This window comes from Neoarius graeffei, chromosome 14 (assembly GCF_027579695.1).
Source record: "Neoarius graeffei isolate fNeoGra1 chromosome 14, fNeoGra1.pri, whole genome shotgun sequence".
Lineage (NCBI taxonomy): Eukaryota > Metazoa > Chordata > Actinopteri > Siluriformes > Ariidae > Neoarius > Neoarius graeffei.
This window is the reverse complement of record NC_083582.1, coordinates 9,516,455-9,588,543: the sequence shown is the minus strand read 5'-3', so window position 1 is coordinate 9,588,543 and position 72,089 is coordinate 9,516,455. Positions and strand designations below refer to the sequence as shown.

The following is a 72,089-nucleotide window of genomic DNA, read 5'->3' as shown; positions in this document are numbered from 1 at the left end:
GCCAGTGCTGGTGCTGGTTCACAACTCGTTCAACTTGCGAGCCAGCTGAAAACCAGTTTGCTTTTCCATAGCTCGCGGTGCTAAGGGAAGCCACGTCATTACGTCGTTGTACAAGTCAGTTACGTCACTACGTTTGCATAAACCTTGGCGCGAATATCGAAGCAAAAACACGGAAGAAGCAGCAGCAACAACAACAATAATAATAACGGATGACTTCGCGTTTGTACAGCTGCTGCTTCTCGTCGCTTAAAAATGGCGATCTTTCGCAGTCTTGTTATTGCTGTTGGTCTTAACAACTCCGCCCCCCCACTGACGTAAGCGGTTCTTTCCTCTGGCCCAGCAAATGCCCCTTTTCCACCAAAGCAGTTCCAGGGCTGGTTCGGGGCCAGTGCTTAGTTTGGAACTGGGTTTTCTGTTTCCACTGACAAAGAACTGGCTCTGGGGCCAGAAAAACCGGTTCCAGGCTAGCAGCAGAGAGTTGGTGCTAGCCTGGAACAGGCCCCGAACCAGCCCTGGAACTGATTTGGTGGAAAAGGGGTAAGAGAGTTGGTGCTAGCCTGGAACCGGTTTTTCTTAGTCTGGCTAACGCGACTTCAAAGCTCTGCGAGCATTTGGTCTGGCAAAGATATTAAGCCCAAGTGTTTCCCAAAGTGCGTGGTTGACCCGCCTCCCTGAAATGCCTCAGTTTGCTACTGGTCGAAGCCAGAAAAGGCTGTGACGAAGCTTAAACCAATCACATCACTCTTTCCTCTGACGTACGTGACGCGACGGGGCTAACTGGTAGATTAAACTCTTACTGAAGCCGGTTGGGAGCAAGGCGAAAACATCCTTCCTTTCAATAAATACCTCCAGGGCTGCTCTTTGCTCCGTTTTCAATGAGAACTTGCTCCATGTTCGTAATGTTTCTAGTGAATGAAGCGCTTCCGGCATAGATTCTGTAAACAATCTATGGCTTCCGGTCGCAGTTCTACTACGTCACTGCCTTGAACACGCCTCTACCCAGGGCCGTTGGAGATGCTCAAAGTTGATTGGCTCCCGATTTTTCGGGAGCTTGGAAGAGCTGGAGATAGCTTGCCTGGCCAGACTAAGGCCAAGTTTACATTAGACCGTATCGGTCTCGTTTTCTTCGCGGATGCACTGTCCGTTCACATTAAAACGCCGGGAAATGGGAATCCGCCAGGGCCCACATATTCAACCCAGTTCGTGTCTGGTCCGGTGCTATGTAAACATTGAGGATATGCGGATACGCTGTGCTGAGCTCTAGCTGACGTCGTCATTGGACAACGTCACTGTGACATCCACCTTCCTGATTCGCTGGCGTTGGTCATGTGACGCGACTGCTGAAAAACGGCGCAGACTTCCGCCTTGTATCACCTTTCATTAGAGTATAAAAGTATGAAAATACTGATGCAAATACTGCCCATTGTGTAGTTATGATTGTCTTTAGGCTTGCCATCCTTCCACTTGCAAGTGGTGAGTGACCTGCGCATGCCCGATATGCACTGGGATCACACACACAGCGGCTCAGTCCCGAATCACTGCTCGTGCGCTTCACTCGTGTGCTCTGTGAGCTGCGCAGGGCCGGAGTGCGCACCCTCCAGAGGGCACTCACTGTTCAGGGCGGAGTGATTTGGAGCGCAGGATGCCTGCGGAGCCGAGCCGCTGAGGAGAAATTTACACATTTACACATTTCAACTTACGTGCCGTCTAATTACTCATGTGATTAGCGTATCCGTGTATTGGCGTTGCTGTGTGCATGCGAATCGTGTATTGGCGTTGCTGTGTGCACGCTAATCGTTTTTAAAAACGTTAAGCTGATGATCCGCTGATACGGTTTAATGTAAACCCCACCTAAGCTCGCAACAGGCCCTCGTGTTGCGTCACGCTTAGGATGGGCGGGCCCAGGCTAGGTTTTTCTGGCCCCAGAGCCAGTTCTTTGTCAGTGGAAACAGAAAACCCGGTTCCAAACTAATGCCGCTTTTCCACTACCAACGCGGCTGAGTCGGGCTGAGCCGTGCCGTGCTGAGTTGGGCTGAGCGGGGCTGTTGGAGTTGCATTTCGACTACAACCGCGCTGAACCGTGCTGGCTGGAAGTGGGTGGACACATTGGGTGGAGTTAGCGAAAGTGGGTGGACGTCAGGTGATGTCGTTAGGCGGCGCAAACAGTGACATCAGTGAGCTTTTAAGCGGTAGTCTCACAACCCGGAGAGTAAACAATAAACATGGAGGACATGGAGTCGTTAGTGTTGCTGGTCTTGGTGCTGTGGCTTGTTGTCACCGACAACGCGGACAGATACTGGCAAGAGCATATATATGAGGCGAGGCGCATAAGGCTTCATAATTCTCGTAATTCTCCTTCTTCCGGGTTTACAGATCCCAGCGTGCTCGCGGGGTGTGTGTGGGCATGTGAGGACACTCCTCCTCACCAATCAGTGCACAGGGGAGTGTCTGCTCACGCCCCCAGCCTCACTCGGCTCGGTTTGGCGCGCTTCAGCCCCACTCCAAAACCGTGCGAGTTTTGGGGGCTGAAGCGAGCTGAGTCGTGCTGTTCTTCGGTAGTCGAAACGCGAGCCGTGTCGGGCTGAAGTGAGCTGAAAAAGGGTAGTGGAAAAGGGCCATAAGCACTGGCCCCGAACCAGCCCTGGAACTGCTTTGGTGGAAAAGGGGCATCTCGCTCTCTCTCTCTGCTCTAAAGGTTCCTCGTTAATGATATGCAAATGACCGTGACGACACAGTGGATATGTAAATGAGCTCGTGACGTCACTGGGCTCCATTATACGCGTGTGTGCGGTGGGAGCGCGTGCGTGAGCGCCTGACGGAGCCTCCAGCAGCGGTCACTGAGCGCGGAGATGTGACACAGCAGTTTTACCTCAGATTTACACTCCGCATCTGAGAGGAAGGCAGCAAACAGGAGCATTTACACATTATCACCTGCGATAAAGTGTTAATAAAGTGCTAATAATCATAACAATAAAAATAATAATGATAAAAAAGCGCTGGTGGCTGTAGAGCTCGGTGAACAAATCAGGCTAACAATGCTAACTCACCTAGCTTAGCTCTGAGCTAGCTACTGTCCGGATGTAAACAAAATCTTGATACACTCAAACACACACACACACACACACGTTAACACCACAAAGTCGTGCAGAGTGTTAATACCCGGAGAGAGAGAGAGACAGGTTCCTCCTGCTGTCTTACCTTCTTCAGGCTGAATGTGAGTTCCCTCCACAGGATGACTCGGCGGAAATAGCGACCCTCAGGCGCTGAGACTCTTCCCGCACAAAGCCGAGCTTCAGTCGCTATATCAGCGTGAAAGAACGCATCAGTTTATCACACACAGCCTGTAACTAACCCTGCTGAGCTCCGCTCCGCTCCGCGCCTCAGAGCTGCAGGGAAGCGACTGATTTCCCCTGAATCAGAGCACAGCTGATGCTGACGTCACTCTCCTGCTGGAGCTCCACAGTGCCCCCTAGCACAGCTGTGAGTAATGACACGCTGAAACTCACACACTTCAGGGGAAAGGACACGCCGCCAGAAGTCACCTGGTGACGTCACTGACTTATTCGTCACATCGCCATGATTATGTGCATACCATAAAAGGAGTTATGAAGGAAATGCTCATAGAAAAATTACATACATGTTATTTACCAGCTTAAGGTCGGTCCGTATTCAAGGCCGAGGTCACGGTATTTCACCATACAGACCCACCTTAAGCTGGTAAATAATATTTTTTTTTTCTTTACGGGCAGCACAGTGGTGTAGTGGTTAGCGCTGTCGCCTCACAGCAAGAAGGTCCTGGTTTCGAGCCCCGTGGCCGGCGAGGGCCTTTCTGTGCGGAGTTTGCATGTTCTCCCCGTGTCCGCGTGGGTTTCCTCCGGGTGCTCCAGTTTCCCCCACAGTCCAAAGACATGCAGGTTAGGTTAACTGGTGACTCTAAATTGACCGTAGGTGTGAATGTGAGTGTGAATGGTTGTCTGTGTCTATGTGTCAGCCCTGTGATGACCTGGCGACTTGTCCAGGGTGTACCCCGCCTTTCGCCCGTAGTCAGCTGGGATAGGCTCCAGCTTGCCTGCGACCCTGTAGAACAGGATAAAGCAGCTAGAGATAATGAGATGAGATTTTTTTCTTTACCAAATTCTAACAGAAAACGAGAGCGGCCGAAAGGGAAAACCGAGCCGAGCCGCCATTTTGAATCCTCATTCACGGCTGTAATGCAAATGGCTTCCTCCTCGGTATACAAGTGCACTTCCATGGCAGAAAAAAACTACATTTTGCCGCCTATGTAGTCCCCTATTTATACAAATAGGAGTCAAGTTACAGGTTTTTAGCTTTCTCCTGAAATGTTTTCTTTTATTTCTTCTTCCTCAGGGTAGTAAAACTCGCTTTCGCTGTGAACACTGTCGTTATCGCTATCCATGCTGTAAAATTAATGCTGTTCTCCTGAGAAATGCAAACATAAATGTTGACAAAAAATGCTACTATGTTTGTTGTTGTGAACGAGCGAGTCGCCAGAGGTCCGTAACCGGGGTCCATACCGTAGGATACGGACCCGCTCACCAGCCAATCAGAGCGCAAGATGTGGACTGTGAAAAAAATAAATATATGTTATTTACCAGCTGCACAGTAAAAATCATAGTGTCAATTTTACTCTTTAAGAGTTGAATTTAACTCTCTGTCAGATAACATTTGGTCCCACTCAAAATCAGTGTAAAATTTACTCTATAGCCAGTGTAGGATTTTTAGAGTTAATTTTACTCTATTTTGTGTCAAAATTAACAATGAGGTGTGTAAAAATATTTAACACTATAGATAGTGTAAGATTTTCAGAGTTAATCTGACTCTATATTGTATTTTCGCGGGGAATCATCACCCTGCAGAGTAGATTTTGTCGTTGTGTGCAAGTGGGAATTAACTCTCACTTTTGACACTACCATTTAGACGATTTTACTCTGCATAGTGTTATAACTACTCTATCCAGAGGAAAATAGGTTTACACTGCAATATTGACACTCCATTTTTTACTGTGTGGGAGGTCCGTATGGTGAAATACCGTGACCGAGGTCTTGAAAGTACTGAGCGAGGCCCTCTGGGCCGAGGTCAGTATTCAAGGCCGAGGTCACGGTATTTCACCATACGGACCGACCTTAAGCTGGTAAATAATATATTTATTTTTTTCTTTACCAAATTCTAACAGAAAACGAGAGCGCCCAAAAGGGAAAACCGAGCCGAGCCACCATTTTGAATCCTCATTCACGGCTGTAATGCAAATGGCTTCCTCCTCGGTATACAAGTGCACTTCCATGGCAGGGAAAAAAAAAACTACATTTTGCCGCCTGTGTGGTCCCCTATTTATACAAATAAGAGTCATTCAGGATGTTTTTGCTGGGCGTTAGCAACAGTTAGAGGCTTTTAGTTTTCCACTGAAATGTTTTCTTTTATTTCTTCTTCCTCAGGGTAGTAAAACTCGCTTTCGCTGTGAACACTGTCGTTATCACTATCCATGCTGTAAAATTAATGCTGTTCTCCTGAGAAATGCTGGCAAAAACTTATAACATTTTTGATAATCTGATAAATAAATCTTATTAAAAAAAAAGATAAATGTTGACAAAAAAATTCTATTATGTTTGTTGTTGTTGTGAACGAGCGAGTCGCCAGAGGTCCGTAACTGGGGTCCGTACCGTAGGATACGGACCCGCTCACCAGCCAATCAGAGCGCAGGATTTGATGGAAACCGCACTGGGAAAAAAATAATCACTCTTCTCATCTCATTATCTGTAGCCGCTTTATCCTGTTCTACAGGGTCGCAGGCAAGCTGGAGCCTATCCCAGCTGACTATGGGCGAAAGGTGGGGTACACCCTGGACAAGTCGCCAGGTCATCACAGGGCTGACACATAGACACAGACAACCATTCACACTCACATTCACACCTACGGTCAATTTAGAGTCACCAGTTAACCTAACCTGCATGTCTTTGGACTGTGGGGGAAACCGGAGCACCCGGAGGAAACCCACGCGGACACGGGGAGAACATGCAAACTCCACACAGAAAGGCCCTCGCCGGCCACGGGGCTCGAACCCGGACCTTCTTGCTGTGAGGCGACAGCGCTAACCACTACACCACCGTGCCGCCCCATAATCACTCTTATTACTGTAAATATATAGAGCAATTATCGACAGTCCATAATTATCGACACCTTTTCAGGTTTACCAATAAAAAACAAATTTTACAAACCTGAGTTTCAGTCACAATAGTTATTATTGGTTAATTAATCAACGCGCCCTTGCCCTTTGATCTTGTCGTCTGATGACAACCCGGACGTTATAATCATCATCATCGCAGGTAAGCATGGTGGAAAGATCACCGACATGTTTTTACTGATCAAATTCACCGATATTTCATAATCTCCTCGTCGAAACCTACTTTATTTCTTACTCTTTCATTTGACAGTCGCCATTTTGTATCTAAACGCGCGTTTGAGAAGTCACATGAGGTGTCAATAATAGTGATCACTTTCACCGGTGTCCACCATTATCGACACCCTGTGGAATTAAGCAACATTTACAACCGTTATGGATCGATCTTTGTGTAACGTTGTTGAAGTAAATGAAGTACTTTAAAAAAAAATTTTAAATAAAAAGTGCCATGATTTATTTTTTTTTCTGATTCATAACAGAATGGAATGTTTATCGAGTATTTGGAATCCAATTGCAATAAATAAATAGAATTAGACCAGAATTAAATTCCTAGCATATAAAAAAAATGACATGCTTGAAATATTCAGATTTTTCTATTCCATTCAGATTGTTTTTTTTTTTTTTGCAGTTTGTTGTAAATATCTACCACATATTATAATATCAGTAGACATTTTATATTTTGGTTCGAGGAACGAGATGCGACCTTTGACCTGGATGTTCATGTGGTTACAGTCTCAATTGCCTGTTGAGGTTTATTGGTAAACTACAAAACTAGAAATTAATACAAACAACGATGAATGATGAACAAAATGTGATCTACGAAAATACGTAGAAAGTGGAACAAAAAGATTTTCTGACGCAGGTTAAACATTATCAGTTCATTTGTTTACAAACATTAGAATTACTTCCTCATTTACGTAAACACCCACATCCATATATTTATCTCATCTCATCTCATTATCTCTAGTCGCTTTATCCTTCTACAGGGTCGCAGGCAAGCTGGAGCCTATCCCAGCTGACTACGGGCGAAAGGCGGGGTACACCCTGGACAAGTCGCCAGGTCATCACAGGGCTGACACATAGACACAGACAACCATTCACACTCACATTCACACCTACGGTCAATTTAGAGTCACCAGTTAACCTAACCTGCATGTCTTTGGACTGTGGGGGAAACCGGAGCACCCGGAGGAAACCCACGCGGACACGGGGAGAACATGCAAACTCCACACAGAAAGGCCCTCGCCGGCTCCAGGGCTCAAACCCAGGACCTTCTTGCTGTGAGGCGACAGCGCTAACCACTACACCACCGTGCCGCCCCCATATATTTATATAAAAGATATTTTGTACTAAATATAAGTCTGTGTAAAACAAATTTTAAATAAAAACTACGTTTTTTTAAATTAATACCACATACCAATTTTTTTTTTTAAATCAATCAATCATCTGGATGTCGATAATTGTGGAACAGTGTCACGTGATCTGATACGCTAAGTAATCGGGAATCAACTCTTTTTTTTCCAGTGGAAGTTTGAGTAATTATCATGGATTAAAGCAAAAAAAAAATCATCTGACTGAAAAAAAAGCTCCATGTCGTTGGCCCCTACCACGTCAGCGATGCGTCAAATTTTAAACGCCGTGTTGTCCATTATCCCCTTAGCAGGGCCGCTGACAGCTTTGGCTGGGCCCGGGACAAAATGCTCTGAATGGGCCCCCCCCACCTCTCTTATCCCAGTCTCTACTCACTCCAACCCTTAAATGAAAGGTATTGAAAAACCATTCGACCGGTCAACAACCATTTCATTTTAGCATTTCAACATTTTTACAGTTTTAACATTTTAACATTTCCTTAGTCTGCAACTATTCAGGTGCGAAATGCAATGCGCCGGACTTTTGTTGTGCGTGCGTGCGTACTGTCCAGTGTGAAAAGCAGAGAAGAACACACCGCTCGAGAAACGGCGGGATATGATTGCGGGCTAATGTGAATATTCTTAGCTTCAATCAGATATATGAAACACAATGTTATTAAGCCGTTGTGGTTATGAAATGATTCAATGCCCTGTGCGTTTGATATGGTGTTCAGTGTGACTTGCTCTCCACTCGTTTGTAACATGAATTGCGTGCCGCGCGTGCCTTGGTTGGGGTTACTTTACAGGGCTGGAAAAAGTTGGCTGTGTCTTACCCAGTGATGGGAATAACGGCGTTACTTTTTTTAGTAACAAATAATCTAACTAATTACTTTTTACATCGTTATAACGCCGTTCCCGTTACTTACAATAAAATACTATGCGTTACTTTATTAAAGCTGTTCTCATCTGGCACGCTGCTCGCTCAGCCTTTCTTTACTCTGCTTTAGTGTGGGGCGGGGAGATGCGAGACAACGGCACAGTAAGCCAATCAGAGTAGATTTGGACAACATACGTAGGTAGGCCACGCCTACTGCACTACTGCGGGCTCTTTCAATCAGAAGACACAGCGATGGTGAGCGGTCAGCCCAGCACTGCGCTTTCACATTGGAAATACAGCCATTACTTTTCATTACTTGAAATAAAAGGCAAGAGTGTTTACGTGCAATGCACATTATGTCGAGGAACAAAGCGTTTGTCCTCGTCAGTGGCCAGTAATTAGTAACATAATTTTAATAACTACAAAAATATATTACATTTGATAGATGTCTTATCTCACATTGTCCCACAAAAATATTAATATAGTGTAGATAACGTTACTAATTGGTTCTGTTAAGTGTCCATTTCAGTCATTAAACACATTTAACATTCACTTTTATTATGATTACACTAATTGAATTTGATTTTTTTTTTTAGGGGGAACAAAATGTAACGGAATAATTACTTTCCCTGGTAATTAGTTACTTTTATGACAAAGTAACTCCGTTACTAACTCCGTTACTTTTTGGGAAAAGTAACTCGTAACTATAACTAATTACTTTTTGAAAGTAACGTGCCCAACACTGGTCTTACCTGGCTCAGCTGCCCCACTGCCTTTGCTAGTACCTGCTGCATCATCCGAATCTTTTTTAAAATATTTATGCAGTGAGCCCCTGAGTCTCTTGGTTTATTCCTCTATTTTTCTCTTTTCTTTTCTGTGCTCCTGACTTGTGCATGTTGGCAAATGGCACGCACGCTGATTGTCGAAGCGCTATGATCGAACGATGTCGTTTTTTTTCCCCTTAATCAAAGAGTCAGACCAAACCATTTTTGCATTAGGGGTGGTAGGGGGTTCTTGACGCCTTTTTCAAAGACAATAAAGGCAAAAGATCTAGAAATCATTTATTGAATGCAAATATAGCACATTTCTCCCCCAAATCAACACATTTTGAAATGAAATAAAATAATCGCAACTTCATGAGAGCCCAGTTCTGCCCCCCCCCCCCCCCCCATTCCTGGGCCCGGGACAACATACCCGTTTGTCCCCCCGTCGGCGGGCCTGCCCCTCAGCCCCTACTTATAGTACATTTACATAATTTTAACAAATGACTAAAGCTAAGGCAAGACTTGACCATTGTCATTACAGGCTATAAATGATGAAACATCAAGTTTTCAGTGCAAAGTGCAAATTTATTTCAACAATACTTTAGTAATGCACAACAATGGTGAAGAGAAAAGTGCAAGTGCAGTCGAACTTGAACCATGCTTTCAGAAGAGTGGAACAGAAAGAAAAATAAGAAAATCTGTTGACATAAAACCAGGAAACAAGAAAAGTAAAGTGAAAGTTCACTTTTTCTGCTTCTTCGCAGTGAAGCCAAAGGCATCTAGTTTTTTGCCATTGCTTCCATAGCCTTTTTTTTTTATGGCAAACTACACAAAAGCACACACCTGCCATTTTCATCTTTTTGCACCATGAACTAAAATTTAAATGGATTGCCATTATCGCCCATTTCATTTCACCAAGCCCATCTCCACTTATTCTTTACCGTTTTGTCGATGTCTGACACATCTGTGCTTTCATTTAAAAGAAGCGCGTCCATGCTGGCAAAACCGAAAGTAATTTGACGCGCTCTAGTGATGGAAATCGAAGGGCCTATATCCGGTGGCCTTAACGCAGTACTCAAGTTGGGGGGGGGGGGGGGGGGGGGGATGTGGGGGAGGCATCCCCCTTCTGAAATAAAAATCTCAAATAATCCCCCTTATAAAACGGCCATCCCCCATCACATCCCTTGTGCCATTTTACCAATTAATGTGGAAATTAGCCTACTATTATTTTAACAAATATTACTACCATTTCAACATTAGAGGCTTTGCGCAGTGATAGCCTACATGTAGCCGGATAAAAAAGACGCATATTTATTTATTCGGTTGCACCTCTCATTCACACCTATACGGAGGTTTCAGTTTACTGAAAACAGCTACTTTCGCAAACTCTGGGCAGAGTGGAGATTTCTGAAAACTCCATCTTCAGACACTTGTGTAAATCAGGAAAACGAAGCAGCAGTGGGCGAGAGGGCGCGCGCGAATATAATGAGTCATAGGTGTGAATCTTTCACCGAATGCCAATTGTCCCGGTTCTTCATGAAATCGCACGCGCACGCACATCAGGTTAACTTTCAAGTAACTGTTCTTGTGCACTTGCGACACCGGAGCCACTTTCCTGAATTTTGAGCTTCGGAGTATTGGCTTCTTTATCTATTTAATCAATGAATTTGTCACATACATTAAATTACTAATGTAAAACATTAGTAGCCTAAAATAGCTGTTTTCTCCACTGTTTTCCGACCTTTTGTGTTTAGTGAATGAGACACTTCATTACACTCCACTGACCGACTTCCAATTACGGACTTTTTTGAAAATGTAAAATATAGGCCTACGAGATTTTTTTTGGGACTTAATTCGTGTTGGTCCTTCACTATTAAATTTTCAGACTGACGAGGCAGTAAATACTGTGGAATTATTTTCTCCTTACTATGAAGTTTGGCATCTTAAACAAGTGTCGGGAAATCTTGCAGCCCGACTCTGCAGCCTCCAATGTTTAAGCGAACTGCTGAAACCATAATGTTTAAAGATTAAATCGTAGGCTAATCAAACCAAAGAAAAACACAGCCTTTCCAGAACGTTGTCTGCCGAAGCCTGTTTAACCTACAAAAGGCTTAATAGCAAAGGTCTTGCTGCGGCTTCAGCTTTTTCACCTGATCACCTTTCAATAGGCAAATATCATTATTACTACTACAAAAGGCCTAGTATTAGTAGTAGACAAGTAACCTAGTTGCCTAGTAGTTGGACAGCCAAATAGTTTCATCAGTGGCCTACGCCGAGCCTCCCCGGGACTAGACAGTAGCGGAGGCTGTATTTATTTATTTATTCCTATCTAGCACAACAACTTATTCCTTTACATATACTCAAACATAGCACAAGAAAGGGTTCAACAACAGGCAATCACAGCAGCTTAGTGAAGTTCTAAATCACATCGGTGTCAGACCTATGGGCCTACCCCCCCCCTTTTTTTTTTCTTCCTCGGATCTGCATCAATCTCATTATTGACCTTTAGCGCTCCCAGTTGACGGAAATCCGTCGTAGCGACGGAAAACTTTAAACCATGAATTATTCATGCACAATTTACGTATTGAAAGTCTTTTCTACTTTTGCAACGGCCAAAAGATCGTTAAGGTGTTGATAATTGTAGCCACAAACAAAAGTGATCAGTGATTGGTGTTATTGTTGTTAGATTGCGGGGGTTTTTTTTAATATAAAGTCATTAAAGTTTATGATTGAGGGAGAGCCCTCATTTTGGGGCGGTTTTCAGTGCTGAAAAGAACAAAATCTCAACAGTTAAAAGACAAATTTAAGAACGCAGTCTTACGCTGTGACTAACAGCAAAAGGTTTTATTTGGATTTGCTCTGCACGCATTGCTGTGAACAAGAAGTAAATTCCCAAAAGAAAAGCACCTACATGTGATATGTAATGCCTTGTTGCCAGGTCTGTTCAGTCTCACCTGAACTGAGATTTGATCAGTTTTAAATAAATTAGGTCTGATGGCGTGTGTAATGCGACGTTTATTCAGGTCTCTGCTCACAACTTTAGTTCCTCCTTGCATTTTGTTCCCTTCTAGCATTTGACGCAAAATGGAACAAAAACTTGTGACCGTGGTTTCATCTTCTGCCGTATAAAACGTGTCAAGAGAAATATCTCATCTCATTATCTCTAGCCGCTTTATCCTGTTCTACAGGGTCGCAGGCAAGCTGGAGCCTATCCCAGCTGACTATGGGAGAAAGGCGGGGTACACCCTGGACAAGTCGCCAGGTCATCACAGGGCTGACACATATGCCGCTTTTCCACTACAAACGCGGCTGAGCCGTGCCGTGCTGAGTCGGGCTGAGTCGAGCTGAGCGGGGCTGTTGGAGTTGCATTTCGACTACAACCGCGCTGAACCGTGCTGGCTGGAAGTGGGTGGACACATTGGGTGGAGTTAGCGAAAGTGGGTGAACGTCACGTGATGTCGTTAAGCAGCGCAAACAGTGACATCAGTGAGCTTTTAAGCGGTAGTCTCACGACCCGGATAGTAAACAATAAACATGGAGGACATGGAGTCGTTAGTGTTGCTGGTCTTGGTTCTGTGGCTTGTTGTCACCGACAACGCCAACAGATACTGGCAAGAGCGTATAGATGAGGCGAGGCGCATAAGGCTTCAGAAATTCTCGTAATTCGTAATTCTTCTTCTTCCGGGTTTACGGTGTTTACAGATCCCAGCGTGCTCGCGGGGCGTGTGTGGGCGTGTGAGGACACTCCTCCTCACCAATCAGTGCACAGGGGAGTGTCTGCTCACGCCCCCAGACTCACTCGGCTCGCTTTGGCTCGCTTCAGCCCCACTCCAAAACCGTGCGAGTTTTAGGGGCTAAGCAGGGCTGAAGCGAGCCGAGTCGTGCTGTTTTTTGGTAGTCGAAACGCGAGCCGTGTCGGGCTGAAGCGAGCTGAAAAAGGGTAGTGGAAAAGGGCCAATAGACACAGACAACCATTCACACTCACATTCACACCTACGGTCAATTTAGAGTCACCAGTTAACCTAACCTGCATGTCTTTGGACTGTGGGGGAAACCGGAGCACCCGGAGGAAACCCACGCGGACACGGGGAGAACATGCAAACTCCGCACAGAAAGGCCCTCGCCGGCCCCGGGGCTCGAACCCAGACCTTCTTGCTGTGAGGCGACAGCGCTAACCACTACACCACCGTGCCGCCCCATCAAGAGAAATATTACGAAGAAAAATAAAGCATGGAAAGAAATAGCAGAGATGTTTGTGTTTGTTAATCGAATCTGAGAATTCAGTTAACACGAAGCTAGTCAGGTAACACAAATCCCACAACTGATGTTCACCCTGATCAGTGCGTTATTTAAATTTGTGTTTCTGTTAAGCGGCACATCACACGCTAGCGTGAATGTTGAGTCAGGAATGTTTTCGTAAGTTTATGATCCCGACAGTATTTATCTGAGGACTGATCCATCTGCTGAAATACTCACCCATGTTTAAATACTGAAGGGGGGAGGGGGGATAACATCTAATCTGATCTCATCTGACCCAAACTGTTAGGTCCATCAGTTCTAATGATGACACACTATATCTGATCCACAAAAGCCCAGCGGCAGATCGTCTTCATATTACTTTATTTATTCTTAAAAAAGTGGCACAAATATAAAGCAGCATCTCCAGATTCTTTACAAGGTTTTGTAAAACACAGTGGGAGACGTGCTGTTCCTTTTCATACCGAATCTCACCCGTTTACTAAACAAATAATATAAACTACAGCGTCTTGCAAAAGTATTCATCCCCCTTGGTGTTTGTCCTGTTTTGTTGCATTACAAGCTGGAATTAAAAGGGATTGTTGGAGGGTTAGCACCATTTGATTTACCCAACATGTCTGTACCACTTTAAAGGTGCACATTGTTGTTTTATTGTGACACAAAAACAATAATGAAGATGAAAAAACAGAAATCTGGAGTGTGCATAGATAAGTATTCACCCCCTTTCGTCTGAAACCCCTAAATAAGAGCTGCTCCAACCAATTCACTTCATAAGTCACATAATTAGTTAATTAAGCTCCACCTGTGTGCAATCAAAGTGTCACATGATCTGTCACATGATGTCTGTATAAGAGCCATTCCACCGAATCGGTGCCATTTCCGTCCCTAGAAAGTTATATGTATAAATGCACATAAAAATGTACTTTAAAATACATTTCCTTATTACGCAGAATGTCCTGCACATTGATCTGATTTCAAATTTACAACCCCGATTCCAAAAAAGTTGGGACAAAGTGCAAATTGTAAATGAAAACGGAATGCAACGATGTGGAAGTTTCAAAATTCCATATTTTATTCAGAATAGAACATAGATGACATATCAAATGTTTAAATTGAGAAAATGTATCATTTAAAGAGAAAAATTAGGTGATTTTAAATTTCATGACAACAACACATCTCAAAAAAGTTGGGACAAGGCCATGTTTCCCACTGTGAGACATCCCCTTTTCTCTTTACAACAGTCTGTAAACGTCTGGGGACTGAGGAGACAAGTTGCTCAAGTTTAGGGATAGGAATGTTAACCCATTCTTGTCTAATGTAGGATTCTAGTTGCTCAACTGTCTTAGATCTTTTTTGTCGTATCTTCCGTTTTATGATGCGCCAAATGTTTTCTATGGGTGAAAGATCTGGACTGCAGGCTGGCCAGTTCAGTACCCGGACCCTTCTTCTACGCAGCCATGATGCTGTAATTGATGCAGTATGTGGTTTGGCATTGTCATGTTGGAAAATGCAAGGTCTTCCCTGAAAGAGACGTCGTCTGGATGGGAGCATAGTTGCTCTAGAACCTGGATATACCTTTCAGCATTGATGGTGTCTTTCCAGATGTGTAAGCTGCCCATGCCACACGCACTAATGCAACCCCATACCATCAGAGATGCAGGCTTCTGAACTGAGCGCTGATAACAACTTGGGTCGTCCTTCTCCTCTTTAGTCCGAATGACACGGCGTCCCTGATTTCCATAAAGAACTTCAAATTTTGATTCGTCTGACCACAGAACAGTTTTCCACTTTGCCACAGTCCATTTTAAATGAGCCTTGGCCCAGAGAAGACGTCTGCGCTTCTGGATCATGTTTAGATACGGCTTCTTCTTTGAACTATAGAGTTTTAGCTGGCAACGGCGGATGGCACGGTGAATTGTGTTCACAGATAATGTTCTCTGGAAATATTCCTGAGCCCATTTTGTGATTTCCAATACAGAAGCATGCCTGTATGTGATGCAGTGCTGTCTAAGGGCCCGAAGATCACGGGCACCCAGTATGGTTTTCCGGCCTTGACCCTTACGCACAGAGATTCTTCCAGATTCTCTGAATCTTTTGATGATATTATGCACTGTAGATGATGATATGTTCAAACTCTTTGCAATTTTACACTGTCGAACTCCTTTCTGATATTGCTCCACTATTTGTCGGCGCAGAATTAGGGGGATTGGTGATCCTCTTCCCATCTTTACTTCTGAGAGCCGCTGCCACCCCAAGATGCTCTTTTTATACCCAGTCATGTCAATGACCTATTGCCAATTGACCTAAGGCCAAAAAAAAAAAAGTGTGTTTCCGGTAACCCGACCGATCGAGAATTTCCGCGTCGAAATTGCAGACCGTAAAGTTTTTATTACAAATTTCCCTCGATATTTTAGTGTAAGCGGCATTAGTTTGTCATAATTTTTTGTTTCAACGCATTCAAGTTGTGAAAGAAACGATAAAAAGTAAAATGTTTCGCCACTTCTATCAGCCCTCCTGCATAAACATGGACGCGCACTTGTATACTGAAGGAGGAAGGGAAAACTGAGCCGAGCCGCCATTTTGAATCCTCATTCAAGGCTGTAATGCAAATTGCTTCCTCTTCAGTATACAAGTGCACTTCCATGGCAGGGAAAAACACTACATTTTGCCGCCTATGTAGTCCCATTTTTATACAAATAGGAGTCATTCAGGATTCAGCCATGTTTTTGCTCGGTGTTTTTGCCCGACCCAAGTTCTACAGTGGGCTAGGCTAGGCCGGTTGCTTTTAATGGAAGTAGCCTAGCCTAGGACGTTATTTTCACGTTATTTCTTGATAAGGTGTTTTCACGTTATTACATGAAAATATCATGAAATAACGTGACAATTTTGTATCATGAAATTACGTGATGTTATGTTATTACATGATAAATATATTGTAAAAACGTGATAACTTTAACAATATCTTTTCACATAATTACTTGATTCTAAGCCAATTTTTTTTGTGTGTGGCAGCAATATGCTTCCGTAGATCATAACTCGAACTCTTGCGATATTTTTTTTTATTCGTTTAAAGATTTAAAACACTTTTATTTTATTATGATGTGTGATATAAAGGATTCTGTGCCAAAATACTATTTTGTAAGATGTTTACTTGTGTTAATTTTTTCGAACAAAATTTAAAAAAATTAAGAAAAAAAAAACTTTTTCCTACCTACCAACCTTATTTTAGTATTTCATGTTACCTGAAACACACTATCTTTTTTTTTTTGGCCTAATGAGTTGCAATTTGGTCCTCCAGCTGTTCCTTTTTTGTACCTTTAACTTTTCCAGCCTCCTATTGCCCCGTCCCAACTTTTTTGAGATGTGTTGCTGTCATGAAATTTCAAATGAGCCAATATTTGGCATGAAATTTCAAAATGTCTCACTTTCGACATTTGATATGTTGTCTATGTTCTATTGTGAATACAATATCAGTTTTTGACATTTGTAAATTATTGCATTCTGTTTTTATTTACAATTTGTACTTTGTCCCAACTTTTTTGGAATCAGGGTTGTAAGATATATAATTGTAAGGCTTAATAAAAACTACCTAAAACACTGAAAAATAGCATGTGTTACCTGTCCCCGCACTCTAACTTTATACTTAACTATGAAATATTATGATTAAAATCCTTCAGAAACAGTATTTCTTTTGCACTGTTGTGTGACTCCATATCCTATCCATGATTTAAATATATTTTCTCATAAGAAATCCACAATATCTTAGTTAAAATACACATTTTAGTTGTGTCCCTGGGTTTTCACTCAGTCCTGTTACCCAAACATATTACCCCATCTGACAAATTTGGAACATTCCATAAATCACATGCTCAACAGGAAGTTACATCAGTGGTGTCTTCTGAAGGCCACGGGAAGACCAAAAGTTAGTTCTCTCATTTACTTTTCTGTAAGTTTGATGATTTTTTAACTTTGACTGATAAGGTCAATGTCAACATACTGTCCTGTTACTTAAATTATTTCTTAGATATTTATTTTAAAAATACAGATTTTTGGCAAATAATAAGTGTGATAAGTGTGATCATGCTATTAGCAATGACGCCATGTGGCTTAATTCCATATATTAGCTAATCCTAGGCTAAAAACTCAGTCCTATTACTCATATAAAGAGTATGCAGCCATCTTTGACTTCCAAACCTTGTAAAAAAATAAATAACGTAGCCTGAGGTTGACCAATACACATTTTGAATAGTTAAATATGTGTGTTATTATAATCAGTGTTGAAAAGATATAACAAATTAAGTTTAATTTGGGAGTGGTACAACAAGCAAATGGCACCCATTCGGTGGATTGTCCCATAAATCAACCTGTTCTGGAAGGACCCTGACTCTGCAAAACTAAGCAAGGAACATGAAAACCAAGGAGCCCCCAAACAGGTCAGAGACAAAGTTGTGGAGAAGTATAGATCAGGGTTGGGTTATAAAAAATATCCCAAACTTTGAATATCCCACAGAGCACCATTAAATCCATTATAGCAAAATGGAAAGAATATGGCACCACTACAAACCTGACAAGAGAAGGCCCCGCCCACCAAAACTCACAGACCGGGCAAGGAGGGCATTAATCAGAGATGCAACAAAAACACCAAAGATAACACTGAAGGAACTGCAAAGATTCACAGCGGAGATGGGAGTATCTGTCCATAGGACCACTTTAAGCCATGCACTCCACAGAGTGGGGATTTTTGGAAGAGTGGCCAGAAAAAAAATCATTGCTTAAAGAAAACATGTTTGGAGTTTGTCCAACAGCATGTGGCAGACTCCCCAAACACATGGAAGAAGATTCTCTGGTCAAATGAGACTAAAATTGATCTTTTTAGCCATCATGGGAAACGCCATGTGTGGTGCAAACCAAACACCCTGAGATCACTATTCCTACAGTGAAGCATGGTGGTGGCAGCATCATGCTCTGGGGATATTTTTCATCTACAGGGACAGGAAAGCTGGTCAGGACTGAAGGAAAGATGGATGGCACTAAATACAGGGCAATTCTGGAGGAAAACCTGTTTGAGTCGGCCAGAGGTTTGAGACTGGGACGAAGGTTTACGTTCCAGCAGGACAATGACCCTAAACATACTGCTAAAGCTACACTGGAGTGGTTTAAAGGGAAACATTGAAATGTCTTGGAATGGCCTAGTCAAAGCCCAGACCTCAATCCAATTGAGAATCTGCGGCATAACTTGAAGACTGCGGTCCACCAACGTAACCCATCTAACTTGAAGGAGTTGGAGCAGTTTTGCCTTGAGGAATGGGCAAAAATCCCAGTGGCTAGATGTGCTAAGCCAGTGTTTCCCAACCACTGTGCCACAGCACATTAGTGTGCCGTGAGAGATCATCAGGTGTACCATGGGACATTATCCAATTTCACTTAATTGTTCCAAAAAATTTTTATTTACTGCAAATAATTTGTCTTCGTTCGTCCATGCCAGCGACGTATAGTGACCGGCAGAACAATTAAATACTCTTCCAATAGATGGCAGCAAGTAGCTAATTAACCTGTGTATCTACCTGTTGCCATTCAAACAATAGAATTAGTAATGCTTCGGGTGTGACAGCGGTGATAGCGATAGCAGGGACGAGAGTTTTATTTCCGCTTTTTCTGAGTAAAAATCGACCTTTTTATATTATGCCAAATCCGTTGAGATTTTTTTTTTCATTTATCGAGGGGGTTGGGGTATGTTCCTTCGTGATACTCGAGCGTAATTCATTCCTACGACGATGTTACATGTTTACATTTTCACTATCTTTAGTCTCATGGTAGAATACGTGTTATCTACAATGTAATTGGCTAAAACATCAATGGCGAGAGCATGATAGCCAATCATAACAGCTCTTACAAAAGAGAGGACTGACGAGCTTTTGTCTTTGGCCAAAAAGCTGAAGAAGTCGTCGAAATGATTAAATGAAAATGAGAAGTGACTGTGAACTATAAATAATTGTATAAAGTGTACATAGACATTATCCCATAAACTTAGCATTCGTTTGATTTAATACATTGAACATGTATATGATAGTCAGTAAATCTGAATTAATGCTGACAGTTTTGAAAACTGAAATATTTCAAAAGACTTCTTGAAGAAATCATATGCAACTAATGAGGACATTTTGATAATTAATAAAACTTAAGTTTAATGTGAATTTAGTTTGTCATTTTTGTTGATCATGAATTATAACCATACCCTTGAATGTAGAATGTGATTTTATTTTAAATTCAAACAATACTCGTATTGATCTGAAACATATTTTCATGTAAATATAAAAAAAAATCTGTTGTCTTTTTTATATCTATTACAGCTCAGATTGCAGGAAAAGCAGCTTGTAAGGCCTTATTTTTCAAAATTTTCCTGGAGGGTATCCCCCTTGGCTTTTATATTTATTATTTTTTTGTGATATTTTTGTTTGGTGGTGTGCCGTGGAATTTTTCAAATGTAAAATATGTGCCGTGGCTCAAGAAAGGTTGAGAAACACTGTGCTAAGCTAATAGAGACATGCCCCAAGAGTCTTGCAGCAAAAAAGTGGCTCTACAAAGTATTGGCTTTTTTGGGGGGGGGGAGGATGAATACCTACAGTGGTGCTTGAAAGTTTGTGAACCCTTTTGAATTTTCTATATTTCTGCATAAATATGACCTAAAACAACATCAGATTTTCACACAAGTCCTAAAAATAGATAAAGAGAACCCAGTTAAACAAATGAGACAAAATATTATACGTGGTTATTTATGTATTGAGGAAAATGATCCAATATTACATATCTGTGAGTGGCAAAAGTATGTGAACCTCTAGGATTAGCAGTTAATTTGAAGATGAAATTAGAGTCAGGTGTTTTCAGTCAATGGGATGACAATCAGGTGTGAGTGGGCACCCTGTTTTATTTAAAGAACAGGGATCTATCAAAGTCTGATCTTCACAACACATGTTTGTGGAAGTGTATCATGGCACGAACAAAGGAGATTTCTGAGGACCTCAGAAAAAGCGTTGTTGATGCTCATCAGGCTGGAAAAGGTTACAAAACCATCTCTAAAGAGTTTGGACTCCACCAATCCACAGTCAGACAGATTGTGTACAAATGGAGGAAATTCAAGACCACCGTTACCCTCCCCAGGAGTGGTCCACCAACAAAAGATCACTCCAAGAGCAAGGCGTTTAATAGTCGGCGAGGTCACAAAGGACCCCAAAGTAACTTCTAAGTAACTGAAGGCCTCTCTCACATTGGCTAATGTTACTGTTCATGAGTCCACCATCAGGAGAACACTGAACAACAATGGTGTGCATGGCAGGGTTGCAAGGAGAAAGCCACTGCTGTCCAAAAAGAACACTGCTGCTCGTCTGCAGTTTGCTAAAGATCACGTGGACAAGCCAGAAGGCTATTGGAAAAATGTTTTGTGGATGGATGAGACTAAAATAGAATTTTTGGTTTAAATTAGAAGCGTGATGTTTGGAGAAAGGAAAACACTGCATTCCAGCATAAGAACCTTACCCCATCTGTAAAACAGGGTGGTGGTAGTATCATGGTTTGGGCCTGTTTTGCTGCATCTGGGCCAGGACAGCTTGCCATCATTGATGAAACAATGAATTCTGAATTATACCAGCGAATTCTAAAGGAAAATGTCAGGACATCTGTCCATGAACTGAATCTCAAGAGAAGGTGGGTCATGCAGCAAGACCATGCAGCAAGACCATGTGTTGTGAAGATCAGACTTTGATAGATCCCTGTTCTTTAAATAAAACAGGGTGCCCACTCACACCTGATTGTCATCCCATTGATTGAAAACACCTGATTCTAATTTCACCTTCAAATTAACTGCTAATCCTAGAGGTTCACATACTTTTGCCACTCACAGACATGTAATATTGGATCATTTTCCTCAATACATAAATAACCAAGTATAATATTTTTGTCTCATTTGTTTAACTGGGTTCTCTTTATCTACTTTTAGGACTTGTGTGAAAATCTGATGATGTTTTAGGTCATATTTATGCAGAAATATAGAAAATTCTAAAGGGTTCACAAACCCTAAGCACACAAGTCGTTCTACCAAAGAATGGTTAAAGAAGAATAAAGTTAATGTTCTGGAATGGCCAAGTCAAAGTCCTGACCTTAATCCAATGGAAATGTTGTGGAAGGACCTGAAGCAAGCAGTTCATGTGAGGAAACCCACCAACACCCCAGAGTTGAAGCTGTTCTGTACGGAGGAACGGGCTAAAATTCCTCCAAGCCGGTGTGCAGGACTGATCAACAGTTACCGCAAACGTTTAGTTGCAGTTATTGCTGCACAAGGGGGTCACACCAGATACTGAAAGCAAAGGTTCACATACTTTTGCCACTCACAGATATGTAATATTGGATCATTTTCCACAATAAATAAATGACCAAGTATAATATTTTTGTCTCATTTGTTTAACTGGGTTCTCTTTATCTACTTTTAGGACTTGTGTGAAAATCGGATGCTGTTTTAGGTCATATTTATGCAGAAATATAGAAAATTCTAAAGGGTTCACAAACTTTCAAGCACCACTGTAAGCACACTCCAGATTTCTGTTTTTTCATCTTAATTATTGTTTGCATCAGAATTTTTTAAAAAAAAATTGCACCTTTAAAGTTGTACTCATGTTGTGCAAATCAAATGGTGCTAAGCTGCCAAAAATCCATTTTAATTCCAGCTTGTAATGCGACAAGACAGGACAAAACACCAAGGGGGATGAATACTTTTGCAAGACACTGTATTGAATACAACTCTGAAATATTATATACACGTATTTGCAGCCAGCCAAAATATTATTCATATAAATAATATGCAGCATTAGTGCAATATATAACACCACGTCCTGGTGGAAATGAACCCAAAACAGCAACAATCAGCTTTTTTTTTTTTTTTAACCTGTGTAGAACTGATGACACGGACTACGCTGAAGCGTACACACACTTGTGCATTTTAAGATTGCGTGGGTCAGAGTAGCGCTTTCCGCACTTGTCACAGATGTACTGTTTGCCTCCTCCATGGATGTGGCGCTTGTGTGTGCGGAGGTGACTGCCCTGACTGAAGCATTTCCCGCAGAACTCGCACCTGTACGGCTTCTCGCCCGTGTGAGTGCGCTCGTGCAGCTTCAGACTGTTGGTGTTGTTGAAGCGCTTGCTGCAGTAGCTACAGCCGAACGGTTTGAGGTCCGAATGCGTGCGGCTGTGAGACATGAGGCTGCTCTGCTGGCTGAAGCTCTTGCCACACTCCTTGCAGGTGAACGGCTTCTCCCCGGTGTGAATGCGTTTATGGATCTTCAGGTTGACCGTGTGGCGGAACGTCTTCCCGCACAGGTCGCAGGAGTACGGCCGCAAGTCCGTGTGAATGCGCTCGTGGTTGCGCAGGTTCACCAGGTGTCTGAAGGCTCGTCCACATTCCGTGCAGGAGTGCGGTTTCTGTCCCGTGTGGATGAGCTGGTGCGTGATCAGCGTTTTCGCCCGGGTGAAGCTCTTGCCGCACACCGAACAAGGGAAGTTCTTCTGGCCCGTGTGTGTGTGCTGGTGCCGGGTCAGGTTCTGCGAGATGCTGAACTTCTTGCCGCATACGTCACAGCCGAAGGGCTTTTCTCCGCTGTGGACGGTGGCGTGTGTCCGGAGGTGCGCGGCCTTCCCGAAGCACTTTCCGCACTCTTTGCAGCTGAACGATTTTTCCGCCGTGTGAACACGATGGTGATCTGCCAGGCTCTGCTTGTGAGCGAAGGCTTTTCCACAGAGCATGCAGTTGAACAGTTTCTCCCCACTGTGACTCTGCTGGTGGGACCGGAGGTCGCTCAAGGACAGAAACGTTCTCCTACACTTGACACAAATCAAAGAATTTCCCCCAAAGTTACCAGCTTCCTGAGTGCCCTCTGCTTGTGTCGTCACTTCCTCTGACGCCACGTCCAGGTGATCTGTAACGGGGGGGGGGGACACAAACAGATGCAAAAAAAAAAAAAGTGATTGGAGTCGTTCAGCTCTGAAAGATTATCATACAAGATGAAGTCGTGAAAATCCACCAAACTCGACTGACAAAAATCTTTTTTTTTTTTTAAGTTTGGTATTTAATTGAAAATACTTCTCTTTTGAAATTTATAGTTTCATTTCATTTTTATTTCATTATTTAAACTTACTTTAATTGGCTTAATTTTATTTATAGGTATATGTGGGTTCTTTCCTCCTGTCTAACTTTGAACTTATTCACTTTACAACATTTTGAGCTATTACATGTACAGTGTCTTGCAAAAGTATTCATCCCCCTTGACGTTTTAAGTTGTGACACAAACAATAAGATGAAAAAACAGAAATCTGAAGTGTGTGTAGGTATTCACCCCCTTTCCTACGAAACCCTTTAATAAGAGCTGCTCCAAACAATTCACTTTATAATTAGTTGATTAAGATCCACCTGTGTGCAATCAGAGTGTCACATGATGTCTGTATAAATCAACCTGTTCTGGAAGGACCCTGACTCTGCAACACGACTAAGCAAGCAACATGAAAACCAAGGAGCCTCCAAACAGGTCAGAGACAAAGTTGTGGAGAAGTATAGATCAGAGTTGGGTTATAAAAAATATCCCGAACTTTGAATATCCCACAGAGCACCATTAAATCCATTATAGCAAAATGGAAAGAATATGGCACCACTACAAACCTGACAAGAGAAGGCCCCGCCCACCAAAACTCACAGACCGGGCAAGGAGGGCATTAATCAGAGATGCAACAAAGATAACACTGAAGGAGCTGCAAAGATCTACAGCGGACATAGGAGTATCTGTCCTTAGGACCACTTTAAGCCGTACACTCCACAGAGCGGGGCTTTATGGAAGAGTGGCCAGAAAAAAACTCATTGCTTAAGAAAACACGTTTGGAGTTTGCCCAACAGCATGTGGCAGACTCCCCAAACACATGGAAGAAGATTCTCTGCTCAAATGAGACTAAAATTAATCTTTTTGGCCATCAGGGGAAATGTCACATATGGCGCAAACCCATCACCCTGAGAACACCATCCCTACAGTGAAGCATGGTGGTGGCAGCATCATGCTGTGGGGATGTTTTCCATCTGCAGGGACAGGAAAGCTTGTCAGGACTGAAGGAAAGATGGATGGCACTAAATACAGGGCAATTCTGGAGGAAAACCTGTTTGAGTCGGCCAAAGGTTTACGTTCCAGCAGGACAATGACCCTAAACATACTGCTGAAGCTACACTGGAGTGGTTTAAAGGGAAACATTTAAATGTCTTGGAATGGCCTCGTCAAAGCCCAAACCTCAATCCAAGTGAGAATCTGTGGTATAACTTGAAGATTGCTGTCCACCAAAGCAACCCATCTAACTTGAAGGAGTTGGAGCAGTTTTGCCTTGAGGAATGGGCACAAATCCCAGTGGCTAGATGTGCTAAGCTAATAGAGACATAGCCCAAGATAATTGCAGCAAAAGGTGGCTCTACAACGTGTTGACTTTGGGGGGGTGGGGGGGGTGAATACCTACGCACACTCCAGATTTTCACCAAAAATCCATATTAATTCCAGCTTGTAACGCGACAAGACAGGACAAACACCAAGGGGGATGAATACTTTTGCAAGACACCGTATGAAAATCGTAATAAATTTATGCAGTTATTATTTTAAAAGTACTGAGGCATTCAAGTCACATTCGTGAGTTCCTGCTCTCATGGAGTGAGAAATCAGTCAGCTCTAATCTCGGGCCTGTTTTTGTGATCAACTCGCACCTGTGATGATGGACTTCAGGTTGATGTTTCCAAACTCATCTTTAATCGTCACAGCAAGCGTGAGAGGAGATTCAGGACGCTGAGACTCCACTGTATCTGCAACCTGAGACAAATAATTACAGTTCAATTACACACTTCCTGTTCTTTAACTCTCGGTCCTCGTCTAGTTAATCTCGTTGTGGAAATTGTTTGTGCTCTACGTTCCGCTCCTGAGTGCGAGTCAGTTTACACATAAGATTAACTGGCGTAAACCTCGACCTGATCCACTTCAGATCCTACAATCCCCATGGATTACTGCACTTTTCTATCTGGAACATACGGTGGAGTTTACACCGCACGTGTTTATGATGTTACCGCGTTTAGCCGACGTCCTGATCCAGACAGACTTCTAGAAGAGCTTTAGAGTCTTGATCAAAAACATAAATCATGTTAGTTCACTCAGTCAGGGACTAAGAGAACCATCCAGAACACTAAGTGAAAACCAGTCACTTTATTTGATCAGATTTAATAAAAATACACAAATATACACACACGAATAAATTAATACAACGAAAACTAATCGTTCAGTTAGGATTAAAGAAATGGCGGTGTGTAAATGTAAGCCGTAAACAAACCCTTTAGCTAATGGAGGATTCCGCGCACACTTATTATATATTTAAATAATATTGGTTGGCTTTTTTTCGTGGTCTATCAGATACATTTCATTCAGCTAGCATGATATTGAACGAGTCGAAGATGAGTAGCTGAATGGAATATATCTAATATACCACGAAAAAAAGCCAGTCAAATTTTTTTTTTTATGCAAAAACACACACACTTTTTATATCAGCATTCTCGAAGGCCGACGCTAGCTTACCCACGACTCGGTGCTGTTAGCATGGCAGTCCAGTTACCTTCCAGCCGGTGTAGCAGTAGCATTAGCGAAGACCGACGCTAGTTTACCTGCGACTCGGTGCTGTTAACGCAGCAGTCCAGTTAGCTTCCAGCCAGCATAGTATTAGCGTTAGCGAAAGCCGCAGCTAGTTCACCTGCAACTTGGTGCTGTTAGCGCAGCAGTACAGTTACCTTCCAGCCGGTGTAGCAGTAGCGAAGGCTGATGCTAGTTTACCTACGACTCAGTGCTGTTAGCGTGGCAGTACAGTTACCTTCCAGCTGGTGCAGCAGTAGCAGTAGCGAAGGCCGATGCTAGTTTACCTGTGACTCAGTGCTGTTAACGTGGCAGTACAGTTACCTTCCACCCAGCGTAGCAGTAGTGTTAGCGGAGGCCGATGCTAGCGCAGTCAAGCCGAATATTATTATTATTATTTTCCCTGCGTAATTTAATTACTTTTAAAATCAACATCGACAGCTACACACAACGGAGTGACCTGCCAGCCAAAATTCTCTCAAAATCATCTGCTTTTAACAAAGCAAACCTGGCAGCCATGTTTGTTTACAAACTGTCACAGTCACTTGCTAGCGCGCAAGTTTTACATCTCCGACATATGATGTCATGTTATCTTGACAACATGCAATATTGTAACAATACTGCATGTTCATTCTCCATTGGGTTGAGTGGTGTAATACACATAGGATAAGCTAACAATATTGCATGCTATCAAACGAAATGAACGAAAACCATGAGAAGGGAATAGAACACATGTTTTTATTCCATGGAAAAAGTGTCCCGTATGTATAATAATATACGTTATTTTTTTCGCGGTCCAAATCCCGCGCTCTGATTGGCTGGCAAGCGGGTCCGTATCGTACAGTACGGACCCCCGTTACGGCTCGTTCACAACAACAAACAGTCACATTTTATGTCAACATTTCTCAGAACAGCATTCATTTTACAGCATGGATAGTGATAACGACAGCCTTCACAGCGAAAGCGAGTTTTACTACCCTGAGGAAGAAGAAATAAAAGAAAACATTTCAGGAGAAAGCTAAAAACCTCTAACTTGCTAACACCGAGCAACAACATGGCTGAATCCTGAATGACTCCTATTTGTATAAATAGGGGACTACATAGGTGGCAAAATGTAGTTTTTTTCCCTGCCATGGAAGTGCGCTTGTATACCGAGGAGGAAGCCATTTGCATTACAGCCGTGAATGAGGATTCAAAATAGCATTCATTTTACATCATGGATAGCGATAACGACAGTGTTCACAGCGAAAGCGAGTTTTACTACCCTGAGGAAGAAGAAATAAAAGAAAACATTTCAGGAGAAAGCTAAAAACCTCATCTCATCTCATTATCTCTAGCCGCTTTATCCTGTTCTACAGGGTCGCAGGCGAGCTGGAGCCTATCCCAGCTGACTACGGGCGAAAGGCGGGGTACACCCTGGACAAGTCGCCAGGTCATCACAGGGCTGACACATAGACACAGACAACCATTCACACTCACATTCACACCTACGGTCAATTTAGAGTCACCAGTTAACCTAACCTGCATGTCTTTGGACTGTGGGGGAAACCGGAGCACCCGGAGGAAACCCACGCGGACACGGGGAGAACATGCAAACTCCGCACAGAAAGGCCCTCGCCGGCCCCGGGGCTCGAACCCGAACCTTCTTGCTGTGAGGCGACAGCGCTAACCACTACACCACCGTGCTGCCCCAGCTAAAAACCTCTAACTTGCTAATAGTTTGAGATCATTAGTTAATGAGGCCCATTTTGGACCATGTTATCCTAATACGTAATATTACGTTAGGTGAAAACTTTAAACCAGTACAATCTCTTCTTCAAAGTTTCACCAAATGGCTTTATTTATGCAATATAAAGGTCATAATACTGGATAACTTTGGTCGAGCAAAAATACTGAGCAAAAACAGGGCTGAATCCTGAATGACTCAATTGTGTATAAATAGGGGACTACATAGGCGGCAAAATGTGGTTTTTTTTCCTGCCATGGAAGTGCACTTGTATACCGAGGAGGAAGCCATTTGCATTACAGCTGTGAATGAGGATTCAAAACGGTGGCTCGGCTCGGTTTTCCCTTTCGGCCGCTCTCGTTTTCTGTTAGAATTTGGTAAAGAAAAAAAGAAAAAATATATTATTTACCAGCTTAAGGTCGGTCCGTATGGTGAAATACCGTGACCTCGGCCTTGAATACTGACCTCGGCCCAGAGGGCCTCGCTCAGTACTTTCAAGACCTCAGTCACGGTATTTCACCATACGGACCTCCCAGCTGGGAAATAACATATTTATTAAATATCTTATTTGCAGAGTAGAGAATCAAAATAACTGTCAGACTTTACCATGATGACTCATTTCGTGCTCCAAGCTCTCTTTACCTTTTAGGGAGTTTTGTGGGCGTCACTAAATGCAAATGAGCCGAGTCAGGTACGCCATTTGCAGATTACGTGACAACAGAAGCACGAAGAAAATCAATGTTTCTGAATCTTTTGTAAATCTGGTGGAAAGTCTTAGTTTGGTTTGGTTCATGCAAACATTTACACGCAACTTGACGAAGTGGCTTCATACCGGATTAAAATGTCACGTACCTCATGTCCTGCTCGTGCCTCAGAGTTTCTCCCATGGCCGTCATAGGAATGTTCCTCTTCTGAAATTCAAACGAAAGAAAAAATTTTTCAGTTTGATGACTAATGCACTTTTGCGAGGAAGAGTGAGTCAGGCATCATTCCTGGAGAACTCTGTCGGGTTCTTCGTCCTGCAGTCTGGGACTCGGTCACCATCTACAGTCTCTAAAGTGCCACTGAAATCAAAATCAGTGGTTCAGAGGTTGTTCATAGCTCTTAGCGTGACGCTCACCAATGTGACAGAATATCTAGAAAGAAATACTGAGAATAGTATTTTGAGATATTCTCCTAATTCTCACTTCTGGGAAAACAAGACATTTTTGATGGTGATATCCAGCCAAAACAGTGTTGTCCAATTAAATGCTCTTTATAATTCCAGCTTGTAATGCGACAAAACAGGACAAACACCAAGGGGGATGAATACTTTCGCAAGACACTGTACATTGCCTTGCACTTACGATTGGGTTCCCCGTGGTGGTACACACCTGGGCTCGACATTAACTGTTTGTTTTTTTTAGGAAAACTATAGAATAGCTGTGAATTGCAACACAAAATGCAGATCACACATTGAGATGACGTTTGGTTATTGGTTACTTTTTACTTGTAACGGACAATAATTTTATTCAAAGTAGTTTTTCCTGCCTTAGTCGATTTTATTTCCATTTCACGTGCACGCAGCTGTTGTAAAGTTCAGTGTGTTTGGTATAGAACTCTCTCAGACTGTAGGTTCATTACTCAGGCCCACTTTACACGGGGACGGTCTGAAACAAAAACGCAAAAGTCCGTTTTCGTTCTCACTTTTTTCCGCGTCTACACGACCGTTTTCAAGGAGGAAATCTGCGTCTATACGGTGACGCATAAATGTGTGGAATTCAATTGGATGTGCATGCCAGGCGGCTAGGTGGTGCTGTGAAAGACCTCCGCTATGTCTGCATGCATGCGCAACGTCTTCCGTCTTGTCTGATCTGCACATCTGTGCCGCGAAAACTTTGACTACTCTGGCTATGGTAAGTAAGAAAGTAAGTAAAAAAGTGAGAGCATGCTATACCCGCCTCTGTTCATTAACGGTGTATGTGCAGATTCGGTATAGATGTTCGAAGGACTCCTGGACGTTTATTAAAGCTGCCAGAGCAGCTTGAAGGTCCGTTGGATCGATGTAATCAGACATGCTCTTACTTTTTTACTTACTTTCTTACTTCCCGGGCTGGTATGTACAGTATATGACATATGTATGACGTAAACGCGTACCCGACGTGAGCAGATCCGAGCAGAGTTTCGCGTATTGGGTAGTTTAGACGGATATGCAACAGGGGCTGTTTTTAACTTATCCACTCTGGAAGGCGTTTTCAATTTTTTCCCGTTTTTCAGCCTCGGAAACGCCGTCCCCGTGTAGACGAAAGGCACTTCCGATAAAATATTTAGTCGTTTTTACCCGACAGCGTCCTCGTGTAAACGGGCCCTCAATGTAGAAATCATAAAATAGAAATCTAGAACAAAGTTTGTATGAAGAAAACAATAGGGTGCCAAGACTTGAACAGTACTGTGTTAGAATATATATATATATATATATATATATATATATATATATATATATATATATATTTTTTTTTTTTTTTTTTTTAAATCGTCCACCTCTAGATTAAAAAAAAAAAAACAAACACTGCGTCATGACAGACAGGATAATGTTTGAGTTTAAAATTATCGTTTAGTGTGTAGGTTGTGGGTATTTTATACAGACCTGGCAACCTGTAACTGAATCAGTGCAGCCGGTCTGTCATGATGCAGCACAGGGTTTGTTTGTTTTTTTAAATAAACCTAGAGGCGGATAATCTAACAAAAAAAAAAAAAACCTGACATATAAATATTTTGCACAGGACTGTGTTCCTCTGATACCAGAAGCAAAGCTCCAGCTCTCTCTGCTCTTAATCTGTTCTGTTCTTTCAGGATTTATCGCACGTCACTCCTTGTTGAGTTTTTTTTACGCCCGAGTTGTTTGAAACCAATCTGGGTTTTCTGTGTCAATAAGGAAGCAGCTTCACCTGTAAGAAAATCAAACACTTTCATGGAGGCGCAAACTCGAATGCGAGCAGAAAAAAATAAAACGAGATTCTTAAGCAAACTCTTCCGTACTCGCTTCCGACTTTGTTTTTGTAAAATGCATTTTAAATACCATCGTGAATTTCTCTGGAGTTTTCAGGCAGAGCTCCTCTCTTCGTATTCTTTAACTGCTCATTTCCTCGTTCTTGAAGCATTTGCTTCTATTCGTTAACATTTTTCTTGATAGCGGGAAGGCGGTAATGCCTTTTATCTATTTCTCTGTTTGAACGAGCAAAAACAGCGCAAAAATGAACCATACTGAAGACAGATTAAGCTGCTTGCATGAACGACGGTGTCTGTCTGACCCCAGCTGTAATTATCACGTGATGCGTGACGTCATGCATAAGGGCTCTATAAATAGTCTGTGTACCATACTACACCAGCGGGGGGGATATAGAATAACTTGCAAAGCAGTAAATGAAACCGAGACTAAGAAAACAGCCAAAACGTAATGGCGGATACGGAGCGAGGGACGCTTTTAGGAACTGAAATAAAAGATCAAAACGCCTCCTTTTTGTGGTGCTAGTTGGCAATATATGCTCGTTCCAGCTTGCCCGGTTGGGCATGTCAGGGACATATCCCACTTGCCCCGGGCAATCGGGCAGTCCTTAATGTCGAGCCCTGCACAAACGTACAGACGTCATACAGTGGCAAAAGCCAACAAAAATCACATTGATGCGTTACCATACTCTCTGAAGTACGGACCTCCTCTCTGCTAATATTTGAACTGACTGGAAGTGAGAACGTTCCTGAAATAAACCTGTCCTGAAGGAGTTGTTGGAATTAATGGGCTCAAGACCATGAACGCTGAAGTTCTTCAGGTCTTCCTGCACAGTGCTCCATGAGGAGTAATACCCAGCATGTGTGTGTGTACGAGATGTCATTGGTGCAGCAGTAAATACACACCCGGCCCTCCGGCTGACAGAATGTTCAGAATGCTTCCTGGACGTTTTGCTCTTTTCCCAGAGAACGTTTTGCACTCAAGATCCAACAGGAACTTGTCTTCGTCTACAAGCTTGATGATTTTACCCAGAGCCTCGTTTCCCAAGACCTCCATGACTGACGCAAACTGTTTCTGCAAAAAAAAAAAAAGAAAAGAAAAAAACAACACTCAACTCTGTTAAAATCACGACTCGCTGAATATCAGTTTTACTGTCATGAATAATCCCGTACTGACACAGGCCGTGTTTAGACTGGTGTGTAAACCATTTCACATCATAGTAAGGTGATTTGGTTCTTAGTTTTTTTTTTCCCTCAATAATCCATCTCTCCATCATCATGACTCATGAACTGTATCATTTCATAGAGGATCGTTAAATATAGACTTGTTGCCTGATCCAGAGATTTTACCTCATTAATAAACTCTTACTTATAAAAATAACAACAGAAGCTTAAAAACTGTTCAACATTATTACGAACATCACGTTTTGTCTCTTAGAAATTTAATGTCGAGTGGCGGCTACAATTATCGACAGTCCATAATTATCGACGCCTTTTCAGATTTACCAATAAACAATTTTACAAAGCTGAGTTTCAGTTACAGCAGTTATTATTGGTTAATCAATCAACCAGAAGACCCGCCTCGCCCTTTGATCTTGTCGTCCGATGATGCAGCTCGTTTGATGAAAACCCGCACCTACTTTGTTTCTTCCTCTTTCGTTTGACAGTCGCCATTTTGTATCTAAACGCGCATTTGAGAAGTCACATGAGGTGTCGATAATAGTGATCACTTTCTCTGGTGTCCACCATTATCGACACCCTGTGGAATTAAGCGACATTTACAACTGTTATGGATCGATCTTTGTGTAACGTTGTTGAAGTCGATGAAGTACATTAAAAAAAATAATAAAAGTGCTGTGATTTATAATTTTTTTTCTGATTCATAACAGAATGGAACGTTTATAGAGTATTTGGAATCCGATTGCAATAAATAAATAGCATTAGAGCAGAATTTAATTTTTAGCATCTAAAAAAAAAATTACATGCTTGAAATATTCAGATTTTTTTTTTTTTTGCAGTTTGTTGTAAATATCTACCACATATTACAATATCAGTAGACATTTTATATTTTGGTTCAAGGAATGACATGTGACCTTTGACCTGGATGTTCATGTGGTTACAATCTCAATTGCCTGTTGACGTTTATTAGTAAACTACAAAACTAGAAATTAATAAACAACGAATGATGAACAAAATGTGATCTACAAAAATGCTTAGAAAGCGGGTAGAAAGTGGAACAAAAAGATTTTCTGACGCCGGTTAAACATCGTCAGTTCATGTGTTTACAAACATTAGAATTACTTCCTCATTTACATAAACACCAACATCTATATATTTATATAAAAGACATTTTGTACTAAATATAAGTCTGTATAAAACAAATTTAAAATAAAAACTATGTTTTGTTAACTTAATACCACATACCGATTATTCTTTTTTGAATAATCATCTGGATGTCGACAACCGTGGACAAACGGCGTCGACAACCGTGGACAAACGGCGTCGACAACCGTGGACAAACGGCGTCGACAACCGTGGACAAACGGCGTCGACAACCGTGGACAAACGGCGTCGACAACCGTGGACAAACGGCGTCGACAACCGTGGACAAACGGCGTCGACAACCGTGGACAAACGGCGTCGACAACCGTGGACAAACGTGTCGACAACCGTGGACAAACGTGTCTAATTGGAACGGTGTCGACAACTGTGGACAAATGTGTCAACAACTGTGGAACGGTGTCGATAACTGTGGACAAATGTGTCAACAACTGTGGAACGGTGTCGATAACTGTGGACAAATGTGTCGACAACTGTGGAACGGTGTCGATAACTGTGGACAAATGTGTCGACGACTGTGGAAGGGTGTCGATAACTGTGGATAAATGTGTCTAATTGGAACGGTGTCGATAACTGTGGACAAATGTGTCAACAACTGTGAAACGGTGTCGATAACTGTGGACAAATGTGTCGACAACTGTGGAACGGTGTCGATAACTGTGGACAAATGTGTCGACAACTGTGGAACGGTGTCGATAACTGTGGACAAATGTGTCGACAACTGTGGAACGGTGTCGATAACTGTGGACAAATGTGTCGACAACTGTGGAACGGTGTCGATAACTGTGGACAAATGTGTCGACAACTGTGGAACGGTGTCGATAACTGTGGACAAATGTGTCGACAACTGTGGAACGGTGTCGACAACTGTGGACAAATGTGTCGACAACTGTGGAACGGTGTCGATAACTGTGGACAAATGTGTCGACAACTGTGGAACGGTGTCGATAACTGTGGACAAATGTGTCGACAACTGTGGAACGGTGTCGATAACTGTGGACAAATGTGTCGACAACTGTGGAACGGTGTCGATAACTGTGGACAAATGTGTCGACGACTGTGGAAGGGTGTCGATAACTGTGGATAAATGTGTCTAATTGGAACGGTGTCGATAACTGTGGACAAATGTGTCAACAACTGTGAAACGGTGTCAATAACTGTGGACAAATGTGTTGACAACTGTGGAACGGTGTCAATAACTGTGGACAAATGTGTCGACAACTGTGGAACGGTGTCGATAACTGTGGACAAATGTGTCGACAACTGTGGAACGTAGGGGTGTGCAAAAATATCGATACGGCGATATATCGCGATACTTTGTCTTCCGATTCAATATCGATACTCAAAATTTGAATATCGATATTTTTTCAAATAATAAAATCATGTTTCAGACGGGTTGTAAATCCAGTACGACTTCCGCACCTCCGCTCCGCGAGGTGTCGCTGTGCCGCTACCTCACTGCAAGGCACTCTTCGTCTTCTCTTTTTTTCCCCGGCGGTTGCAGTGAGGAAAGAAAAAAAAAAAAACAGGCAAGCATGGCTGTTAACATTAACCTAGAGACGCCGCCGAACTTTAAGGCAGATGTTTAGAGGCACTTTGGATTCCAAAGGAAAGGAGAAAAAAAAAAGTGAGCCGGACAAAGAGAATGCACTTTGCAAAACCTGTTTCGCTCCAATTAAATTAATCAGGGATGCAAACAGCGCGCCTTTTGGCGGATGGCGCCTTTTTCACGGCTGAATCGCGCAGATCTGAATTTTTTTTTTAGGGGGGGCGTTGGAGTGTCTGGTTATAATTTCAAAGTAAATTCTGTATTAAAATTACTAAGTAAGCAAATCCGTTACAGTCCATGAAACAGGAAGTATAAGGATGAGGAAAAAACAGTTTAAATCGGGAAGTTGCGCACATTTGTGCAGCCTGAGCAGCAGGACTGCGCAAATGTGCGCAGCTTCCCGATTTAAAATGTTTTTTCCTTATACTTCCTGTTTCATGGACTGTAACGGATTTGCTTATTTAGTAATTTTAATACAGAATTTACTTTGAAATTATAATCAGACACTCCAACGCCCCCCCCAAAAAAAATTCGGATCTGCGCGATTCAGCCGTGAAAAAGGCGCCATCCGCCAAAAGGCGCGCTGTTTGCATCCCTGATTAAGATGCTCCAATTAAGATGCCCACTGCACTTTTCAGTGTGTTTCAGACAGTGTGGTGTTCCTGCAAAATAAGCACAAGTTAAATGTTCTCAGGTATATGTTCTCAAGTTTACAAAGAACAAATTGATATTAGTGTTAGCACTGAAATGTATGTGCAGTCTGCAGTGCAAGTTTTAAGTTTTCATAAAACAATTTGATTCTGCTTGTTAAGCAGCACTGATGTGTCCATGCTTACAGAAAAGTTGAGAATACTAGCACAGAAATGGGAATTTTCTGCATGTTGTAGTGAAGCAACTCTTGGTTTTGCCAGCAGTGGAATAGAGACAAATATATGTCTGGCAAGAGTGTGTAGTTATGTATGTGAAATGTAACTTTACAGTGGTCAATAAATTCTGATTTTCTTCAGTGACACAGATATTGTGATGTGGTTGAAATTTCTTGCAATATATCGATTATCGCAGAATCGCTGTACCGTGATAATATCGTTATCGTGGGCAAAATATCGCCATAGTATCGTATCGTGAGGTATCTGGTGATACCCAGCCCTAGTGGAACGGTGTCGATAACTGTGGACAAATGTGTCGACAACTGTGGAACGGTGTCGATAACTGTGGACAAATGTGTCGACAACTGTGGAACAGTGTCGATAACTGTGGACAAACGTGTCGACAACTGTGGAACGGTGTCGATAACTGTGGACAAATGTGTCGACAACTGTGGAACGGTGTCGATAACTGTGGACAAATGTGTCGACAACTGTGGAACAGTGTCGATAACTGTGGACAAATATGTCGACAACTGTGGAAGGGTGTCGATAACTGTGGACAAATGTGTCTAATTGGAACGGTGTCGATAACTGTGGACAAATGTGTCTAATTGGAACGGTGTCGATAACTGTGGACAAATGTGTCGACAACTGTGGAACGGTGTCGATAACTGTGGACAAATGTGTCGATAATTAATTATGGAACGGCATCGATAACTGTGGAACGGTGTCAATAACTGTGGACAAATGTGTCGATAATTGTGGAACGGTGTCGATAATTGTGGACAAATGTGTCTAATTGTGGAACGGTGTCGATAACTGGACAAACGTGTCGATAACTGTGGATAAACGTGTCGATAACTGTGGAATGGGGTCACGTGATCTGATACGCTAAGTAATCTGGAATCAACTCATTTTTTTCCAGTGGAAGTTTGAGTCATTATTCATGCACAATTTACGTACCCAGTCTTTTCTACTTTTTCAGTGTCCAAAATATCGTTAGGGTGTCGGTAATTGTAGCCGCTGCTCTAGTTATGTACGCTGTAATTTGTTTATAGGATGTAACTTACTATCATCATTGTTCCATACTTTCTGCTATTAACCATATAAAAAGCTGTCCCTGTTCACACTGTAGAACAGCAGAGACGCTGTGAGTCGGTTCAATTCAGTGAACCGATTCATCCGATTCGCGGCCATTTTCCATTTTCACACGCGTCATCACAAGCACACTTCTGAACGTACCATCTTCTGCTCAGTTTGCGTCTGGATCAGCACTTTTAACTTCTGTTTCTCAGTTTGTTCTGGAGAAAGCTGCAGGTTTAAAATGGACTCGGATCTTTCCTGGAGCAGTCTGCACATTTCCGCCACTACTGTGTGAATTAAAGCCTGCAGCACGGAGGCTAAGCGCGTCTGTAAGGCCACACACTGCGACATGACCCGCACTTTATCCCACTTTACTGAAGATACTCAAATAAACACGGCTTTATTGCAGGGTAAACAGCGCAGAAATATACTTTTCTAACGAGCTAGTAAATTTACTTCAGGAAACAACCGCAGCCCTCAGTGGAAGCACAAGGTCATGTGACCTTTAAGATCCGGTTTATTCCTATCAAAATAAAAGTGTTGAAAGTAAAAAAAAAAAGTTTTGGATTTATTTGAAGAATCGAAGAAATAAATGCAGTAAACAGTCGAAATCATAAAAATCATACTTTCTATAACATCATCTACAAAAATGTCGTGGATGTCTGCAGCTGTGAGCAGAGCGTTTGTACAATATGAGACCCTTTTTACACCAATATGGAGAAACAAAAATAAACAGCTTGTAATTACAACTGATAGACAAAGCACAGATATGAAAAAAAGATGAACTGTCCTTCCTCTTCTTTAGGCTTTTGGGCACCTTATGCCTACTGTGTTGTTTTTTGGGCACTTTACACCCACCGTGTTGTTTTTTGGGCACATTGCGCCCACCATTTAGTTTTTTTGGGCACTTTACACCCGCCTTGTTGTTTTTTGGGCACTTTACACCCACCGTGTTGTTTTTTTGGGCACTTTACACCCACCGTGTTGTTTTTTGGGTACTTTATGCCCACCATGTCTTTTGGGCACTTTACACCCACCGTGTTGTTTTTTTGGGCACTTCACACCCACCGTGAAGTTTTTTGGGCACTTTACACCCACCATGAAGTTTTTTGGGCACTTTACGCCCACCGTGTTGTTTCTTGGGCAATTTACACCCACCATGTTGTTTTTTGGGCACTTTATGCTCACCGTGTTGTTTCTTGGGCACTTTACACCCACCATGTTGTTTTTTGGGCACTTTACACCCACCATGTTGTTTTTTGGGCACTTTACACCCACCATGTCTTTTGGGCACTTTACACCCACTGTGTTGTTTTTTGGGCACTTTACACCCACCGTGTTGTTTTTTGAGCACTTTATGCCTACTATGTTGTCCTTTGGTCACTTTACACCCACTATGTTGTTTTTTGGGCACTTTACACCCACCATGTTGTCTTTCAGGCACTTTACACCCACATTGTTGTCCTTTGGGCACTTTACACCCACCATGTTGTCTTTTGGGCACTTTACACCCACTGTGTTGTTTTTTGGGCACTTTACACCCACCATGTTGTCTTTCAGGCACTTTACACCCACATTGTTGTCCTTTGGGCACTTTACACCCACCATGTTGTCTTTTGGGCACTTTACACCCACCGTGTTGTTTTTTGGGTACTTTACGCCCACCATGTCTTTTGGGCACTTTACACCCACCGTGTTGTTTTTTGGGCACTTCACACCCACCGTGAAGTTTTTTGGGCACTTTACGCCCACCGTGTTGTTTCTTGGGCAATTTACACCCACCATGTTGTTTTTTGGGCACTTTATGCTCACCGTGTTGTTTCTTGGGCACTTTACACCCACCATGTTGTTTTTTGGGCACTTTACGCCCACCATGTCTTTTGGGCACTTTACACCCACCGTGTTGTTTTTTGGGCACTTTACACCCACCGTGTTGTTTTTTGAGCACTTTATGCCTACTATGTTGTCTTTTGGGCACTTTACACCCATCTTGTTGTCCTTTGGTCACTTTACACCCACTATGTTGTTTTTGGGCACTTTACACCCACCGTGTTGTCTTTCAGGCACTTTACACCCACATTGTTGTCCTTTGGGCACTTTACACTCACCATGTTGTCTTTTGAGCACTTTACACCCAGCGTGTTGTCTTCTGGGCACTTTACACCCACAGTGTTGTCTTTTGAGCACTTTACGCCTACTATGTCGTCTTTTGGGCACTTTACACCCACCGTGTTGTCTTTTGGGCACTTTACACCCACCGTGTTGTCTTTTGAGTACTTAACGCCCAGCGTGTAGTCTTTTTTTTGGCACTTTACACCCACCGTGTTGTCTTTTGAGTACTTAACGCCCAGCGTGTAGTCTTTTTTTTGGCACTTTACACTCAACATGTGGTCTTTTGGGCACTTTACGCCCAGCGTGTTGGCTTTTGGGCACTTTACACCCACCGTGTTGCCTTTTGGGCACTTTACACCCACTTTGTCATATTAGCATGCTGTTCCTGATAGTTTATTAAAAACATTTCAGTATCTTTGCACTGTGAAGGACTGATGTTAGGTTTTGATCTGTCTGTACTGAAGGAATTGACAAGGTATGATCTCAGAATGCCAACCTCTGCTGCCTAAGAGATTCTGCCTCACAGATCAATCTGGGAGCAAACAGTCACTGACACAGACACAGCTGCTCAGAGGTGTTTCTCAGTTTATTGTAGGACAAACGTGTATATATATATATATATATATATATATATATATATATATATATATTGTGGCAGCGGGGGCGTGGTCAAGCGCCGGTCTGTGACAGGAGGGCGGAGTTGGGGAAGGTAAGTGGCAGAATCGCTTCACCTGTGTGTGATTAATCTATGTTTTGTGTGTGTTCTCCCCAGTAAACCGGGCTATTTAAGGAGGGAGAGCGAGAGCAGAGGAGCTCTCTCCACAACCCGAGGACCGGAATGTGTGTGCGTACGTGTGTGGCTGAGAGAGAAACGTTTGCACTGAAAAGTGAAAATAAAAGAGTTTTTGCGAACTCAGTCTCTGTCCTGCCGTCCTCTGTGCTCCACCCACATCTAGTGGACCTTACAATATATATATATATCCACATTCGAGAGTGTTGTAGCTATGCGATTGGATGATGATGATGATGATGTGATTGACGAAACTATGTATGTCGTAAATGGGTGATGAAACATGACATCACTGGTTTAGACTACATTATGAAAAAAGAGAGACATGTACCATTACCTCACCCGTCAGGATCATAGTCTTATGAAAGGAAGAAAGACATTACTGGTCAACATCACCTTCATTAAGCAGGGAGCAGAATGTGAGTGAAAAATCTCAAGGATTTAATTAAACCAAAACAAGTAGCAATCAGACCAGCCTGTACCAGTTTAAGCATACCATATATATACACATATATAAAATGTGTCAACTGTGGAGCAGATTCCCTCATCGAATTCTTATTTTTAGGGGTCCAGGCACCAAATGTTGCTTGGACCCCTAATATCTAAAATCTCGGTTTAAATTGGCTCAACTCACAACACAACATGGCACTTCACACTCTAAAATCTTATTTTACATGATCTACAGAATCCGGCCTGAACCGGTGTAGTGTGCTTGTATACAGCTTTTGGATAGACGCACATGTTTTCTTGTTCTTGTCGTTTTCCTGTCATTTTTCCCCATAGAGAATGAATGGGGATCATGACTCGCACCATCGTGCTCGGACATGCTTCATCAGACACATCAAACTTCATGTGATACCTCAAGCCAACTCCCTCGACACATACATGCAATCAGTTCTGACCCGCATTCATCTTTTATTTTCGCTGATCCCTCATTCACTTCCCACCACTCTCTGTTGTATATCGACAGCTCACTCATGGAGAACGTCAAGAGCACCAAATTTCTTGGTGTTCATCTGGCAGAGAACCTCACCTGGTCCCTCAACATCAGCTCCATCACCAACAAAGCCCAGTAGTGTCTCTGCTTCCTCCGAAGGCTGAGGAAAACCCATCTCCCATCACCCATCCTCACAATATTCTCCAGAGGTTCTATTGAGAGCATTCTGAGCAGCTGCATCATGGTCTGGTTTGGGAATTGCACTGTCTCAGATCACAAGACCCTACAGCAGATAGAGAGGACAGCTGAGAAGATCATCAGAGTCTCTCTTCCCTCCATCATGGACATTTACACCGCACACCGCATCCGGAAAGCCACCAGAAACGTGGCCAACCCCACACACCCCTCATGCAATCACAACCCTCCTGCCATCTGGAAAAAGGTACCAAAGCATTCGGGTCAGACTCTGTAACAGTTTCTTCCCACATGCCGTCAGACTCCTCAACTCTGAGGGACTGGACTGATATACACAGACTTGTTGATCACACTACTCACGCTGCAGACTTTGCACAGTGGACAATAATGCACTATTGCTTACCGTACAATGTGTCTCATACACACACAAGGTTTACATTTATTTATTCCCTTTTCATATACTACCTCAATACGCACACTCAACTCTGCACTTTATGTTGTTTGTGTCGTTTCTTGTGTTGCACTCTTGCACTTTATGTTGTATTATAGATTGTCAAGTCAAGTTTATTTGTATAGTACTTTTAACAATAAACAGTGTCGCAAAGCAGCTTTACAGAATTTGAACGACTTAAAATATGAGCTAATTTTATCCCTAATTTATCCTCAATGAGCAAGCCTGTGGCGACGGTGGCAAGGAAAAACTCCCTCAGACAACATGAAGAAGAAACTTCAAGAGGAACCAGACTCAAAAGGGAACCCATCCTCATTTGGGCAACAACAGACAACATGACTATAACATTAACAGTCCTAACATAAAGCCAGCTTCGTTGATGCTATAAACCCCCCACCGACGGAAACCCAAGTGCAAAACTGTTCACAACAACCGCAGTCCCAAAGTCAGCAAGTCAACTGCAGCCCTAAAGTCAGCAAGTCAACTGCAGCCCTAGAGTCAGCAAGTCAACTGCAGCCCTAGAGTCAGCAAGTCAACTGCAGCCCTAAAGTCAGCAAGCCAACTGCAGCCCTAAAGTCAACAAGTCAACTGCAGCCCTAAAGTCAACAAGTCAACTGCAGCCCTAAAGTCAGCAAGCCAACTGCAGCCCTAAAGTCAACAAGTCAACTGCAGCCCTAAAGTCAGCAAGCCAACTGCAGCCCTAAAGTCAACAAGTCAACTGCAGCCCTAAAGTCAGCAAGCCAACTGCAGCCCTAAAGTCAACAAGTCAACTGCAGCCCTAAAGTCAGCAAGCCAACTGCAGCCCTAAAGTCAACAAGTCAACTGCAGCCCTAGAGTCAGCAAGCCAACTGCAGCCCTAAAGTCAACAAGTCAACTGCAGCCCTAAAGTCAACAAGTCAACTGCAGCCCTAAAGTCAGCAAGCCAACTGCAGCCCTAAAGTCAACAAGTCAACTGCAGCCCTAAAGTCAGCAAGCCAACTGCAGCCCTAAAGTCAACAAGTCAACTGCAGCCCTAAAGTCAGCAAGCCAACTGCAGCCCTAAAGTCAGCAAGTCAACTGCAGCCCTAAAGTCAACAAGTCAACTGCAGCCCTAAAGTCAACAAGTCAACTGCAGCCCTAAAGTCAACAAGTCAACTGCAGCCCTAAAGTCAGCAAGCCAACTGCAGCCCTAAAGTCAACAAGTCAACTACAGCCCTAAAGTCAGCAAGCCAACTGCAGCCCTAAAGTCAACAAGTCAACTGCAGCCCTAAAGTCAGCAAGCCAACTGCAGCCCTAAAGTCAGCAAGTCAACTGCAGCCCTAAAGTCAACAAGTCAACTGCAGCCCTAAAGTCAACAAGTCAACTGCAGCCCTAAAGTCAGCAAGTCAACTGCAGCCCTAGAGTCAGCAAGTCAACTCGTGCCCTAATTTTAAAGACTCATGATTTGACTTGGACTTGAGCACTGATGACTCAGACTTGGATTCGGACTCGTAAATTGGAGACGAGAACTCTGATTTTTTTCTTTATTTTTTGTAACACACCATAATAATTTGCCATAAGATATTTATATCTACATTAATTTTTATACTAATTTCATGCAAGAGAATGCACATTCACCTGTTCATACGTCATGTTCAGGAACAAACTAACATTAATGGCGCTAAAATGCCTGGCGAGAACGCCCCTAGGATTGTCCACTTTGCTTATACAGATTTCTCATGCAGTGGGGAAAAAAAATAAATGCACTGCTACGTGTTCCATATGTAGAAGAACTATCAAGGAGACGACGGGGACAACCTCGAACTTCAATCGTCATTTGGTAAGACTCCACCCAGAGAAGGAAGTGACATGCTATGTTCATTGCTCTGTTGATAGTGGGCGGGGCTTGCTTGCTGAGCGATGAACTAGCTTTTTATCTGTAGCCTATTAACTAAAATGGGGCAGTCGAGCAGGAACGTTAGTTCAACACAGTAGCAGAGAAGCTTTCACATAAAGGCAGCAACAGCCACCGTCAAATGGTGCGGATAGGATCTTGTTCTCAGACTCAAAATTTTTTTTAATGACTTGGACTTGAACACTGGGGACTCGAAACTGGACTCGGACTCAAGGTTTAGTGACTCGACTACAACACTGAACCATACACACACTCTGTTAATCAACCAGCTAGATGTAAAAACAGATTTTAGAGCATGAAGTGCCATGTTGTGCTACGAGTTGAGCCATTTTAAACCGAAATTTTAGTGCACGCAGGCACACACACGATCTGTTCATGATGTAAAAAAAAAAAAGATTTCGCAGCATGAGGTCTCATGTCTGATCCAGTTTCTGTTGGTGACACTTTGCCACACTTTGCCTTTTCTCTGTGGAAATGCAGTCTAGTTCCAGCCTGTGCTTCCTTTTTAGCATCATTTATATGCTACGCAATGAGGCATACTTATTTAAAACCTGATAAATTCAGTAAAATCCTTGTAAAACTAGCAAAACTGTGATGTAAACAGAGAATATAAACAGCTGAGTTGCACCAAGCGACCGCTACATGACGTAATCGCATACGTCACCACCATACCTGTCAACCCTCCCGTTTTTCCCGGGAAATCCCTTATTTTGACTTATTTCCCGCTGTCTTCCCGTTTTTTTTATTTTCCCAAAAATATCCCGTATTTTGACATTATATAAAAGTCCCGTATTTTCACAATATAAAAAAGTCGGTAGGTCCAGAATTCATGACGCGCCTCTGACAGGAGTTTACAGCAGGAAGTCGGGCCATGAATTCACGTTCCCGCCCTCTCAGGCATCAGTAATTACAGAACTCCGTCCGGAGGCGAGGCTGAACAAGTGATTAGGTCCAGTGTTGCCAGATTGGGCGGTTTCAAGTGCATTTTGGCGGGTTTTAAACATATTTTGGGCTGGAAAACGTCAGCAGTATCTGGCAACACTGATTAGGTCTGAGGTGAAGATGGCGATGCTAATAGCTAAGAAAAACATTAGCCTCTCTTTCTTTGATGATTTCAACAAGTGCGTGGCTGGAATGTTCTCAGACTCTTCCATCGCAAAGAAATTTTCCATGGGGAAAACGAAAGCCTCCCAAATAATCAAAGGTAAGCTACACATGTTTACATTAAGTATGTCCTGGCTAAGACCTCATAAATAGCCTAGTGTAAACTAATTGGTGTATTAACTGTTTTATCCACTTATTGTCTATTTTATTTTCTATCTGAAACTTACCCATTTTAAATCACTCTTGGTTTAATATTACTCTTTATTTCTATCTATCTATCTATCTATCTATCTATCTATCTATCTATCTATCTATCTATCTATTGTTCCGAGGCCATGACTATGGTAAAACCATAATAAATTGCAATGGAATTGAATTTACTGATTGGTTATATAATGACCTTTCTTATTTTAACATAAGATACGTATTTTAGCCCTTAATTTGGGAAATAACTGGTACCACTGAAAGCAAATAAAAATAAATGTATAGTTTATTCACAAATGCACTCTATAAACCATAAGCATATTGAGTTTGGGTCTTGGCTATCACTAACATGCACCAGAGTACAGGAAATCACAAATACTAGATAGAAAATTGCCTCCCATTCAACTACACACCCACTTTTGGTGAAGGGTATGACTTTCCGAAATTTTCCCTTATTTTGAGTTAAAAATCTGGGAAATATCCCTTTTTTTCAAACCTCAAAGTTGACAGGTATGGTCACCACTGCAGAAAGCCCATCTGGCATTTTAAAGCAAATTCATTTTTCTCGAACACTGTTTGGTCTCCAAAAATGAAAGTTTGAGTTCTGAAAGCTGCGACTACTTTTACGTAAAATAAGTTTGAGAATAAATCCGCCGGAGGATCCGTTTAAAGCAGGGCTTTGAACCGGTTCAAGGAACGAAAACGAAAACCGGGAACTTTTTCTATTTCACATGGAACAGAAACGAAACCAGAAACTTTATTATTTTTTATGTTCCGGAACAGAAACGCTTATTAAAAATAATGGTAACCGGTTAATACCGGTTTTTATTTCATTCCTCAAAGTTTCCGTAGCCTACAAATAAAGTCATTCTCCTCCTGCGCAAGTTTCTATGACCCGCTGGGGTTCACTTCCTGTGTGACGTTTACTGACTGAATGGAGAGAGCGGGAAGGTGGACTGCTATCACGTCTCCATGTGATAATAAGTGCATTACTGAGTGTCTGAGCAAAGAAGAGCCTGAACGTTGCAACCTCCCTATTGGCTGTTTGTAAAAATGTATCAATTGTTGCCCTTCCCACGGGAATCATCGCGGGCTCGAGAGACGAGACTTGACGAGTTAGTTCGTTGGTAGCAGAACAAAATGTCTGGACACAAATCGGGTTTTCAGAAAAGGAAAGAAAATAAACGGAGGGTTGAAAATACAAAAAAGGAGGCAGAAAATGCAAAACGAGTTTTAAGGTAGGACAAATGGTTACTTTTTAAGGCAGCCCGCCGTGGCTGCAGGCTTTCAGTTGTGTCATTGAATGGTTACTTTTCTGAGGCAGCCCGCCGTGGCTGCCTGCAGGCTTATTTATTATAGCCCATTTAGTTAAAATAGTTGATATAAAATGTTTATAGTTATAGTTATGTGATGGTTGTCCTGATTTAGACTGGTGTTTTTTTTGGGGGGGGGGGGTTGCGCGATGTTGCACCCGGGTCCAGATTAGGGCAGAACCGGCCCTGGCTACATTTCAGGTGTAGTTTGTTTTATGTATGTATGTACTTGCATAGATGTGTACTTGGTCTTCCAATATGGCGCCTAACAAAATCTCGCGGCGCGGTGACGTCATGCGGTAGCCCTCTATAGGGCCTGACTAGCCTTTGGTAACACACTAAACGAATTATCTTACATTTTTGGCACTTTTTCTGTTTGTGTAGATGGGAAGACATACTGAGAATCCAAATCGCCAATATTTGAAATAATAATTGTTTTGAATTATTTCTTGTCTTATTTAATGAAGGTTGTAATAGAATTAGCCTACATTTGGCTTAAGCTGGATGAGACAGAGACATAACTTTATAGCCATTTGTTAAACAGCTGACAGGGAACGTAATTAACCGTTCCGGGAACGAATTTTTTTTGTTCTAACCGGTTCGGGAATGTCTATTTAATGGGGGAACCCAAAACCGGAAACGTTAAAATTCCGTTTCTGTTCGGAACGAGCCAATAGGAGAAAAATTCTGGTTCAAAGCCCTGGTTTAAAGCCGTACGCATCTCCAGGTCATAAACTCTAGGGACAAGGCCATGATATTTAACTGACAGTTGTTTTCAGCCACCACATTTATCAACGCCCAATCATTCTTAGGGTGTGAATGGCGAGATATGAACATTTCATGAAATCACTCATGAACCCTATGATATGATGATTTCTGCATTCGGATCTGTGCTGGTTTCTACATTAGATTGATGAATGAGGGCCATGGTGTCTCGGATGTAGGAAATCAATACATTTAATTTCTTAATCAACGGAAAAAAAAAAAAACAAGGCCAAGACATCATGCATGCAAAGATTCAGTTTATTCAGTGTAACAGAAATTAATTGCAGTTGCAGAAAGCCACTGGACAAAAACAAAGCTTCAAACTAGTTTGGTTTATTTATTTATTTCCCAGGAATTTTAAATACTTTATTTTAAACACGTTCCTTTAGTCAAAGTTTGATTCTAGATCATTATTATTTTATGGTTTCCTAGCCTTAACAAAGAACACGCCTTTGACGTCGTCCACTCCAACCTGCATGTCTGGTGTTAATCGATACACACTGAGTTGCAGGAGATCGAAGCCACTGGCGCTCAGACTTGCGCAAACCTGAGCCTCATCCAGTGGCACAACAGGGATCCGAACATCAGGAGCTGCCATGTAAAAGCTCTCCCCCAGAGCTCCAATGAGCAGGAGGTGACCACCGTTACGCAGGAGGCTGGACAGGTTGGTCAGTGCACGAGTGAACGAGGAAATGTCAGGACTCACACTTTCAAGGCAGAAGGAGGACACGAGGCAGTCAGCGCTGGAAGCTGGCAAAGATCCGGGTGGTAATGGGAACGGGTGGTGAACGTTAACAGGAAAAATGTCAGTCACCACTGAGCGAAGCTTCTTTGCTTTTTCTTGCCATGCTGTGGAACTGTGTTAAAACATTAGGTTCATTCAGATTATTGTACATTCTAGAACATTCACAATCTTAAATAAGACTTAAATGATATTTCTTTAAATATGAGCATTTCATAAACAGCCAAAAATGAAATTTGGAAGCTGACGTTTTTGGAAGTATATGAAAATGTGTCCCATATCACTGAATTATACACATCACATTAAATTAAATCCTTATTGAGTGGTGAAACTCAACGTTCTACTGGTCTTTCATTCTCGTGTCCATGAAGTCAAGTCAAGAGATTAGAGCGGAGTCAAGCAGAAGATATGAACCGTAATGAGTTAAGCGTCTCGAAAGTTTTTATGTTGTACAGAAACATTTAAATTCCTATTAACTAGCTAACTTTAGACTGATTGTCAGCAATGTTAGCGTAGCCTAACTATCTCGAACATTACCAAAATAGTTACACTGGGAATGAAGTATTTAAAGCTAGACAACCTTTCGAGGGCGGCACAGTGGTGTAGTGGTTAGCGCTGTCGCCTCACAGCAAGAAGGTCCGGGTTCGAGCCCCGTGGCTGGCGAGGGCCTTTCTGTGTGGAGTTTGCATGTTCTCCCCGTGTCCGTGTGGGTTTCCTCCGGGTGCTCCGGTTTCCCCCACAGTCCAAAGACATGCAGGTTAGGTTAACTGGTGACTCTAAATTGACCGTAGGTGTGAATGTGAGTGTGAATGGTTGTCTGTGTCTCTGTGTCAGCCCTGTGATGACCTGGCGACTTGTCCAGGGTGTACCCCGCCTTTCGCCCGTAGTCAGCTGGGATAGGCTCCAGCTTGCCTGCGACCCTGTAGAACAGGATAAAGCGGCTAGAGATAATGAGATGAGATGAGGCAACCTTTCGAATTCATAAAATCGGTGAAATTTAGTTCCTTCTGAAATGTAGATATTGTGATATATGTTTATTTCTGTAATCTCTCACAAACTATCAGGCCATTCTGTGGCTGGGAAGTTATTTAATTTGAGGGGATTAAAGCAAATAATGTGCATGAAATCGCTCGCTTGGCGCAGTCAGGCAGACAGAGGAAGTCCGTGTGTGCGCGCATGTGCAGGTTTAACTTTGAGCGTGCACTGACAGTTCCATCATTCTGTCACTAAACGAACAGCTGATCACACCGAGGTCCTCGCTGAGCGCCGATATTTATTAGTTTGGTCCTGCGTTTCCTTTCCTTCATATATAACATAATGTCTTTTATTTTTTTCACGGTTCAGTTTCCATCAAATCCTGCGCTCTGATTGGCTGGCGAGCGGGTCCGTATCCTATGGTACAGACCCCAGTTACGGACCTCTGGCGACTCGCTTGTTCACAACAACAACAAACCTAGTAGCAATTTTTGTCAACATTTATCTTTTTTATCAGATTTATTTATAAGATTTTTATCAAAAATCTTATAAATTTTTGCCAGCATTTCTCAGCATAATAGCATTAATTTTACAGCATGGATAGCGATAACGACAGTCTTCACAGCGAAAGCGAGTTTCACTACCCTGCGGAAGAAGAAATAAAATAAAACAATTCAGGAGAAAGCTTAAAACCTGTAACTGTTGCTAACGCCGAGCAAAAACATGGCTGAATCCTGAATGACTCCAATTTTGTATAAATAGGGGACTACATAGGCGGCAAAATGTAGTTTTTTTCCTGCCATGGAAATGCACTTGTATACCGAGGAGGAAGCCATTTGCATTACAGCCGTGAATGAGGATTCAAAATGGCAGCTCACCTCGGCTCGGTTTTCCCTTTCGGGCGCTCTCGTTTTCTGTTAGAATTTGGTAAAGAAAAAAATAAATGTATTATTTACGAGCTTAAGGTCGGTCTGTGGGCGGCACGGTGGTGTAGTGGTTAGCACTGTCGCCTCACAGCAAGAAGGTCCTGGGTTCGAGCCCCGGGGCCGGCGAGGGCCTTTCTGTGTGGAGTTTGCATGTTCTGCCCGTGTCCGCGTGGGTTTCCTCTGGGTGCTCCGGTTTCCCCCACAGTCCAAAGACATGCAGGTTAGGTTAACTGGTGACTCTAAATTGACCGTAGGTGTGAATGTGAGTGTGAATGGTTGTCTGTGTCTATGTGTCAGCCCTGTGATGACCTGGCGACTTGTCCAGGGTGTACCCCGCCTTTTGCCCGTAGTCAGCTGGGATAGGCTCCAGCTTGCCTGTGACCCTGTAGAAGGATAAAGCGGCTAGAGATAATGAGATGAGATGAGGTCGGTCTGTATGGTGAAATATCGTGACCTCGGCCTTGAATACTGACCTCGGCCCAGAGGGCCTCGCTCAGTACTTTCAAGACCTCGGTCACGGTATTTCACGATACGGACCTCCCAGCTGGTAAATAACATATATTTCTTCTCGCTTCCTTTCCGTTACTGTACTCGGTCTTTCACCTTTCATTCGTGTCCTCTTTTGTTGCAAATCTGTATCCCGCAATGCCTTGCGCGAACGGGGAAATCCCACCACGTCATGCACGACGTAGTATCTTGAACTGGGTCATGGTGAAGCAGGAAAAAATAACGGAGAACTTAGGGCCACATGGCCTTAAATTCATTAATTGTTCTATTTTTAAAAAAATAATAAAATTGGAAGTCTGTGATTCGAATTCAGAAGCTTTCGGTCCACTGAACAAAAATAATTACGTGTCGGGAAAATTCTTTTTATGACCTACATTTGAAAAATTTGAAAGGGAGTCTACCTTTAACATCACTGTAGCTATTTTTTTAGTTGAACTTAAAAAAATTTCTACTTTTCCTGACAATCTTAGACACATCACCTTTGACCTAATTTATATAAAATCTGTGTTTTGGGGATTGTATTTCTCTCTTTTAAATCTCAAAACTGTAATTTAAAAGTATATGTTTTAAAAGCAAATCTTATCCCTGAACCTACGTTCAAATGAAATAAAAAAAATGTATTAAATACATCATAGAACAAAGTACGATTTATTTACTGATATATATATATATATAATTGAAATATACAAGATTCATAGTCAAATCCTTTTGTCAGCTTCCAAACACCATACAATTTTAAATACTGTATTTTCGAATAGTGAGGCTCAATAAGAGAGAATTTTAACTGCCCTGAACATGAGAGCAGTAGAGATGATGAGACAATGTGAAGAGAACCAGGCTGAAATGCACAAATAACCCGAACGTCTCACCTGCGTCCCTCCAGCTCGCACACGTGTTTCAGGTAAGGGGTCCAATCAAAGTTACTCTGTCCATCCTTGAGCCATTTGTTCAATTCATTCCGATTCACTTCCAAAAAATCAGATAATATGACTCGATTAAAATGTTCGCAGCCGCTCATCACCTGATACAGAGTTGGACCAGAACCAATATCCACCAGAATGTCTCCTTTAATGGTATCTGGAGAGAATATAGGAGTGTGGAATACACAAACCTGATATGAGTAGTGATCCTTGTTACTGTAGTCATCCTAAGATGACCATGTTTTAGTAATACAGTAGTGAATTTACAAAAAACACCCTCAGTATTCCTATTTTATTTTAGTAATTTAGTTGATAGTGATCTGACCAGACACACACACACACTGTCTCACCCTCATTGAAAGCTTTATGAAGGCAGTTTAGCTTCCATGGTACGATGCTGTCACTTCGGCTGAAGTCTGCTCGTGGTGGTGTGTAATTGTACTTCAGGTAAGCTTCAGGATCAAACCCTCGATAACCAGCCGCCACTGCAGCCACTGCTTTCTCTTGTCTGTTCTCGCTTTCCATCCTTTCCTCTTTCTTTCCTCTACATAGCTGTATTTATATGTGGGTTCCATTTGAAAAATTAACTTAAACAAGCCTTTGTTCATCTCCTGATCTTTGCCCATGGCCAGCTGCATGCACTCTATCCACCTTTTTATCTGTTTTTTTTTTCCAAAGAAGGAGAAATCTGATCCTCTGTTTCACCTGAGAGCCTCGATGACCTTGGGCACTGATGGCATCAAGGACTTTTGATGTGTTTTTTTTTTTTTCGATCTAACCTTGGGGCATGTCTCAGTTCAGACAGGTCATTAACTTGGGTGGCACGGTGGTGTAGTGGTTAGCACTGTTGCCTCACAGCAAGAAGGTTCTGGGTTCGAGCCCAGCGGCCGGCGGGGGCCTTTCTATGTGGAGTTTGCATGTTCTCCCCATGTCAGTATGGGTTTGCTCCGGTTTCCCCCACAGTTCAAAGACATGCAGTTAGGTTAACGTGGGGTGGCCTTGGGCTGAAGTGCCCTTGAGCAAGGTACTTAACCCTTGACTGCCCCCCGGGTGCTGTAGTGTGGCTGCCCACTACTCTGGGTGTGTGCGCGTGTGTTCACTGCTTCAGATGGGTTAAATGCAGAGGATGAATTTCACTGTGCTTGAAGTGTGCATGTGACAAATAAAGGTTTCTTCTTCTTAGCTTTACATTTTCCACGTTTCTGTTCCATTCAGGTGAAAACAATTTAAAATGTTTAAAGCTAGACGGCCTTTCGATTTCATAAAATCGGTGAAATTTAGTTCCCTCTGAAATTTGGTGATTGTGATATATGTTTATTTCTGTAATATCACACAAAATATCAGACCATTCTGTGGCTGGGAAGTTATTTAATTTGAGGGGATTAAAGCAAATAATGTGCATGAAATCGCTTGCTTCGGGCAGTCAAGCAGACAGAGGAAGTCCGTGTGTGTGCGCATGTGCAGGTTTACCTTCTTCTTCTTCTTCTTTTGGGTTTTACGGCAGCTGGCATCCACAGTGTTGCATTACTGCCATCTACAGGTTTCCCTTTGACAGTGTACTGACAGTTCCATCATTCTGTCACTAACCGAACAGCTGATCACACCGAGGTGCTCGCTGATCGCCGATATTTATTAGTTTGGTCCTGCGTTTCCTTTCCTTCGTATATAACATAACGTCTTTTCTTCTCGCTTTCCGTTACTGTAGTCGGTCTTTCACGTTTCATTCACACACTCGCGTCCTCCATTTTTCTCTCCTGTTTCAAATTTGTATCCCACAATGCCTTGCACAAACGGGGAAAGCCCACCACGTGATGCATGACATAGTATCTTGAATTGGATCATGGTGAAGCAGGAAAAAATAACGGAGAATTTAGGGCCACGTGGCCTTAAATTCATTAATTGTTCTGTTGAAAAAAAATTGAATAAAATTGGAAGTCTGTGATTCGAATTCAGTAGCTTTCGGTCCACTCAACAAAAATAATTGGCTGTCAAGGAAAATTCTTTTTATGACCTAAACTTGAAAAATCTGAAAGGCAGTATAGCTTTAATGAAAGTGCAACCATGCAAAAAAAAAAAAATTCATCCAAGAAGTTTAACTCACTGTCCCTTTTCCTCCACCATTTAGTTCCTTTCTTTTACCTTTACAATACACATCTGCCATCAGGAGGATCTGAGCATGGAAACAGCTTCTGAGGTAAATTTCCATTTCCATCAATATGGTTTATATTGATTACAATAGAGATATGAACATAATGCACTGGGAATTAAAAATAAATGTGTATTACTATAAAATCCTTTATTAAATAAAGAACACAACCTGAAAGGTTATGAAATTGTATGCATCTGCCCCTGATTTTAAATTTAATTTTTAAATATGGTGCTTTCATTTCCGCCTGAAGGCATCTCTGCTAGCTTTTAGGCTTTACAAAGCTGCTGATATTGGTTTATTTAGCTGCTTATCATCGTGCCTTCCAGACATCATCAAAGTACAGGAATAAAAAAAAAAAAAGATTCTCAGCCAATTAAATGTCATGTTAGGCTTTTACACATAGTTCTGTATGTGTTTGTACGTGTAGAATTAAATTTTTGTATTATTTGGTCAACATACTCTTTGTCCATATTTGCATATTTAAAGATATATATTAAACTCCATCCTATACAGTGAACTATCTCAGGTTAGGGTTAGTCTGACGAAGTAGACTAGTTCTGTCTGAACTAAAACACAAGGCAAGGATCTTTTTATTTATTAAAACAACAACGTGTTAATTTAAGTACTTCATGACGAGGTACATCTTGAATCATTATTTGAATACAGCCAGTGACTCAGCTGTCTTGCTTTTGCCAGAATTTAAACTGGATTTGTTTCTTTCAGAGATGGACAGTAACAAAGTACGTTTACTTGAGTACTGTACTTAAGTAGTCTTATTGAGTATCTGTACTTTACTTGAGTATTTTTTAAATTTTTTTGGAAACTTTTATGACTTTAGGGGCGGCACGGTGGTGTAGTGGTTAGCGCTGTCGCCTCACAGCAAGAAGGTCCGGGTTCGAGCCCCGTGGCTGCCGAGGGCCTTTCTGTGCGGAGTTTGCATGTTCTCCCCGTGTCCGCGTGGGTTTCCTCCGGGTGCTCCGGTTTCCCCCACAGTCCAAAGACATGCAGGTTAGGTTAACTGGTGACTCTAAATTGACCGTAGGTGTGAATGTGAGTGCGAATGGTTGTCTGTGTCTATGTGTCGGCCCTGTGATGACCTGGCGACTTGTCCAGGGTGTACCCCGCCTTTCGCCCGTAGTCAGCTGGGATAGGCTCCAGCTTGCGTGCGACCCTGTAGAACAGGATAAAGCGGCTAGAGATGATGATGAGATGAGACTTATGACTTTAACTTCGGGGCGGCACGGTGGTGTAGTGGTTAGCGCTGTCGCCTCACAGCAAGAAGGTTCTGGGTTCGAGCCCCGTGGCCGGCGAGGGCCTTTCTGTGTGGAGTTTGCATGTTCTCCCCGTGTCCACGTGGGTTTCCTCTGGGTGCTCCGGTTTCCCCCACAGTCCAAAGACATGCAGGTTAGGTTAACTGGTGACTCTAAATTGACCGTAGGTGTGAATGTGAGTGTGAATGGTTGTCTGTGTCTATGTGTCAGCCCTGTGATGACCTGGCGACTTGTCCAGGGTGTACCCCGCCTTTCGCCTGTAGTCAGCTGGGATAGGCTCCAGCTTGCCTGCGACCCTGTAGAACAGGATAAAGTGGCTACAGATAATGAGAATGAGACTTTAACTTCACTACATTTGAAAAGCAAATATCGTACTTTTCATTCCACTACATTTCTATCAAGGTCCTCGGTTACTATGAAGCAGCTTTGAAAGTGGATGTTTTTTTCTTTTCTTTTCTAAAACGTGATTGTTTTTTTCCGCAGGTGACACTGAGACAGTTGATCAGTAATCACTAGGGTCACGTCACATCCATAGACTGTATAAAATCAAGTTCAATGATTTCTCAGCAGCGTTATTTGAACACGATCAATTGATGGCAGAATGGAAGGAGGCGGTTCTTCTGGGGAACGCACACACCTATGGCTATACCTAGAACCCATGTTTCAATTTTCTGAAAGGATTAGAGATTCGCTTCATTTTAAATGTTTGCTTTGTTTGCCGAAAGCGAACCACATCACGGCCTACAAAAACTCACCATCCAACCTGTGGAAGCATATTGAGGGATGTAAATGTTTTATTCCAAGAGAAAGCTTGCAATGAAGTTGTCTGTGCTTTTAGAGCTAGCGATAATGTTACAATAGCTATGAAGTATGGATTTGCTCACCAAGTTGCCTTAGCCTTGTCCACAGCTAACGTAAGCACATAGCTAGTTAACTTGTACACTGTTAGTTAGCAGATAAAAATGGAGTTATGCTAACATGAATAACGTTAACTTATCTGAAGTCCTTTCAGAAATATGTTTTAGCATAATCTTGCCAAATAAACAGAAGGTAGAAATCTTTCTTTTCTAGTAGCGTTAGCTACCCAATATGATTTTGAGTTTGAAAAGAGTTTGCTAGCATGTCAGGTGGACCTTCACTCACTAGCTAACTTAACATTCAACCACCACGATGGCACAGCATGCGTTCATTTTGTAAATCCAATAGCTTGCTTCAGAGGCATTAGGTTTTGTAAGCATTGTGGCAATAATACAACAATGTGCTGACAGAAAATGTACTTTTAATACTTAAAGCATATACGCAGAGCCATGGCCTCACTTTCCTTTATAAATGCCTTGAGACCTCAAGAATGGCACAGGAATAGTTTTAAGCGTTAACAATACATCTAATATAGTAATTTTATGATTAAAGTGATTTATATAGGTAGCGGTCTGAGTGAATGATCTTGACATCCGTAACGTCACAGCAGGAAGTCTATCGGTCTCATCGCCATTTCGGCTAGACTAAAACACAGAGCTGACTGCAACTCCGATCCTCCATTTTGAGCTAATTTATTGCCATGCCACGTAGATGTGTTGCTGCACCCGCCTGCAACACAACAGAAGGTGGATTTATGCTGCATTCATGGCCCAAGAATGTTCAAACTGCAAAGATTTGGACGCGTTTTGCGAGAAGTTCATGGGCACATTGGGCAGCTATGAAGTGGTCTCTCTGCTCTGCACATTTTACTGAAGACTCGTACAAGACCTCTGATCTGTTGAGGAGCATTGGCTATAAGCCCATATTGAAAGAGGGTGCAGTATCAACAATTAAAGAAAACAAGAAAAGTATTTATTTTTTTAAAAAGGAATGTTCAGTTGCACCAGTTTTCCTGGAGTGAGCAAAGTGTTGCTGGTAAAACCCGGGATGGAACGGGACATGACATATCGCTCAGGCAATGGCCTCCCTGCAGTTGTTGCTAAAACCAGTGATGTCCCGTTCTGTCCCGGGTTTTAGTAATTGCCTGACCTTCACCTTCACCTATCATCTTCATGCCTAGTGGCACATAAGGCCTCCACGGAATGCCTCCACCTCTCTCTGTTGGCTGCAGCAGCCCTTGCCTCTTCCCATGACCGCCAACCTGCCTCTTTCCTCTCTCTTTCCACCGTTCTTCGCCAGGTCATCTTAGGCCTCCCTCTCTTCCTTTTTCCTTCAGGCGTCCATGTGAGCGCAGTGCTGGAATCTCTCCTTCTGTCTTGCTGTAAAATATGGCTGATCATCTTCCATCTGCGCCTCTTTACCTCCTTGCTCAAAGGCTTCATGCCTGCTTTCTCGAGTAGTTCTTTGGTAGTGACATAATCCTTCCACTCTATTTTAAGGATTCTCCTTAGACACTTGTGGAACACATTGATCTGCTTATCATCTCCCTTATTCATTTTCCATGTTTCACACCCATAGAGTAGCACTGGCACCACTAGGGTTTTGAACAATCTTAACTTGGTTCTCTTTGTGATGCTCTTGGAGTTCCATGTTCTTTTGAGTTTGGCAAATGCACCTCTTGCCTTGGAGAGCCTATTCTTCAGATCCTTCATCCCTCCTCCCTCTTTACAAATGATAGCTCCCAGATAGTTAAACTCCTCAACTTCAATGTCTTGTCCATCGACTGTAACCCTTTCTTGACTCTTCGCGTTGATCCTCATTACCTTTGTCTTGTCTTTGTTCATTTTCAGCCTGACCCATCTCGCCTCTTCGTTCATTACCTCCGCCAAAGAGGTTATGTTTTCATCGGCGTTGATTTGTCTGTTTGTTTGTCTGTCTGTGTTCAAAATAACTCAAAGTTATGAACGGATTTTGATGAACTTTTCAGACAAGGTGTGTATTATGACAAAGAACAAATGATTGAATTTTGGTGATGATCCAGATCACCGTCTGGATTTTTTTGAAGGATTCTTTATCATTGGGAGATGTATGACCCTTTTGACCTTCTGGTTTTTTCCCGCTTGGCAGAGGTCTGCGCTCTCCGAGTGCTTTTCTAGTTTCAGTTGTCTTGCTTTGGATATGTTGTTTAGTTGAAGAGAGCAGCGCCACACCATCGGCGAAATCCAAATCATCGAGCTTAGATGTAAACCTCCACCTTATTCCGTTCTCTCCATTTCCCACAGTCCTTCTCATTGCCTAGTCCATTACTATCAAAAACAAGAATCCCGACATGTTGTACCCTTGTTTGACGCCTGTTTTGATGTTGAACCACTCACATGCTTCTGCCTGATCTTCTACAGCACACTCGAAATCATCATAGAACACTCTCACCATCCTTATAATCTTGTCTGGGATTCCATATTTTCGCATAATTAACCATAGGCTTTCGCGGTGGATGGAATTGAATGCCTTCTCAAAGTCTATGAAGTTTACATATAAGCTAGCTTGCCACTCATTGGCTTGCTCAACGATGTTTCGTAATATAAAAATCTGGTCTGTTGTTCCTCTGCCCTTCCTATATCCTGCTTGCTCACTTCTCAGCCTGTTATCAACTCCATTCCGAATACGGTCTATAACGATCCTTCCAAGTATCTTGCCTACCACTGAAAGCAGAGTTATTCCTCTCCAGTTCTTACATTCTTTGAGGTTTCCCTTCTTTGGCAATTTGATAATCACCCCCTTTTTCCATTTGTCAGGGATCTTTTCATGTTTCCATACTTTCTCCAGTAGCTGATGCACTTTCTCCGCTGAGATTTCTTTATGTGCCTTCAACAATTCAGCTGTGATAGAGTCAATTCCTGGAGACTTCCCATTCTTCAATTGCTGCTTTGACTTCTCCCAGGGTTGGTTCGGTGACTGCAATTTATTCAATTATTTCGCTGAGCTCAAACTCGCATTCATCCTCCGTTGTTATTGGATCTGTTGGTTCTTCCCTGTTCAGTACTTCCCTAAAGTGCTCTGTCCACCTTGACTGTATTTCCTTCTTTCCACTCATAAAATTACCTCTCTTGTCAAGGATTGCTGCGCTGCTTCTAGTTCTTTCGTTGCATAGCACTTTTGTCAGCCCGTATAACGTTCTCATGTGTTGTTTCCTTGCAGCCTCCTCGGCCTCATTTGCGATACTATCCATCCACTTTCTTTTGTCGCTCCTTATGCTCCTCTTCACTTCCCTTTTCCTTATATTCTGTTCTGAGCCGTTTCTTGACCATCTCTGAGCGAGTGCTTATAATCTTATTTATCTCTTCTCTTTGATCTACAAGCGCCTATGATTCTTCCGTTATCCATGGCTTTCTTTTCTTCCTTGGCCGACCTAATACTTCTTCTGCTGCTCCCGTGTATGCCTCTTCCATTACTTGGAAGTCAGTGGCGGTTCCTGAAAATTTTCTCAGGAGGGGGAAATTATCCAATAATGTCATAAGGTGACTCATTCAACAGGTACATTAGAGGTAGCCAGACATTATTGACTTTTTTTGTTTTCTCTCTGCATATCACAATTCCATGCCACTTCTGTCCACTAGATGGCAGCACATTACAGAAATATTTTCCCTGTAGCTACCTAAGCTATAGGCTGTGGTAGAGGTCTGCGCAGGACAGAATTTGCAGTCCCGCTCCCACCCGCTCCCGCAAAGAATTATGATTTTCAGTCCCGCTCCCGCCCGTGCCTGCCATATTTTGTCCCGCTCCCGCCCGCAAATCCCGCCTGATGCAGAAGTTCACGTTATTTCTCATGAAAGTTCTTGTCATTGGCTTGGGGAATTTCACCTAGCACACGTAGCGAGGGTGCGCGTTGCCAGGCGGCATGCGCAGCTGAGGCTTTACAGAGATACCCATTGTGAGCTTCACTAGAGGAGCTCTGCTCTTCTGCCATGATTGGAGATCTCAAACACGGAAGAGCGGAAAGGAATTGGAAACGTACGCGAGATTAGACCACTGTGGCAGCGGGGGCGTGGCCAAGCAGCAGTCTGTGAATGGAGGGTGGGGTCGGGGAAGGTAAGTGAGGTCATGACGCCTGATGTCAATTTGTGTGTGTGTTTGTTGCAGGGATGGCGTATAAAGGGAGGGGGAGAGGAGAGAAGAGGGATTCGCTCCCCGACCACAACACATATATATATATATATGTGTGTGTGTGTGTGTGTGTGTGAGTGAGTGAATGAGTGAAAGAAAGAAAGCTGAAAAGCTCAATAAAGTGAGTGGGTGTGAACACGAACTCTCGCCTGCCGTGCTTCTGTGCTCCACCCACATCGAGGATTACTACAGTGGTGCTGAAACACGCTACCTTCCCCGACCCTGCCCTCCATTCACAGACTGCTGCTTGGCCACGCCCCCACTGCCACAACCACATCTGCAAATTTAGGCATCTTAAAATGTTTTTATTAATGCCAAATAAAATATCCAGCACAAATTATATATGATAGACATAAATTAATAATTTATAAATTTTATTTAGGGGCGGCACGGTGGTGTAGGGGTTAGCGCTGTCGCCTCACAGCAAGAAGGTCCTGGGTTCGAGCCCCGGGGCAGGCGAGGGCCTTTCTGTGTGGAGTTTGCATGTTCTCCCCGTGTCCGCGTGGGTTTCCTCCGGGTGCTCCGGTTTCCCCCACAGTCCAAAGACATGCAGGTTAGGTTAACTGGTGACTCTAAATTGACCGTAGGTGTGAATGTGAGTGTGAATGGTTGTCTGTGTGTCGGCCCTGTGATGACCTGGCGACTTGTCCAGGGTGTACCCCGCCTTTCGCCCGTAGTCAGCTGGGATGGGCTCCAGCTTGCCTGCGACCCTGTAGAACAGGATAAAGCGGCTAGAGATAATGAGATGAGATGGGAAATTTTATTTAAAACACGTTTTTAGTTAGCTGGACTGCAGCTTATCATCTCTCCCGCCCGCGCCCGCATTGTGCACTCCCCCTCCCGCCTGCAACGAGCTTTCAAAATTTGTCCCACGCCGCACTGCTTTGCGTTGGGTCCCACGAGTCCCGCGGGACTCCTGCGGGAGTGCAGGGCTCTAGGCTGTGGTGTAAAGTTGCAAAAGAACATTCACAATCGAAGAATAGTTTGGCTCCACAATGACCAATTCCAATTATGCCCTATTCACTATTCACATTATTTCAATATTGTATGATGTGAATGATATCTTTTATAAAGATATGTCCAACAACTAAGAAAGGAAACCATATTTTTTAAAAAATACACATTTATTTGCCAATCTTGAAAGTACTGTTCTACAGAATGTTCTGTAAATAGATTTTGTACTTCAAACTCCATGACCAGCAAGAATTTTACAAACTGTGCAACTTAAGGACAACAGGAAAGTGCACTTACTGTAACAAAACATTGTAAATAGTTGGCTAACATAACAATAGCAGTTGAATAAATAGATGAGTGGATCTTTAGATCTTGCAATTACTGGTATTTACCAAGGATATTACCAAAGTGCTAACTCTCAGAGCAAAGTGTGACAAATATAAAAATGCACATTGAAAACATCAAAAGTGAATGGATTCTGTGACTGTGTGTCATGAAGTCAACCAAACCCAGAAAAACACCACGGTGACTGGAGCCCTCAGTTTTGTCTTTGCCTCGTAGAGCTAACTCAAACACTCCACAAAATTTCACGCATTGGGTGAGCCGGTTTAATATGTGCCTGTTCTTGCTCACCTCATCGTTGTGGCGGCGAACTGCTAGCCTGTAGCCCTCATCCAGTGGTGTAGCGATGTTCACTCTCCCAAAAGCTGAAAATTTCAGGCAGCTGCCCATGTGAATCTTTGATGACTCATGTTTTTAAATTTTCTCCGACAAATGATGCATGTCCGAAACTCCACTGACCGTCCAAGCAGTGTTGTCCGTGGAGCCACCTCCAGGGTGGAAAAGTAAGCAGGGGTAGCAGAAAACCGCTGAGGCATCCTTGCAGCCAGCTCGCCAGGATTTGTGCTGGGACCATGTTGAAGTAAAACCTCAAGTATATGATCCCCCCCCCCCTTGTCGAAATTTGTTTTATGTTTAGATTTGGTTGAGGGGGGGTCCAGCTTGTTTTGTTGCCAATTTAGCTCGATTTGATCGCAGACTAAATGGAACTTTTTTTAAGGACCGCACTGAATTGCTTTCCGCATCCATCTCACCTCAGAAACTGAGTGGATCGAACGCAACTTTGCCGCGCTTCGCAGTGATCAAAGCACGTTAGGGCAAGCCCCCCCGGAACCCATAGAGATTGCATTGAAGTGTTAGTCAGGAGAAAAAAAAATATATTAACATGGGACTCTATCAGTGAACTCTTGGGCGATTTTCAACGTGACTGAAATTGCCCCAAAAGGGGCGGTACTCTAGAAGCAAGACCACCCTGATTAGACAATGATACCCAGAGACAGATTAAAACGACCTAGAGCAGCACTGGTGAAAAGTTTTGTTTTTTTTTAAACAAACTTTTTTTTTTTTCGTTTTGGCAGTGCGTCGCCCAATCGCCCTTATGCACCACCCGCCCTTGTTGGAAGTCCCTTTCTATTTCGTCCTCCTCTCCTACACTAGGTGTCTCTTCTTCCAATGCTTGATATCTATTCTGCAAGGTGATAATAAATGTTTTCAAAACAGCTTCGTCTTTCAACTTGTTGGTGTCATACTTGGTTCTTATACTTCCCTGTTCTTTTGGTTGTTTTCTTAGTCTTAGCTTCACTTTTGCGCATACAAGATAATAATCACTTCCAATGTCTGCAGATCTATAAACTCTGGTATCAGTTACCGAGTTGCGGAACTTCTTGTTTATCAGCACATGGTCTATTTGATTTCTCGTTTTCCCATCAGGTGATACCCAGGTAGCTTTGTGTATCTCTCTATGTGGAAACAAAGTCCCTGTTATGACTAACTTGTTCATGTCACAAAATTTGCAAAGCATCTCTCCATTGTCATTCTGTCTTCCAATTCCATGCCTACCCCTGATTCTCTCATAGCCCCAGTTTTCCTCGCCGACCTTCGCGTTCATATCACCTGTGACAACCAGTATATCGTGCTCCTTCTTAACATTCAACACATCCTGCAGTCTCTTGTAGAATTCGTCCTTTACCGACTCCTCCGCATCCTCATTGCCTGAGCTGAGCAGTAATAGCGGAGTACTCCGTATGGACAAAATAGAGAATGAGTGTAGCAGCCATCTTATTTCTAAGACTGGATATTGCTGGGTCAGCATCTCGATCCCAGGACCGACATGTAACTCAGAGGGACAGATTGGGGGGGGGGGGGACACAGGTTGTTAGGTATGATCAATGTCACCTGAATAAGTAGGAGCAGTATACATATTGCACTGAATACAAGCAGGGACTCCGGCAACTAACTATGACAGCATAACTAAAAGGGAAGAGCCAGAAGGTAACACAGGCATGAGGGAGCCCCAGGACATAAAGCAGCCAGCCACTACACCGTCAACAAACTCGAGTGAGCAAGCGAGTGGGGACTGACAGCATCCATACATCCCAGTTTACCAAAACACTCTGTCTGAGGACCCTCCAGATCTACACCTTTACCTCATAAACACCATTAACACAAGGCTTGACTAAACAGATATGTTTTCAGCCTAGACTTAAACGCTAAGACTGTGTCTGATTCCCGAACACTACTTGGAAGGCTGTTCCATAACTGTGGGGCTTTGCAAGAAAAGGCTCCGCCCCCTGATGTAGCCTTCACTATACAAGGTACCAGCAGATAGCCTGCACCTTTTGATCTAAGTAGGCGTGGCGGCTCATAGAGGACCAGAAGTTTGCTCAGGTACTGTGGTGCGAGACCATTCAGTGCTTTAAAGGTCAATAGTAGTATTTTATAATCAGTACGAAATTTGATTGGGAGCCAATGCAGTGTGGATAAGACAGGGGTGATGTGGTCATATTTTCTAGTTCTAGTAAGGACTCTTGCTGCTGCATTTTGAACTAACTGGAGCTTGTTTATGCACTTATTGGAACATCCAGACAGTAAGGCATTACAATAATCCAACCTGGAGGTAACGAAAGCATGAACTAGTTTTTCCACGTCATGTAGTGACATTACATTTCTTATCTTAGCAATATTTCTGAGATGAAAGAAAGCTATCCGGGTGATGTTATCAATGTGAGTTTTGAATGAAAGACTGGGGTCAATAATCACTCCGAGGTCTTTTACTGCTGCACGCAAACAAACAGAAAGGCCATCCAGAGTTACTGTGTAATCAGAAAACTTACTTCTAGCTGTATGTGGTCCTAGCACAAGTACTTCAGTCTTGTCAGAGTTAAGCAGAAGGAAATTAATAAGCATCCAGTGTCTAATGTCCTTTACACATTCCTCAATTCTATTAAGTTGGTGTCTCTCATCAGGTTTTGCAGAAACATACAACTGTGTGTCATCAGCATAATAGTGGAAACTAATACAATGTTTACGAATAATATCACAGAGAGGTAACATGTATAAAGAAAAAAGCAGTGGACCCAAGACAGAACCTTGTGGAACACCAAACTTTACCTCAGTACGTCTAGAAATATCACCATTTACATCAACATACTGATAGCAATCAGTTAAATAAGACCTGAGCCAGGAGAGAGCCAATCCCTCAACATTTTCTAGTCTATCCAGAAGAATGGAATGATCAATGGTATCAAATGCTGCACTAAGGTCAAGCAACACAAGCAGCGAGACACAGCCCTGATCAGACGCCAACAGTAGGTCGTTTACTACTTTAACCAGTGCTGTCTCTGTGCTATGATGGTCTAAATCCTGACTGATACATTTCATGCATGTTATTCCGATGTAAATATGAGCATAACTGCTGTGCCACAGCTTTTTCAAGGATCTTGGAAATAAAGGGGAGGTTTGATATTGGCCGATAATTGGACAGCTGACAGGGATCAAGGTCAGGTTTTTTAATCAGGGGTTTGATAACTGCTAGTTTAAAGGATTTGGGTACATAGCCGATCGTAAGAGAAGAATTTATTATTTTTAGAAGCAGTTCAATTACTTCAGGTATTATCTGTTTGAATAGATGTGTAGGTAAGGGATCTAGTACACAAGTTGAGGCTTTTGATGCTGAGATTAATGAAAGTAATTCAGTTTCTCTAAGGGGAGTAAAACATTCTAATTGATGATCTGATACAGTTATATTGTTAACTACTGGGGCACTTGCATTGTCTGACCTTAAGTCATACCTGTCAAACCTCCCGTTTTTCCCGGGAAATCCCTTATTTTGACTTATTTCCCGCTGTCTTCCCGTTTTTTTATTTTCCCGAAAATATCCCGTATTTTCACATTATATAAAAGTCGGTAGGTGCAGAATTCATGACACGCCTCTGACAGGGGTTTACAGCAGGAAGTCGGGCCATGAATTCACGTCCCCGCCCTCTCAGGCATCAGTAATTACATAACTACGTCCGGAGGCGAGGCTGAACAAGTGATTAGGTCCAGTGTTGCCAGATTGGGTGGTTTCAAGTGCATTTTGGCGGGTTTTGAACACATTTTGGGCTGGAAAACGTCAGCAGTATCTGGCAACACTGATTAGGTCTGAGGTGAAGATGGCGATGCTAATAGCTAAGAAAAACATTCGCCTGTCTTTCTTTGATGATTTCAACAAGTGCGTGGCTGGAATGTTCCCAGACTCTTCCATCGCAAAGAAATTTTCCATGGGGAAAACGCAAGCCTCCCAAATAATCAAAGGTAAGCTACACATGTTTACATTAAGTATGTCCTGGCTAAGACCTCATAAATAGCCTAGTGTAAACTAATTGGTGTATTAACTGTTTTATCCACTCATTGTCCATTTTATTTTCTATCTGAAACTTACCCATTTTAAATCACTCTTGGTTTAATATCTTATATTACTATCTCTATCTCTATCTAGTGTTCCGAGGCCATGACTATGCTAAAACCATAATAAATTGCAATGGAATTGAATTTATTGACGGGTTATATAATGACCTTTCTTATTTTAACATAAGATACGTATTTTAGCCCTTAATTTGGGAAATAACTGGTACCACTGAAAGCAAATAAAAATAAATGTATAGTTTATTCACAAATGCAGTCTATAAACGATAAGCATATTGAGTTTGGGTCTTGGCTATCACCAACATGCACCAGAGTACAGGAAATCACAAATACTAGATAGAAAATTGCCCCCCATTCAACTACACACCCACTTTTGGTGAAGGGTATGACTTTCCGAAATTTTCCCTTATTTTGAGTTAAAAATCTGGGAAATATCCCTTTTTTTCAAACCTCAAAGTTGACAGGTATGCCTTAAATTAGCAGTTTGAATTTTTTGTCGGATATTCTCAATTTTGTCATTAAAAAAAAACTCATGAAGTCGTTGCTACTACATACTGCAGGTGTGCATGTGTTGATAGTGGACTTATTCCTGGTTAATTTTGCTACAGTATTAAATAGGAATCTAGGATTATTTTTGTTATCTTCTGTTAGGGAGGAGAGATATGTTGATCTAGCAGCACTAAGAGCTTTTCTATACTTCAGGAAGCTCTCCTTCCACGCTAATTTGAACGCTTCCAATTTTGTTTGATGCCATTTACGTTCCAATTTTCGAGTGGTCTGTTTTAATGTGCGAGTGTCATCATTAGACCAGGGTGCTAATTTTTTGTCTCTGACTGTTTTCCTATTTAGAGGAGCTACATTATCTAAGGCAGGGATGGGCAACTGGCGGCCTGTGGGCCGCATGCGGCCCGCCTCCTTACTCAGTGCGGCCCGTAGATCATTTATTAATTATCAGGAAAAAAAATTAACCGCGGCCTTTTTTTTTTTTTTACAGTTGTAATTACACTATTGACCGATAGAGGGCGCTTCCTTATCTCTCCAGGAAGCCCTCTGCGCGAAGACACTGAACTTTAGCCACGTTATGGATCAGAGGGGGGAACAGGTCCCTTTGTCACAGGAGGTTCATTGCCTTTTTGGATGAAGTGGACGCCGCGTATGGGGATTTACAAATGCACACTGAGATCAGATGGATGAGGCAAGGGAAGTGTCTGGAGCGTTTTTTTGCGCTGCTCTCTGAACTACCAGTGTTCTTGGAGAACAGTATTAGTGGTGATACAAGCACCTACTGCAGAAAACTCAGACACACAGTTTATCTGCGACATGGCCTTTCTGACAGACATCACCTCGCATCTCAACCACCTTAACACACTTGCAGGGGACAGACCAAACTGTTTGCGATCTGTATGCACACACAACCGCATTCCAGCGTAAACTCGACCTATTCATAGAAGGATTTTCTTCCCATCGTCCAAATTTGGCACACTTTCCTGCTTGTGAGGAGATGCGAAAAGATAACCCCAGGTGCGAGAAACTACTTCAGAAGTATAGGGCCGACATCGAAAAATTGCAGGAGCAGTTTAACGATAGTTTCTAAGATTTTCATGTGATGAAACCACGAATTGCGCTATTCACGGACCCCGTCTCTGCTGCTGTCAGCGAGCAACCATCAGAACTGCAGCTCGAACTCTGCGAGTTGCAGTCAGATCTGTATTTTCAAGCAAAGTGCAATGAGAGAGGAATTTCATTTTGGAGACTGCTACCAGAGGCACGTTTTCCACTCCTCAGAGATTTTGCTCTGCCAATGGCCAGCATGTTTGGCAGCACTTACATTTGTGAGAGCAGCTTTTCAACAATGAAGCACATTAAGTCAAAAGAGAGGAACAGATTCACGGATGATGCTCTTTTTCATTTGATGCGGATTGGATGCACAAAGATTGACATTGATATCCAGTCTATTGTGCGCCAGCAGGCAAAACCACAAGTATCCCATTAAGTTGCACTTAATGTTGGGCAGCTGTTTTTTTTTTTTAGTTTTGTGCCTCATTGAATATGAGCCCTTTGCACTTTGTTTCTTTTAAAACAAACTTGTTTGTCGTTTAACAAGACGAGCATTAGGTTAAAAATGCATTTCAGTGTGGAAAATATTAAATAAATGTATGTTGGTTCAATAAACATGCAGCCATAAGAATATACAAATATTTTGTTCTTATTTAAAATTCTTTTGTAACTTCTCTCATATCTGATTAGTTGAAGTGCGCAGTCATGTGGCCCTCTGATGGTGGTGATGAAGAAAAATTGTGGCCCTCTTTATCATGCAAGTTGCCCATCCCTGATCTAAGGTATGGCGGAAAGTTGACTCTAAGCATTCAGTTGCCTGATCAAGTTCTGCAGGGGCTGACAGTGACCCAGTCAAAGTTGATAACTCTGGGAGATCATTTATAAAGCTCTGTGCAGTAGTTGACGTGAATGTACAGTGGTGCTTGAAAGTTTGTGAACCCTTTAAAATTTTCTATATTTCTGCGTAAATATGACCTAAAACATCATCAGATTTTCACACAAGTCCTAAAAGAAGATAAAGAGAACCCAGTTAAACAAATGAGACAAAAATATTATACTTGGTCTTTTATTTATTGAGGAAAATGATCCAATATTACATATGTGAGTGGCAAAAGTATGTGAACCTCTACTATTAGCAGTTAATTTGAAGGTAATCAGGTGTTTTCAATCAATGGGATGACAATCAGGTGTGAGTGGGCACCCTGTTTTATTTAAAGAACAGGGATCTATCAAAGTCTGATCTTCACAACACATGTTTGTGGAAGTGTATCATGGCACAAACAAAGATTTCTGAGGACCTCAGGAAAAGCGTTGATGCTCATCAGGCTGGAAAAGGTTACAAAACCATCTCTAAAAAGAGTTTGGACTCCACCAATCCACAGTCAGACAGATTGTGTACAAATGGAGGAAATTCAAGACCATTGTTACCCTCCCCAGGAGTGGTCGACCAACAAATGCCGCTTTTCCACTACAAACGCGGCTGAGTCGGGCTGAGCCGTGCCGTGCTGAGTCGGGCTGAGCGGGGCTGTTGAAGTTGCATTTCGACTACAACCGCGCTGAACCGTGCTGGCTAGAAGTGGGTGGACACATTGGGTGGAGTTAGCGAAAGTGGGTGGACGTCAGGTGATGTCGTTAAGCAGCCCAAACAGTGACATCAGTGATCTTTTCAGCGGTAGTCTCACGACCCGAATAGTAAACAATAAACATGGAGGACATGGAGTCGTTAGTGTTGCTGGTCTTGGTGCTGTGGCTTGTTGTCACCGACAACGCCAACAGATACTGGCAAGAGCGTATAGATGAGGCGAGGCGCATAAGGCTTCAGAAATTCTCGTAATTCGTAATTCTTCTTCCGGGTTTACGGTGTTTACAGATCCCAGCGCGCTCGCGGAGCATGTGTGGGCGTGTGAGGACACTCCTCCTCACCAATCAGTGCACAGGGGAGTGTCTGCTCACGCCCCCAACCTCACTCGGCTCGCTTTGGCTCGCTTCAGCCCCACTCCAAAACGGTGCGAGTTTTAGGGGCTAAGCAGGGCTGAAGCGAGCTGAGTCGTGCTGGTTTTTGGTAGTCGAAACGCGAGCCGTGTCAGGCTGAAGTGAGCTGAAAAAGGGTAGTGGAAAAGGGCCAAAAGATTACTCCAACAGCAAGGCATGCAATAGTCGGCGAGGTCACAAAGGACCCCAGGGTAACTTCTAAGGCTATGTTTACATTACGTCGAATCAGCGGATCATCAGATTAACGTTCTTAAAACGATTCGCGTTTACACTAAAACCGTTAGCTGTGCACACAGCAACGCCAATACGCGGATACGCTAATCACATGACTTTAGACGGCGCGTAACATGATCCCAGTGCATTTCAGACGGCACGTAACATGATCCCAGTGCATTTAGGGCATGCGCAAGGCTCACCACTTGCAAGTAGAAGGATGGCAAGCCACGCAAGGCTCACCACTTGCAAGTAGAAGGATGACAAGCCTAATACATGGATACGCTCGGCTCCGCAGGCATCCTGCGCTCCAAATCACTCCGCCCTGAACAGCGAGTGCCCTCTGGAGGGTGCGCACTCCGGCCCTGCGCAGCTCACACAGCGCGCGAGTGAAGTGAACAAGCCACGATTCGGGACTGAGCCGCTGTGTGTGAGATCCCAGCGCATATCACTTACTACTTGCAAGTGGAAGGATGGCAAGCCTAAAGACAATCATAACTACACAATGGGCAGTATTTGCATCAGTATTTGCAGTACTTTCATACTTTTATACTCTTTAATGAAAGGTGATACAAGGCGGAAGTCCGCGCCGTTTTTCAGCAGTCACGTCACATGACCAACGCCAGCGAATCAGGAAGGTGGAGGTCACAGTGACGTTGTCCAATGAGACGCCAGCTAGAGCTCAGCACAGCGTATTCTGAATGTTTACACAGCACCGGAGCTGACACGATCTAGATTGAATATGTGGACGCTGGCGGATTCCCGTTTCCTGGCGTTTCCAGGGGGTTTAATGTAAACGGACAGTGCATCCGCGAAGAAAACGAGACATACGGTCTAATGTAAACGTAGCCTAAGCAACTAAAGGCCTCTCTCACATTGGCTAATGTTAATGTTCATGAGTCCACCATCAGGAGAACACTGAACAACAATGGTGTGCATGGCAGGGTTGCAAGGAGAAAGACACTGCTCTCCAAAAAGAACATTGCTGCTCATCTGCAGTTTACTAAAGATCACGTGGACAAGCCAGAAGGCTACTGGAAAAATGTTTTGTGGACGGATGAGATTGGCTATTTTTTTTTTTTTACCCCCAAACCATTAATTTTATCAGCAAAAAGTTGCAATGTATTTGGAAATAAATTCCCCTTCTTGGTGGACTCCCAGGTGAAAATGATTAATATGGTACAAGAGACTCGTTTTTAATCAATTCACATTTGATGATTTCAAAAAATCAATGCACCTTTTAATATAAACGAGCTCTACAGTATTATATTTCTGCATTTTTGCTATTCATGTCTTTGAATACTCTAATCCTTTACAATGAAGTGCAAACCAGAAAAAAGTTCTGTCATATAATTCTCTTAAGCTTTCTTCTGATGTTATCATGGTAGCAGGAGGTCTTGCATATTAAGCAGGCAACATTCAACATCACTCATCACTTCCTTTTCAACTGTTGTGTGTACCAACTAGGTTTTATCTGGACAGGATGTTGTGTAATGTAATACAGATACCATATGGTCAATCTGAAGATCGAGATGGTGATTTTGAATTAAAGAACAGGCATGTACAATGGGTATTACAAATTGGACATTTTTTTTTTAAATCAAAAACTAAGTTCATCTCGGCCTAAAAAATTTGGGCAGACGCTCCCGCGCGGCTCATGCCAGCAATTCCCCCCCCATGAAATGAGCAATAAGTAGGAGAGTTATACACGCCATCATACTTAAAATTTCATCAGAAATATAGATATGATACTATGATTCTCCCCAACATGCTACATTAGATAAGCTAATCCCATTTATAAAAAGATACACACTTGTATACGACATGTAATTGATATATTTTTTGGGGCGCGCGCGCTCTCTCTGCCATGCCGATCCTGTAGGCTGCACTGATTCAATACAACTGAAAACTCTGGTCCTCGAGAAAAGAGATAAAAGTCTGCCCACACTGAAAGCTGATTGGCTTATTTTGCTGAGTAACCCAATCAAGATGCTCTTTGTCTGGCATGCACTACATGAACAGGCACACAGGCAGTGTTGCCAGATTGGGTGGTTTTAAGTGCATTTTGGCAGGTTTTGAACATATTTTGGGCTGGAAAGCGTCAGCAGTATCTGGCAACACTGCACACAGTCTCCCTCGCGTGCGCACATTCTAAGATGTGTGATGCAGACCTTAATGTTGCACGCGCATGCTCACTTCTATCAATATGCAGGAGACTCCCGGAACTTCCGGGACACTTGGGATGTCTGCGTTATAAGGTGACCACAGATCGTTAATCATAAACCCCCCCCCCAAAAAAAAAAAATTTAACGGATTTACATTGATTTCAAAAACGATCATTTTGGTCTGAAAAAGTCGGAAATCCGCCAATCGGCGGAAAATTCTCATCCCTGAATATTACACATCTGTGAGTGGCAAAAGTATGTGAACCTCTAGGATTAGCAGTTAATTTGAAGGTGAAATTAGAGTCAGGTGTTTTCAATCAATGGGATGGCAATCAGGTGTGAGTGGGCACCCTGTTTTATTTAAAGAACAGGGATCTATCAGTCTGATCTTCACAACACATGTTTGTGGAAGTGTATCATGGCACGAACAAAGGAGATTTCTGGGGACCTCAGAAAAAAAGTGTTGTTGATGCTCATCAGGCTGGAAAAGGTTACAAAACCATCTCTAAAGAGTTTGGACTCCACCAATCCTCAGCCAGACAGATTGTGTACATATGGAGGAAATTCAAGACCATTGTTACCCTCCCCAGGAGTGGTCGACCAACAAAGATCACTCAAAGAGCAAGGCGTGTAATAGTCGGAGAGGTCACAAAGGACCCCAGGGTAACTTCTAAGCAACCGAAGGCCTCTCTCACATTGGCTAATGTTAATGTTCATGAGTCCACCATCAGAAGAACACTGGACAACAATGGTGTGCGTGGCAGGGTTGCAAGGAGAAAGACACTGCTCTCCAAAAAGAACGTTGCTGTTTGTTTGCAGTTTGCTAAAGATCACGTGGACAAGCCAGAAGGCTGTTGGAAAAATGTTTTGTGGACTGATGAGACCAAAGTAGAACTTTTTGGTTTAAATGAGAAGCGTTATGTTTGGAGAAAGGACAACACTGCATTCCAGCATAAGAACCTTATCCCATCTGTAAAACATGGTGGTGGGAGTATCATGGTTTGGGCCTGTTTTGCTGCATCTGGGCCAGGACGGCTTGCCATCATTGATGGAACAATGAATTCTGAATTCATCTCATCTTATTATCTCTAGCCGCTTTATCCTGTTCTACAGGGTTGCAGGCAAGCTGGAGCCTATATACCAGCAAATTCTAAAGGAAAAATGTCAGGACATCTGTCCATGAACTGAATCTCAAGAGAAGGTGGGTCATGCAGCAAGACAATGACCCCAAGCACACAAGTCATTCTACCAAAGAATGGTTAAAGAATAAAGTTAATGTTTTGGAATGGCCAAGTCAAAGTCCTGACCTTAATCCAATGGAAATGTTGAGGAAGGACCTGAAGCGAGCAGTTCATGTGAGGAAACCCACCAACATCCCAGAGTTGAAGCTGTTCTGTACGGAGGAACGGGCTAAAATTCCTCCAAGCTGGTGTGCAGGACTGATCAACAATTACCGCAAACGTTTAGTTGCAGTTATTGCTGCACAAGGGGGTCACACCAGATACTGAAAGCAAAGGTTCACATACTTTTGCCA

The 72,089-nt window shown here is 42.7% G+C and overlaps 3 protein-coding genes and 1 long non-coding RNA gene across 6 annotated transcripts in view; 1 reads left to right on the top strand and 3 right to left on the bottom strand.

Moving 5' to 3' along the window:
• Nucleotides 1-3,431, bottom strand: part of ccser2b (coiled-coil serine-rich protein 2b) — a 212,585-nt gene extending 209,154 nt beyond the window's left edge. For both annotated transcript variants that reach the window (XM_060939251.1, XM_060939252.1), the window contains exon 1: nt 3,199-3,431. The gene's annotated coding sequence lies outside the window, so the exon portion shown is untranslated. The remainder of the gene's footprint in view (nt 1-3,198) is intronic.
• An 18,650-nt stretch (nt 3,432-22,081) lies between these two features.
• Nucleotides 22,082-37,175, bottom strand: si:ch211-207i20.2 (uncharacterized protein LOC568537 homolog). 2 transcript variants are annotated; one of them, XM_060938728.1, is made up of 5 exons: nt 36,832-37,175; nt 31,741-31,909; nt 28,702-28,760; nt 25,217-25,319; nt 22,082-23,405 (listed from the first exon to the last, which is right to left on the bottom strand). In XM_060938728.1, exons 1-5 carry the CDS (start codon nt 37,021-37,023, stop codon nt 22,402-22,404), a joined length of 1,527 nt encoding a protein of 508 aa, XP_060794711.1. In that variant the 5' UTR covers nt 37,024-37,175; the 3' UTR covers nt 22,082-22,401. The 2 variants fall into 2 exon arrangements, with proteins under 2 accessions (XP_060794711.1, XP_060794712.1); XM_060938729.1 differs by having other exon boundaries at nt 36,660-36,909.
• On the top strand, nt 36,707-39,696 carry LOC132897462 (uncharacterized). Its single transcript, XR_009656322.1, has 2 exons — nt 36,707-37,001; nt 39,557-39,696. It is a non-coding gene; the product is annotated as an uncharacterized LOC132897462 (long non-coding RNA).
• Nucleotides 39,697-46,753: 7,057 nt separating this feature from the next.
• LOC132898668 (phenylethanolamine N-methyltransferase) lies at nt 46,754-56,584 on the bottom strand. The gene is made up of 4 exons (XM_060940383.1): nt 56,186-56,584; nt 50,837-51,038; nt 50,436-50,643; nt 46,754-47,273 (listed from the first exon to the last, which is right to left on the bottom strand). The coding sequence occupies exons 1-4, from the start codon at nt 56,582-56,584 to the stop codon at nt 46,835-46,837; spliced, it is 1,248 nt and encodes a 415-aa protein (XP_060796366.1). The 3' UTR covers nt 46,754-46,834.
• Nucleotides 56,585-72,089: the final 15,505 nt, after the last annotated feature.

Bases quoted from the DNA above. Each gene is read 5' to 3' on its own strand.
- si:ch211-207i20.2 (XM_060938728.1), bottom strand. From the start codon at position 37,023: ATGTCGCAGTGTGTGGCCTTACAGACGCGCTTAGCCTCCGTGCTGCAG. The intron at 31,910-36,831 runs GTACGTTCAGAA...TTTTTTTTGCAG, and splicing joins CGCAAACTGAGCAGAAGATG to AAACAGTTTGCGTCAGTCAT. The intron at 25,320-28,701 runs GTACGTGACATT...TATTTGTCTCAG, and splicing joins AGGCACGAGCAGGACATGAG to GTTGCAGATACAGTGGAGTC.
- LOC132898668 (XM_060940383.1), bottom strand. From the start codon at position 56,584: ATGAGGATCAACGCGAAGAGTCAAGAAAGGGTTACAGTCGATGGACAA. The intron at 51,039-56,185 runs GTAAAGAGGCGC...ATATAAATACAG, and splicing joins TGAAGCCTTTGAGCAAGGAG to CTATGTAGAGGAAAGAAAGA. The intron at 47,274-50,435 runs GTGAGACGTTCG...GTTTTAACACAG, and splicing joins TGCGAGCTGGAGGGACGCAG to TTCCACAGCATGGCAAGAAA.